The sequence below is a fragment of the Perognathus longimembris genome, chromosome 1 (genome assembly GCF_023159225.1).
Source record: "Perognathus longimembris pacificus isolate PPM17 chromosome 1, ASM2315922v1, whole genome shotgun sequence".
NCBI lineage: Eukaryota > Metazoa > Chordata > Mammalia > Rodentia > Heteromyidae > Perognathus > Perognathus longimembris.
Window position 1 is genome coordinate 53,075,997 of NC_063161.1, and position 51,193 is coordinate 53,127,189.

At 47.1% G+C, this 51,193-nt stretch overlaps 1 protein-coding gene across 2 annotated transcripts; it reads left to right on the forward strand.

Moving 5' to 3' along the window:
• The first annotated feature begins 3,766 nt into the window (after window positions 1–3,766).
• Window positions 3,767–50,435, forward strand: Galnt6 (polypeptide N-acetylgalactosaminyltransferase 6). Of its 2 annotated transcripts, XM_048350599.1 has the most exons (13): window positions 3,767–3,864; window positions 11,743–11,849; window positions 17,110–17,172; window positions 22,096–22,689; window positions 24,701–24,873; window positions 33,586–33,735; window positions 34,646–34,880; window positions 40,264–40,381; window positions 42,788–42,988; window positions 43,667–43,798; window positions 44,774–44,878; window positions 47,719–47,871; window positions 49,767–50,435. In XM_048350599.1, the coding sequence occupies exons 4-13, from the start codon at window positions 22,199–22,201 to the stop codon at window positions 49,878–49,880; spliced, it is 1,872 nt and encodes a 623-aa protein (XP_048206556.1). In that variant the 5' UTR covers window positions 3,767–3,864; window positions 11,743–11,849; window positions 17,110–17,172; window positions 22,096–22,198; the 3' UTR covers window positions 49,881–50,435. The 2 variants fall into 2 exon arrangements, with proteins under 2 accessions (XP_048206556.1, XP_048206564.1); XM_048350607.1 differs by lacking the exon at window positions 17,110–17,172.
• Window positions 50,436–51,193: the final 758 nt, after the last annotated feature.

Genomic DNA, 51,193 nt, shown 5'->3' on the forward strand with positions numbered 1-51,193 from the left:
AAAACCACCTGAAAGACTCCCTATTTTCTGTTTGTCTTGTTTGTTTGTTCTTGTTTTGTAGGTTCTGGGGCTTGAACTCTGGGCCTGGGTGCTATCTCTGAGCTCTCAAGGCCAGTACTCTACCACTTGAGCCACAGAGCCACTTCTGGTTTTCTGATGGTTAATTGGAGATAAGAGTTTCATGGACTTTCCTTCCCAGGCTGGCTTTGAACTGTGATCCTCAGATCTCGGCCTCCTGGGTAGCTAGGATTACAGGCATGAGCCACTGGCACCCGGCTTTTTTTGGGGGCGGGGGGGAGGGACAGGGTTTATGTAGTTCAGGTTGGCCTCAAGTGCCCCAGGATTACCACCCAGAAGGCTCTACTGGAATATTTTTTGAGGGTGGGGATACTGAGGCTTAAACACAGGGTCTGGTGCTTGCCAGGCTGGGGCTCTACTGCTGAGCCTGTCTCCGGTCCTTTTCTGCTCTGGTTATTTTTGAGATGAGGGTTTCATTTCCTGCTCAGGAACATGCCTGGACTGCGATCTGCCTGTTTTAGTTTTCATAACATAGCTGGGATGACAGGTGCCTATTGAAGGGTTGACCACCACCCCATTTTCCCAGGCCCATACAGGCATCAGGCAAAACCCCAGGTATGAACTGGCAGGCAAGGCAATTCACCTAAGCCGAGCTGTAAACAATCCATTGCAGGTCCAAGGACAAGCCACCAACTTCCTGGACCTAGTGGCTCCTTCATTAATCTCCGTCTCCTTGCTCAGATCCCTTATATGCCAGGTCCCAAATTCACCCCCTCGCACAACCTCCAAACCCAGGAAAAGGTTTGTGCCCCTTGCTGATCCTCAATAAACAGTCCTCGCCTGTTGATAATCGAGTCCAGCCTATTCCTTCTCTGTTCTCCTCCTTTTTCCCAACACCTATCACCATGTCCAGCTTCTTCCATTGAAATGAAGTCTCTTGAACAGAGTCTCTAAAACTTCTCTGATTAGGCTGTCCTGATCAGATTACAGGTGTGAACCACCAGCACCTGGCTCCTAGAGCATTTGGGGGGGGCGGTGTTCTGGGGCTTGAACTCAGGGCCTGGGTGCTGTCCCTGAGCTTCTTTTGCTCAAGGCTAGCACTCTACCAGTTGAGCCACAGCTCCACTTCCAGCTTTTTTGGTAGTTTAGTGTTTCCTATTTGTGGAAACAGTCCAAATACCCTACAATAGATGAGTGGATCAAAAAAATATGGCACTATACACAATGGAATTATACACAGCCATTAGAAAGAATAATATTATATCATTTGCAGGGAAATGGATGGACCTAGAACAAATCATGTTAAGAGAAGTAAGCCAAACTTAGAGAGACCAATGGCATATATTTTCTCTCATATGTGGAAGTTAGATCTAAAATACACTGTGACATGATAAATTATACAGGACTCACACAGTATTTGCACAGTGAGATCAAAGGAGGATATTCTTGGGAGAAGAACACAAGGCACAATGCCTTTGTGCCCCCTGATCACATTAAATAATATTTATTGAAATTAATTCCAATAAATGGAAACAAGTTTTTTCTCTTTTTGCCTTGTTTGTTCGTTTATTTGTCTTTGGGTGAGGCTAAGGGGGGGCACACGGAAATGGAAGGACAAAGGGTGAACAAATGCAGCAGTGGTACTCAGAAGACACAACGTTGAAAATGAATATACAACTTGTGGGCAGGAATGGGAGGGAAAAGCTAGGCGAAATGAAAGGAAGGGGTGACACTGTCCCAAAAGATATGTACTCATTACCTAAAATAATAACCCCTCTGTACATCACCTTCATAATAACAATAAAAAAGGGCTGGGAATATGACCTAGTGGTAGAGCACTCACCTCGTATACATGAAGCCCTGGGTTCGATTCCCCAGCACCACATATATAGAAAACAGCCAGAAGTGGCGCTGTGGCTCAAGTGGCAGAGTGCTAGCCTTGAGCAAATAAAAGAAGCCAGGACAGTGCTCAGGCCCTGAGTCCAAGGCCCAGGACTGGCAAAAAAATAAATAAATAAATTAAAAAGTTAAAAAAGAAAAGAAAGAAAATAGCTAAAGGTCTAGATTAGAAATGGTGGAGTATCTAGGATGCTTAGTGACAAGTTTTTCTTATTTTAAATATTTGTAACTATATTACTTCCTGATCATTATTGGCTTGTGGGTAGTTCTTTTTCTTCTACCAAAGATTAATGAAGTGGTTTTTTTTTGGGGGGAGGGGGGTGCGGCGCCGCGTGTGCATTTGTGTGTGTGCATTTGTGTGTGTGCCGGTCCTAGGGACTTGAACTCAGGGCCTGGGCACTGTTCCTGAGCTTTTTTTTGCTCAAGGCTATGATTCTACCACTTGAGCCACAGCTCCTCTTCTAGTTTTTTGGTGATTAATTCGGGATTATAGTCACATGTACTTTTCCTGCCTTGGGCTAGCTTTGAACTTCAATCCTGAGAAGCTAGGATTGCTGACTGAATCACCAGTACCCTGTTAATTTTTTTTTTTTTTAACTGGGTCTTCTTTGTAGCCCAGGCTGCCTGGTCTGGAACTCTTGATTCTCTGGCCTCAGCTGGGAGGCTTGGTGAGCCACTGGGCTTAGATTTTTTTTTTTTTTGGGTTGGGTTTTTTTTTAACTGTATTTTTTTGTGTTTTCTTTTTTGGTACTGGGGATCGAACCCAGGACGTTGCACTTGCTAGGCAAGCGCTTTGCCACTGAGCTACATCCCAGCCCAGATTTTTATTTTTTAATTATTTATTTGTTGTTGTTTTGGATGTGAGACACAGCGGGGGTAACATTTGCGTAGGTCAGGTGTCTCACGGGGTCGTAGATTTGGATTTCTAACAGATCCCCGGGGCCTGGCGTCGGCTGTCTGCCCGGGGACCACACATGGACACCGCAGTCGTGCTATGAGCCACTTTCCCGTGCGCTGCCGACGGTAGAGGGAAGGGGCCGGATATACCTGAGACCCGGCACGGCGAGTTCTGACGACCTCTGGCTCGTGGCTCCGGTTGGCTCCGACAGTCACTTGCCCGACACCACCGGCGACCCTCCCACCGCCGCGGCGCGGCCTCGGGAGCCTCGCGGTTCGGAGCTGCGGCCCTCCGCCAGCGAGCCGGCGGACAGCACGGGTCGCCCGGGCGCACTCCGCTTCGGGAGCGGCCGGGATCCTCCACTCTACTGGGGCGCTGATAGCCCGGCCACAGAGGCTGCACCCTGAGGTGGGCTGAGCTCTGGAAACGCGGAGCTTCCCCCCGCAGGTCCCCGGGGCGCCCCGCGGCTCCCCGCCCCTTCCTCCCGCCTGGTCCGTGCGCCCAGACGCCCCACGCACCTAGCCCGGGAGGGGCGGGGCGAGGAGGCCCAGCGGGCACAAGGCCACGCCCCCGGCCGCGTCGGTCACGCCCCGGGACACGCCCCCTCCCGCCCCGTCGGGAAACCCAGGACCAGCGCAGCGGATGCAGATCTGCCCGGGCGCGACAGGTAAGCGGCTGAGGGAGCCGGCGACCCGCTCTCCGACCTCCTAGAGTCCTCCGGCTCCCGTCGGGCTCGCTCCGGCCCAGCCTTCACTCCCACCTCCCCTATCCTCTCCTATCCTCCCCTCTCCTCACCCACCTCCCTGGTAAAATGACTGGTCCCACCTGCTTTCAGACCTAAGGGATGAATAGGGGAACCCAGACCTCTGGAACTTGGAATGTGAGAGAAGGCTCGGTGCCCGCCCTCCTGCCCAGGGCGTTACTCCCACTTCCCCTCACCCCCCTCCCCCATTGTCCTCCCCGGACGGAGCCACCCGACGTGAGACCGTGAGGAGTCTAGCAAAGAGCTTCTCTCCTGCCATTGCCGCGGCACCCCCTGAGCAGAGGAGGTGAGCCAAGAGAAACGTTGCTGTTGGGGGGTCCCTGCCTTGGTTGGCTCGGACCTTTGGGGGAGCGAGCAAGGAGCTGTGTGGTGTGGTATCATATGGGAGAGGGCTGACGCCTGTGTGACCGTGACTGGCCATCCACTTCCTGATTTCTCCTCACTTGTTCCAAGCCGGGCTGTGACCGAAGGGAATCTCTTGGTTACTTGCCCCCAGGGCCGGCCATTCCAGACCCAGAGGGCTGCCGCGCAGGTCGGCAATTCCTAGAACAGACCTCTTTCATTCATTTCCTAGAACAGATCTTTTCCATTCGCCAGTAACTCATTGCAGGGTGTTTCAGTGCTCTGCTCTCAGCTCATCTCTAGACCCACAATTTACAGGCACTAGGTGAGGTTAACGACTCTAGACACACCAAAGGGCCTCTGGGGCTTACACTCATTTCCAGAGTCTGGAGTGCACTACTTACTATACAGGCCCTGTTCTCTCCAGACAGGTGAGCTGTATGCCTGCCCATCAGAGGAAGGGGTAGAAGGATGAGCTAAGCTGGACCCTGGTGGCTCACACCTCTAAATCCTAGCTACTCGGAAGGCTGAGATCTGAGAATCTGCCAACCTGGCAGAAAAATCTGTGAAACTCTCATCTCATCTCCAGTTAACCAGTAAAAAAGTTGGAAGTAGAGCTGTGGTTGAAGTGGTACAGCACCAGCCTGAGTGAAAATGCTAAGGGATAGTGCCCAGAATCTAAATTCAAGCCCTAGTACCAGCACAATATCTCATAAAACAGTGAGGTAGGCAACTTCATGTGATAGGTGGAATGAGGCAAGACAAAGATTTGGAAATATACTTATTTAAATTATTCAGTCTAGCCAGTATCATTGCAGATACTCCGCAGCTTTAGTTCCTTAGGGGCACCAGACACTAGAGCAGGACAGGGCTGTTAAAAGGGAGGGAAGTGGCTGGGCACTGGTGGCTCACACCTGTAATCCTAGCTCCTGAGGAGGCTGAGATCTGAGGATTGCAGTTCAAAGCCACTATCCCCCCACCCCCCCCAGGAAAGTCCATGAGATTCTTTCTTTTTCTTTTTATCATTCTGTTTGCCCTCTAATTTACTTCGATTAAACAAAAACAAATAAAAGGACCAAGTATTACCAGGTGAAATGCCTTTGTACAGTTTTCTGATAGTTTTCATTTTTTAGTATCGTATGTTTTTTTTTAATTTTTAGCCCATGAGATTCTTAGCTCCAATTAATCCCAGAAAAAGCTGGAAGTGGTGATGTGACTCCAGTGGTAGAATACTAGCCTGAGCAAAAGTTGCTCAAGGGCAGCTCCCAGAGCCACAGTTCAAGCCCCAGGACCATTGAAAAAAAAAAAAAAAAAAAAACAGGGGGATGGAGAGGGAAGTGTGGAGTTAGTAGAACTGTGAAGGAAATGGACTACTGAATAATCACTGGCTACAGTCAGTGACACTGCTGACTCTCACCCATGGCAACATGGAAGAGCTCAGGCATGAAAGGGGAGGCCTTGGTATGTCAGGTAGCCTCTGAGATCAGAAAGAGCCCAAATTCAGCTGGGAGAAATCTGGACAGGAGATATGACCATAGGTTTAATCCATGCTACCACTGCCCAGAACAGAAGTCAGTGCTGGGAGGAGCAGCTCTTCCTCAGGCTGGGGTTTCTCAGGCAAGGAAGCAGTGGGTATAATGAAGGCTGCTGGAGGCTGACTCAGCTCTGTCACTAATTTAGCTGCATAACCTTGGCCAAATCACATAAACACTCCCTTGGTGGGGAGCAAATGAGAAGGTATATATGAAAGTGTTTCAGATGTCCTGGTTAAGGGAATAGGCTTTAGATAGACACAGGCCTCAGTGCAAATCTGTCTCTGCTGCTTCCTTAGCTGTGTGACTTTGGTCAAGTTGCTTAACTGCTCTGAGTGTCAGTTTTCTTCTGTGTAAGAGAGAGAAGATAACTGTAAATTGATACAGCAAGTAGCAATATTAAGAATAATGATATGTCTGGGAATGTGGCTTAGTGGTAGAGTGTTTGCCTAGCATGCTTGAAGCCCTGGGTTCTATTCCTCAGTACCATACAAACCACAAGTGGTGCTGTGGCTCAAATGTTAGAGTGCTAGCAAAAGAAGCTCAAGGACAATGCCCAGGCCCTCAGTTCAAGCCCCAAGAAATGGCAAATGATGATGATGATGATGATGATGATGATAATGATGATAGATTGTATATACCACAGAATTGAGAAAAAGGAAGGGGTGGGTCAAAGGCAGCTAACAATGTTGAAAGGATGACAGGATGAAAGGATGAAAGGAGGTGTTGCATACATAAAGTGCTTTGTTAAATGGCAAAAAACAAAATCAGTTAACACATAACCCAAACATTAAGAAAAGTGAGGGAAGGGTTAGATTGGGAGGGGTGGATGAAAATGTTGAAAGGTGTGACATTGATCAAGAAGTGCTGTATTCATAAACTACTTGGTTGAATGGCAACTCATTTGTACAGCTACTTAAAGTTATTCAAAAACTTATTTTAAAAACTGATAGAATGCTAATCACTCATACTTGTAATTCTAACTATTCAGGAGTCTGAGATCTCAGAGTCATGGTTCAAAACCAGCCCAGGCAGGAAAATCTGTAAGACTCTTTAATTAACCACTGAAAAGTAGAGGTATAATTCAAGTAGTAGAGCTCTAGCCTTGAGGAAAAAAAACCAGGGACAGTGGATAAGGCAAAAAAATAATAATAATAAAGTAATAATAGAAGCTGGATGCTGGTGGCTCACATCTGTAATCCTGGATACCCAGGAAGCTGAGACTGAGGACTGAGGTTTGAAGCTAGCCCAGGCAGACAAATTCATGTGACTCTTATCTCTAGTTAACCAGAAAAAAAGCTGGCAGTGGAGATGTGGCTCAAGTGGTAGAGTGTCAGAGTAACAGACCTTGAGTTTAGGCCCCAGTATGCACACACAAAAAAATAAAATATAAATACATAATAATGATAGAGCTGGACACAGTGTGGCACACACTTGTAGCTACTCTGGAAGCTGAAACTGGAATTTAGGATTCTGAAGGGAGGGAGACAAAAATGATGGAGCTAGTATTGCCCTAAACATCTAGCTCCATGGACTTAGTCTAGCATCTCCATCTGAAAGTGAAGATAAGGACCAGAGTAGCTCTGTGTGTGTATGCGCCAGAGGGACTCAGTAAATGGCCACACTAAAGCTTGGGTGAATTTAGCTCTTATGTAGCCTCTGCCCCTTTTCTGGGAAAATCCAGAATATCTGCTCTCATTTGATGGGGATGAGAGTGAGGATCTGAATGAGCAGGAGGTCAAGTGCAGGGCAGTGCCTGTCTCTGTGTCCAGCTCAATGCGGTAATTGTGCTGTGTAAAAGGCTTGTGTGGAGAACAAGGATGTGTTCAGTCCAGAGAGAAAAAAGGCTAAGAAAAGAATCTTTGCTGGCACCTGAGAGGCCTGTGGGGTCAGGTTATTCTCTAGTACCCTGCCTGGCCTGGGCCTGAGTCCTAGGTGGAGATTTGAAGGAGGGAAAAAAAATCCAGTCCTCACTCTTAGCTCTGCATATAGCGTAGAGCAAAAAAAACAGACAGGCAAGGCAGGAAGTGGCCTAACTGCACACCTCAGAGCAAGGCATCATTCAGGAAAAGCATATGGATGCAGAAAATTTGGGGACCAGGATTTAAGGATTGAGGAGCAGGAGAACAGGATGTAGGCACCTGGGCCTGTTGGCTCACCCTCCTCTATGAAAGCTCATGGGAAGTCCCATGGGAGGTGAGCCTGGTTAGTGAGGAAAACTTGGGAACAAATAAACCCACCTAGATACTGTGGGGCTGTAAGATGTGTCAGTCTAGGAAGAATGGATTTGAAAGAGCAGAAATATAGCCTGCTAAGCAAGAAGATAAGGGCAAGACTTGGAGGAAGGAAGAAGTCAGTACAAGCATCTGGTTAGGTGGAGGTTGGGTACAAACCAGGTAAAGACTTCCCTGCACATTTCTGCTAAATTAGCCGGGCACCTATGGCTCAAGACTGTAATCCTAGCTATTCAGGAGGCTGAAATTTGAGGATCCCAGTTCAAAGCCAGCCCACACAGGAAAATCTGAGATTCTTATATCCAATTTAACCACCAAAAAGCTGAAAGTTGAGCTGTGGCTCAAGTGGTAGAACACTAATCTTGAACAACAACAACAACAACAACAACAGAAAGCTCAGGGACAGTACCCAGACCTCAAATTCAAGCCTCAGGACCAGAAAAAAAAATGTACTGACAACATGAATTCTACTGTCCTGACTATGTGGCTATGAAAAGGGAGAAAGGCTCAAGGCAAAGACTAGCAGGCAGTTGCTGCAGGCATCAGGTGCTGGGTTATAAGGGTAGAGTTCAGATAATGATTTGAAGAAGAGAGAATGGGAGGGTCCAGAAGGTATAGTGGGCAAGAAGTAGACCAAATATTGAGAAGGGATTAAATACATCTGAGGATGGGCCAGGCCTTGAGGACTAGAGTTGAGGAATCTCAAGGGTTTCCATATTCCTGATAGCAATGGAGAAAGTAGATGGCTGGCTCACTTAAGAGGCTATGTGCCAATAGATGCCTAGTACCATCTTTGCTGGATAAATATCCCATATTTCTGGGTTTCAGTTCCCCAACCAAGAACAGACTACTAGATGAGGAGAGAAGGGACAACTTCAGTTCCACCCTATTCTGTCACCCCGTCCAATCTGGAGACTGATCCCAGCCATTAAGAAACACCCCATCCTGTTACTTTGCTATATTGTCCTTCCCTTGCCCCACCCCTACCTCCCAGTCCACAGCAACCAACAGACTCAATTAAAGTTCAGAGTCCTTTTGTGGCCTCCTCTCAAGCCTAATCTGGTTGTCAAAGGTTCCTGGGTGATTGCCCGCATCATCCCACCTCTGGCCCTCCTTCAATCCTGGAGTCTTAAGGGTAAACAGAGGCACGCCCCTCCTTCACCTGGCAGGTCCTGGGAGTCCACCAGGGAAAAGCCTTGTGAGCAGTGGAACTTCCTTTCTGGCCACTTATGATTTTTATTTTTAGTGACTTACGCTTGGAATAGGTCAACAAAGACTTAGCACCTACTAATTCGTGCTGATCTAGAGAGTGGTGAGCAAAGTTGGGTTGGGTTTTCCACTTGAAAATCCGTGGTTAGGTAACTTCAGCTTACTATCTTAGGTAAACATAAAAAATGAACCTAGGTATGCTGGGTAGAAATTTGATAGACTGGCTGTTGAAATAACTTTCAGTGCATCTTTCTGGGAAAATAAACCACAGTACTGCAGCTTTGGCCTTGGGGAAAAGCCCAAGTGTCTTGAAGGTGTATAACTACAGGAGAAAGTGAAAACCTCACAGCATTCTGTAATCAAAAGGTTCCAAAGTGGCAAGGGAATTTTGGAGAGAATGATTTGTTCCTCTTTTCACGGTATGACTAGAGGACCTGAGAGACAAGTGCCATGCTTGATAAAATGAATAGAGAACCTTAGTGAGAGAGAAAGCACAACCATTTGGCTAGCAGCCATTCCCAACCTGTCTCCTCCTCATCCTCTCAGTCCAATTCCACGCTCCTGTACCTATGCTTCTCTTCTTTCTTTCTGTCTCTTTTCCTTCCTTCCTTCCTTCCTTCCTTCCTTCCTTCCTTCCTTCTTTCCTTCCTTCCTTCTTTCCTTCCTTCCTTCTTTCCTTCCTTCCTTCCTTCCTTTCTTCTTTCCTTCCTTCCTTTCTTCCTTCCTTCCTTCCTTCCTTGTGCTGATATTGAGGTTTGAACTCAAGGGCCTCATACTCTCCCTTAGCTTTTTCACTTAAGCCGAATGCTCTGCCAGTTGAGTCACACCTCATTTCCAGTTTTTTGCTGGTCAATTGGAAATAATACTCTCTCAGAGTTTCCTGCTTGGGGAGGCTTTGAACTACAATCCTCAGATCTATCTCAGCTTCTTGAGTAGATCGGACTTCAGGCGTAGGCCACCAATGCCAGGTTACCTATGCTTTTGGAAGAGATCTGTAATTGAGCTCTAGTCTGATTAACTTGAGCAAACATCCCTGTGGTGATGGTGGTAACAGCCTGCTTCCTGGCTGCCACGTCTGTCTGTCTCTCCCAGAGGTGAACAGCTCATTTAATAAACAGGAAGAAACTTTGCAACAGACAAGTCACCTGGCCAAGCAAAGGTGTGTTCTGGATGGCTAACCCCAGCTTCCACTTAAGCTAGCCCTGGGACTTTGAGCATCTTTAAGCATTTGAATTCCCGAGTGAGAAGTGGAAGGAGGCCAGATGTCAGTGAGCGTATCTAGGAGTAGAGTGGGAACAGATCAGCCCTGTCCAGGCCAAGGAGAGTGCCATCTCCATGGGACTTCTGAGGGGTAGGTAAGAGTGTAGTGAACTGAGATCAGGTTCTGCGTGCCATCAGCAAAATCACCTAACCAGCCTAGCCTCACTCATAAAATTGGAGTTCTGGACTCGTGGAGGAAAGACAAGATTGCACACTAACGTGTAACAACAAACTATCCCTTAACTCAAAATCTTGTAGTAAATACATCCAGAGTATCATTTAGGGAACCCAGTGCTAAACATTTCCCCTCTCTGGTCTCATTTCATTAAAAAAAAAAAAGTTTATGGAATACGTGCTACGTACCAGACACATGCTAGACCTTGAAAAATATATATATACATATATATACATATATACATATATACACATATATGCATATATATATATATATATATATATTTTTTTTTTTTGCCAGCCCTGGGGCTTGGACTCAGGGCCTGAGCACTGTCCCTGGCTTCTTTTTGCTCAAGGCTAGCACTCTGCCACTTGAGCCACAGCGCCACTTCTGGCTGTTTTCTGTATATGTGGTGCTGGGGAATTGAACCCAGGGCCTCATGTATACGAAGCAAGCACTCTTGCCACTAGGCCATATCCCCAGCCCCGGAAATTATTTTTTTTTAAGACAGAAACAGCATAGCCTTTCATGTCCAGGAGTTGTCTGGACATGAGGATCAAGTTCAAGTGAAAGCAGGAGGCCAGAGTTGATCGAGGGGGCTTAGAGCCCTGGATTTAATCTTTAGCAGCACATAACAAACAAACAAACAAACAAAAAACAAGAACCTAAGGGAACAAGGTGCCAGGAGGGTTAATTCTTCTAGGAAATCTAACTAGGCTTTCTGTAAGAGAATAGAGTATAAACTGGGGCTATTGGTTCACATGTATAATCCTAGCTGAGATTTGAGGATTGCTATTCAAAAGAAAAGCTAGTTTGACACATTGTAAAATTATGTTGCACTGACAGTTTGTAATCTGTGGTTGGCCAAGACCCTTGGGCTCTGTTCCTTAACACCCATGAGACACACATTCATACTCTGGCTAGTAGGACCTAGGAAACAGTGTCTGTATGTGTCTGACATCATTTCAGCATGGACAGTCCTGATGAGTTGCAGGCACCAGGGTGGCTAGAGGAAAAAGACTGGAGTAAATACTCCCTGGAAGCCAGAGGGAAATGCCCAGAGGCCAGGTTGTGTGAATACTCATCACTTACTGACTATGTTCATTTTATATTTATACTAGGAATTATATCCTACATAGAGAGCAGGAATCCTTAATCCCAATGCTGTAGTGTTTCCCTTGGATTATGTTTTTTCCAAGGAACATTTCCCTGTTACAGTTTGCAAACATACTAGAGAGGAAGGGAGTCCCTTCCTGCCAAGCCTAATCACAGGTATCTTATTTCATTTCAGGATGTGGTTAGTACATTGAGGAACTAACCTCAGGATCCAGAGAAAAAACTCCAGACAGCTGTTGGATTGAGAGAACAGATGCCTGGCAAGGGCTCCGTTTAACCCTAGGTCTTTCTTCCAGGGAAAATAAAAGGAGCAAAGACTATCCCCACGGTGTGGGACCTTAGGCTTTGCCTGGATGAAGGAGTGACCTGGGTGATTTCCCTCAGGGAAACCTTCCTGGAGTAGGTGAGTCTGGAGCTATTATTACTAGCTATAATGTTATCATGCGTTTGTCTCTAGCTGGGGTCTCTTGGAGTGGGAAGATAGGCAGAAAATAGCAGGAAAAAATGCAGCCTGTAGAGTAGTCAAGACAGGTCTATAACCCTGTGGCTGGGGCTGGGCAGTTCCAGAGTGAGGTTCTAGCTGAACCCATCAAAGCTAGGCACCAGTGGCTCATGCCTATAATCCTAGATACTCAAGAGGCTGAGATCAGAGGATCATGGTTTAAAGCCAGCCTGGGCAGGAAAGTCCTTAAGACTCTTAACTCTAATTTACCACCAAAATGTCAGAAGTGAAGATGTGGCTCAAGGGGTAGAGCATCAGCCTTAAGTGAAAAAGATAAAGGAGAATGCCCTGGCCTTGAGTTCAAGTTCCAATACACACACACACACACACACACACACACACACACACACACACAACCCGTTAGCCAGGCACCCACTAAGATCTGAAGACCATGATTTGAAGCCAGCTCAAGCAGGAAAATCCATAAGACTCTTATCTCTAATAAATTACTTAAAAAGAAAAAGCCAGAAATGGAGCTGTGGCTCAAGTGGTAGAATGCTAGCCTTGAAAAAGCTCAGGGACAGTACTCATGTCCTGAGTTCAAGCCCCAGAGCTGGCACAAGAAAAAACAGCCCTTTGTCCCTTGTGTGCTGGTCCAGCATAGCTCAGCCAGCCGGGACAAGAAGTCTCCATTTTTCTACCTTGAAACTTTCATAACACCACAGGGAACTTTTCTTAGCTTGGCACCTAGGTCTATGCTATTTTTCAGTTTTCATTTATTAACTTCTGAATAGGCAAGGCAGCCAGGGCCCAGAGTACCAAAGAGTGTTTAATAAAAGGTCTTTTTCCTGCTCCTTCCTCCTCTTAGGACAGGTGCTGCCTGGACCCAGTACTCTGATATCTTGCTCTCTAGCAAGACCTTTAAATCCACTCCCCCCCGCCCCCCGCCCCGCCACCCTTGTATCCCACCTAGCCCATCTCCCAAGGGAGCTTTGTTAACACCACAGGTCATCAACATTGCTGCTATCTGGGATCAGACTGTCCCAGGCCCCTCCTAGCTGACCACCCAGCTGCCAAGTAGGTCCCCTGGGCTAGACATGCTCCACTAACTGTCATGCGCTTCCTGGAATTCTGGGCTCCTAAGCCATCCTTGATTGCTCCTCATATCTCAGATAAGGGCAAAGTCCTGAGCACGAGGCACAAGGGCCTCAGCCCCTCCTCCAGGCCTGCCTTCTGATTTCATCCTCCCATCATCCCCCATGGCTCATGGTTCTCTGATTGGCCATGCTGTCTCCTTGAGCTCTTTTCTCTCTGCCTGAAATGTGCTCGCTTCACCCAGTCAACTCCTGTGCATGTGGGTGCTCAGCTAAAAATGGTTTTCCCCCTTGTAGGATTTCTTCAACTTTTGGTTTACTGGGTTTTCTGCACCCTTCCTCCTTCAGGACCCAAGAGTACCTCTCTCATGCTGCCTTCTTGGTTGGTTGGCTTGTTTGTTTTGGTGGTGGTGGTGGTTTAATTGTTTTTGCTTTTGTGTCAGTACTGAGGCTTGAACTCAAGGCCTAGGCACTATCCCTTAGCTTTTTCACTCAAGGCTGGTGCTCTACCACTTGAGCCATACTTCCACTGCCAGCTTTTTGCTGGTTAATTGAAAGTAAGACTCATATGGATTTGTCTGCCCAGGCTGGCTTTGAATCATGATCCTTAAATCTCAGCTTCTTGAATAGCAAGGATTATAGGTGTGAGCCACCAGTCTGGCCTGATTTAATTTTTGATGATGTTTGATTCTGGTAGGAACCCCATCTCCCTCAGTCCAGAGAGAGTCTGGTGTCTCCACTGAGCTCATGATGACCCAGATGCAAGCAACTCCTGACACTAGGTTACTGCACAGGCAGGAGATTATGGGTAAACAATGCAGTGGACTAGCTCAATCTAAGTCACTTTCGCAAAACATGCATTGGCTGAGGAGTATGGTGTTGGCCAAGGACTACATGCTTAAAGATCATTGCTGGAAAGCTGAGCAGGGAATTATTAATTATGACAATAGACATACTTGATACCATTTAGTAAATAACAGGCCTTCATACATTATCTGAATTAATCTTCTGTACAGTCCTGTGAGTTAGTTACCCCCACTTTACAGATGAGGAAATTGTGGTTTATAGGGATTTAAGTAAACCACTCAGCCAAGGGTCACATGTGACCCTTGTACCAGTACCAATCCCCAGTACCAAAAAAGAGAAGACAAAAAATAAAGGGAGAGGGAAGAGCTGGGACAGAGCCAGTGTCTTGGCATTAATATTAGTGCTTAACCAATGAGCCATATTTTCCCAGAGAAACTTTTTTTTTTTTTTTTGCCAGGCCTGGGCCTTGGACTCAGGGCCTGAGCACTGTCCCTGGCTTCTTTTTTTTTTTTTTTTTCTCAAGGCTAGCACTCTGCCACTTGAGCCACAGCGCCACTTCTGGCCATTTTCTGTATACATGGTGCTGAGGAATCAAACCCAGAGCTTTATGTATATGAGGCAAGCACTCTTGCCACTAGGCCATATCCCCAGCCCCTCTCCCAGAGAAACTTTATGGTCATCTTCTGCATGCTTGGACACATGCTGGGGTAGAGGCTGGAGAGACCCATTTCTGGTCCTGCCTGAAAAGTGGAGTCACAACATCTTATATTTCAAAAATTGCTACAGATGAGAGGATAAGAAGAATACAGTTGGCTCCTGGACAACATAACTTTGAACTTTGTGGGTCCACTCAAGTAGATTGTTTTGGGAGTGAATTTTCAGTAATTCAAAAACACTGACAACTGGGCAGTGATGGCTCAAGCCTGTTAATCCTAGCTACTGAGGAGGATGAGATCTAAGAATCACAGTTCGAAAACAGCCTGGGTAGAAAAGTCTGTGAGACTCTTACCTTCAATTAACCCACAAAAAGTTGGACATGGAGGTGTGTACCTCAAGTGGTAGGGCACCAGCCAAGGGGTAGATCAGAAAAACCAAGAGAGGGTGTAAGGATCTTAAGCCCCAGTACTGGCACAAAAACAAAACAAAAACACCTGACAGATGAACCTAGAAGTATAAATATTGGGGGAAAATAGGTATATCATGAATATGAAAGATATGTAGATAACCTATTTTATCAATTACTATGAGAAAATATGTACAAATCTGTTATGAAAAGTTTAACTATATCAGAGCTTATGCACACAAACACAGAGCATATATGGTATCACTTGAAGTTGGAAAGTAATATTCCAAGTCTAAAGATGCTGTGTTTGATCATATCTGGGGTCTGCAGTGACACTCTTGATAGTATCTAGTTAGCACCTACAAGGCCCTGTTTTCAATCTCCAGCAGCACCCAAAAATAAAATGAAATAAATCATAACTACCTACAATTAACTAATACATACTGTACTATAATCATCCTAGTGCTATCTCCTGTTGTTATCATAGTAAGCTCCAATGTTGTGTGTTCCCTTAAAACATGGGGTGACACTGTCTCCACATGAGGAATTTATCCAGAAAATTGAGTTGTCACATTCATTCTTTTGCCTTTGCTAACAAACTTTCTGATCACTTACTACATTTTGCATCTTGCTTGAATCCTTCTCTGGCTGAGTGCAAGCCCTGAGCTAGATAGAATTGTGCTGTCTTTCCAGCAACATAGAATGAGTGCTGTGTGGATGGGGGTGGGGGTGGGTGGGGGCAGAGGTAGGAACTGTCCTCCCTACCTGTGTCTGGGTCCAGGACATGCCTGTTCTGCCTATATCACACACAAACTTTTCAACTACTTGAACTCTAACTGCTTCCTTTTCCTCCCCAATATTATCTGCAGAGAGCCTGGCTAGGCCTGGCTAAGTCTTTAGGTTTCTTCTAGGTGCTGCCCTTAGGTGTCTACAGGGTTACTAAGTGCTAGGTACTTCCTTTTCTGACCAAGTTCTTTTTTTTAAATTAAATTTTATTGACAAGGTGATGTACAGAGGGGGTACAGTTACATAATAAGGTAGTGAGTACATTTCTTGTCATATTTGTTACCCCCTCCCTCATTTTTCTTTCCCTTCCCTAGTTTAGGTAAGCATATATACAATATCCAGTGTACCAAAATCATATACAGTAACCATATGGGGTACGCCAAAGGAAATTCACCTAGTACATTAAATGTAACAGCAACAATAAAATCCTCCTGTTTCTTTCTCTTGGAGTTCATTTTGCTTAGCCTCATCTTATATAATCATATGTACATAGCTGTTGAGTTATTGTGAGCCTCTGATAGGTCTATCCTAGACCTTCTTATGTTTGTTTAGTAATTGTTTGGTTTTAGATACATAATGTAAAGTCGTTGACCCAAACATGTGGAGATACCATTTGAAAAGAAGTTTGTTATTTTGCAGACCTGGTCTCTACTGTTCTCCCCGCCTGCCACTGACCCCCCTCCCCAATTGTGTATCAACGAGACCATGAACCTTTGTTCTCTGTGCTCTAGGCTTGTCTTGCTCAACATTATTTGTTCAAGATCTGACCATATCCCTGTGAATACCATTATTTTATCATTTCTAATCGCTATGTAGTATTCCATTGTGTACAGGTACCACATTTTTTGGATCCATTCATCTGTAGTGGGCATCTGGGTTGTTTCCATAGTTTGGCTATTGTGAATTGTGCAGCGATAAACATGGATATGCACATGTCTTTATGGTATCCTGGGACCTGTTGTTCAGGATAGATGCCTAGGAGTGGTATGGCTGGGTCTCACCCAGTTCTTACTTGGATCTCTAGCCCTGCTTTTTCTCTATCAGCTGCTGTTTGCATTGACTGTTCGTTCTGCCCCAGTACCCCACAGGGTTGGGCTGCTTTGTCTTTTGTTAGAAAGCCATTCAAATGTTCCCAGAATATAGACAGGTTTTATTCTTCCCCTTTATATCTCTCTATGTATCCATTTATCTGTCTGTCTATCGCCTTCTCTCTCCCTCTCTCCCTCTCCTTCCCTTCCCTCTTTATCTCTTTCCCTCTCCCACTTGCTCCTCTCCTCTCCCTTCTCTTCCCCTCCCCTCCTCCTTCTCTCTTCTCCTCTCCTCTTCTAAATGGAACTGGACTGGACTTCTCCCTTTAGACTCCCATTTTGGACAAGACTTGTTCCAAATATGGCCTTTTAACCTTCCTTCCTTTTTTTTTTTCTGGATTCCTGTCTGATCTTTTCAAAGGCTTCCCTTTGTGCTTTTGCAGATTCAATTGGATGAGCACCCCTGCCCCACCATGTCATGTGGAATACCCAGAAAGAGATGACAGGTACACTGGAAAAGGTAGAGATCAGACAGGATACACTCACCTGGCACTGAAGGCTCATGCCTATAAACCTAGCTACTCAGGAAGCTGAGATCTGGGGTTCACTATTTAAAGCCAGCTTGGACAGGAAAGCCCGTGAAACTCTTATCTCCAGTTAAGCATGCATGCGCTAACACACACACACACACACACACACACACACACACACACACACACACACACACACACACACACGAAATGGAGCTATGGGTCAAGTGGTAGAGAGCTAGCCTAGAGCAAAAAAAGCTTAGGTACAGAAGCCAGGCCCTATGTTCAAGCCCCAGAACTGGCATAGGAAACAACAACCAAAAAAAGGAAAAGTAACAACAATGAAGAGTGCATTGCACTGGCCCCTGGGAGCAATGGAAGGACACTTTGAAAGTGCCCCTCTGACATACCTGGTTCATGGGCCAGGGACCCAGTTTAAGGTTTCAATAAAATGAAATTGGGATTGTCTCTCCAGAAGAGGACCCTCTGGCCAGACAATAAAGGAATTTGAAATCTGGTATCACTGGGTTATTTATTCTCACAGGCTCATTTCTGAGTTCCATTTTTTGTAATATGTCAAAAAAAAAAGGGCTCACCAACTTATAAAATGCCAGTTCAAGAAGTTTGGCCTTTACCTGATCTTTACCACAATACCTCTGTATGGTCTGAGGTTCCCCACGTCCAGGTCTTCATACCCCTCTTACAAGATCCAGACCTACAGAAGCTGTGCCAGATGTGTCTGCCTACTCAGGACATTCTGGGTCCCATTCTTGCTGCTTTAGACAGGTCTCCTGGTCTGTCTTCCCTCTCCTAGCATCAGCCATGTGATTTTCTTATCTACCCTATAAGACTAGTTTGTCAGCTAATAGTAAAAAAGGGGGTTTCTGGCCAGGCACTGGTGGGCTCACTCCTATAATCCTAGCTGCTCAGAAGGCTGAGATCTGAAGATCATGATTTGAAGTTAGTCCATCCAGAAAAATCTGTGAGACTCTTATCTCCAATTAACCACCAATAAAGCTGGAAGTAGAGCTGTGCCTCAAGTTGGTAGAGTGCTAGCTTTGAGCACAGTCTGGGAGAGCACCCAAGCCCTGAGTTCAAGCCCCAGGACAGGCAAAAAAAAAAAAAAAGTAAAGTGAAAAAAAAAATCCTTCTGGTCTATGGAGATCTTTTTCACATTTAAAATTCCACAGAGATCTAATGGATCCTCTCTTGTTTTCTGAGGAATTAATCTCCTCTCCTTTGGGAAACTCCCCTTTCTGCACAGCTCCTGCTCTAATTCTCTAACAGACTTTGCAGATTCCAAGTGCAAGTCTTTTACTCTGAGACATTATTTTGTTCTGCTGATTGAAGTCCATGTTGCTTCTATCTTCTCTCACTCTCCAAGCTGTTCGCAAGCAAAGCGAACAAATCTCCCTTGTTTGGGAGATTCTCCTTAAAATCTTCCACTGCCCTTGGCTTCTGTGGGCTCAAACAGAAAGAGGAAAATGCCCTATTTGATTGTACTGTCTATTTGTGTTGTGCTTATGTGTTTCGTGTAACATGGCCTATGTAGTCCATCTGAAAACCCTTTGGAAAGCCTGTGGTTATAGACTTGGCTTAACAGACAAGGAACAATGAAATGGCAAGGAAACGCTACTGCCATGACACCTATATTGTAGCCAGCCCTACCACTGGCACTGGGACAGCAGGCATGAGGTCTGTATTATCTTGTTACCTCCTAGGGAAAATTAAAAGGCCTGAGAGTATCCTAGATCAATACACTTTTTTATAAGGGTTATTTATTTATTTTCTGTTAGACACAGGGCTTGAACTCTGGGCCTGGGTGCTGTCCCTGAACTCTTCAGCTCAAGGCTAGTACTCTACCACTTGAGCCACAGTGCCATTTCTGGTTTTCTGGTGGTTAATTGGAGATAAGAGTATCATGGGCTGTCCTGCCCAATCTGGCTTTGAACCAATCATAATTCTCAGATCTCAGCCTCCTGAGTAGCTAGGATTACCAGCGTGAGCCACCGGTGCCTGGCTAGGGGTTATTTTTGACTATTGGTCTATCAGGCATTGGATGAAAACTTCATTTGCCCCTGGAATTCCAGAAAACAACTAAGTAGCTATTACAGCCAACTTTCTTTTCCTTCCTTCCTTCCTTCCTTCCTTCCTTCCTTCCTTCCTTCCTTCCTTCCTTCCTCCCTTTCTTCCTTCCACCAATACTGGGGCCTGAACTCAGGCCCTGAGCACTGTCCCTGAGCTATTTTTTCTCAAAACTAGTGGGCTACCACTTGAGTCACAGCTGTGCTCCCAGCCTTTTTGGTAGTTAATTGGAGATAAGAGTCTCATGTACTTTTTTGCCTGGGCTGGCTTGGAACCACAATCCTCAGGTCTCAGCCTCCTGAGTAACTGGGATTTTATATGCATGAGCCACCAGTGCCCAGCCATTTTTTATTTTTTAACTCTATTTCTATGTTTAAATCTTGGCATGCATAAACCAAAAACGTTGTGTGGGAGGGTATCTTTAGAATATCCATTTAAACTCTATTTTATAGTTAATATGAAAATTGAGTATCAAAGTAAAAAGTGATCTCTTGTGGGTCATGAGTAGGTCTTTTGTTTTGTTTTGCCAGTCCAGGGGTTTGAATTCAGAACCTGGGTGCCTGCTCTCCCTGAGCTCTTTTTGCTCAAGGCTAACACTCTACCACTTTGAACCACAGCTCCATTTCTGGTTTTGTTTTGTTTTGTTTTAATGGAGACTATTCTTGTGACTGTTGTCTAAGACAAATACAACCCAGGCCAAGTTCATGATTGTAATAAAAATCACTGGTTTTCTTCTGATTGTAACAGAAAAGTAAAACCATGGGCTAGGGGGTGAAGCTTAGGATGTAGTACAGGCCCTGGGTTCAGACACAGCAGGATGGATGGATGGATGGATGGATGGATGGATGGATGGATGGATGGAAGGATAGATAGATAGATAATAGAGATAGATGGATATATGGTAGACAATAGGGATAGATGGTAGATAATAGAGATAGATGGATATATGATTGATTGATTGATTGATGTAATAGCTTCCAGCCTCTAAACTAAACCATAAAATTAAGTAAAACTCTGGGTGCCAGGCTCTCTACCAACTTGGCTTTATGGACAAGATGTTCTTGTGATAAGGAGCCTAGAGGCTCATATCTTGATATCGTCCCATCTTGACTTATAGTCAGAGGTTGTAGTACTGAACTGGTATTAGTTCTTCTACATTTCACTACATTAGAAACTTTCCAAGGCTAGGGACCATGGCTTATTCATCTTTGAACCCCACTCTCTTTTCCACATTGTCTTTAGAAACCCAGTGAACGTTTATGGCATCAAATCGAAGCACTAAGGTAAAATTTCCTGGCTACAATATGAAGAGGAAACTTCAGAAAATCAGTCCAAAACACATAGACTCTTCTCCATCAAGCTCTCTCACGTCCACCCCTTTGCCACTCAGGGCTAGGTGAGCAGTTCTAAGTCCAGGGGCAACCTTCTAGCAGTCCACACAGGAGCCGCAACACAGAACCAGAATTCCTACAGGAAACGATGTCCACAGAACTCTCATTCTAAAGTGTGGGTCAATTGTTTCAAATAATTGTCTTGGCAGCTCAAGAAAAACCTTAGTTAAACAAGCACTCTGATGATTCTCAGTCTGTAATAGCCAGGTCTGGGAAAATTCTAGCCCCCCATTGGACTCAATACTTGGAGCCCAATGTGGATATTACCAGCTGAGCAGCTTCAGTCTGTGATGAGTCTCTGCTTGAGCTTAGCTTACTTTGCATTCATTTTGTTGTCTGATGTGTGACAGATACTTGATCAATGTTGACTGAAGGACTGAAGCCTCCCTTGTTGTCTATGCCTATCTCCACTTCTGGTTTTCTGGTGGTTAATTGGAGATAAGAGCCTCACAGACGTTCCTGCATGGACTGGCTTTGAACCACGTTCCTCAGATCTCAGCCTACTGAGTACGATTATAGGCATGAGCCACCGGCACCCAGCTATAAGTGTTTCTTACATATATACAATATATACAACATGCTAAATATGAGTTAATTGGTTATGTTACCAATGGGGCTTCTAATGAACAGGATGATATTGGTAAAGTTTTGAAAGAGTCAGTATGTTCTCAACTCCTAAGAAGTTGACATCTCTAACCCTTGCACTGCTCAGGAGTCAACTGTATTTATAAAGTGTTAACTCTTTTTTAAAATTAATTTTTATTGTTACTATTAATATGTTGTACAGAGGGGCTACCATTTCATAAGTTAGATTTCTTTTTTTAACATTTCTTTTTTTTTTTTTTTTTACAATTTCACCCCTTCCTTTACTTTTCTGCAATACCCCCTCCCATCCCTGCCCACAAGTTACATAGGTCATTTTCCACATAGTGTATATACTGAATGGCATGATTGTATTTGTTCACCCTTCCTCCCTCTCCCTTTATGTACCCCCCCTTTACCCCTAAAAGAAGAAGAAAAAAAAGCAAAGCAAATGCAAATGCCACCACCAACAATACAATGATAACAAAAAAAAAAAAAACCAATGTTTCCATTTCCTGGAGTTCATTTCAATAAACAGTAAAATATGTTCTTTTCACATAATTCCAGTGATCCTTACTGTAACCCAGGAGTGTCTGAGCCTTAGAGCAGGAAAGAAGCACTAAGTCCAGTTTCCTCAATTTAAAAAAGGCCCTGAGTTCAAGCCCCATTACTGGCAAAAAAAAAAAAAAAAAAGGAAGGGAATTTAAGCCCTGGTTGTGGGAGGGTGAGGTCACCATTCAGGACGGAGCCTGAACGTGAGCCCCTGACCAACTGTGGTTTAGCTTCTCTCTGTGTCTCTCTTTTTCTTTCTCTTTCTCTCTCTCCTTTCTTCCTTTCTCAGGCACAGGTCTCAAAGTGTGGCTACTACCATATATCAAACTGTTTTCTGGGTCCTGGCCAGGACTTGGAGCTGACGCTGCTAAGGTGACAGTTGGTCGTGGAGGATGAGGCTCCTTCGTAGACGCCACATGCCCCTGCGCCTGGCCATGGTGGGCAGCGCCTTCATGTTCTTCCTCTTTATTCGGCAAAAGGATGTCGGCAGCAAGGAGCAGGCTACGGAAAAACCATGGTTGAAGTCCCTGGTAGGCCAGAAGGATCACGTCCTGGACCTCATGCTAGGGGCTGTGAACAACTTTAGAGATTCAATGCCTAAGCTGCAGATCAGGGCCCCAGAGCCCCAGCAACCCGTGTCCCCTACAAACCAGTCCTGCCTCCCTGGATTCTACACGCCTGCTGAGCTGAAGCCCTTTTGGGAGAGGCCACCCCAGGATCCCAATAGTCCCGGAGCAGATGGGGATGCGTTTAAGAAGAGCCAATGGACCCCTCTGGAGACTCAAGAAAAGGAAGAGGGCTATAAGAAGCACTGTTTCAATGCCTTTGCCAGTGACCGCATCTCCCTGCAGAGGTCCCTGGGTCCAGATACCCGGCCCCCTGAGTAAGTAGCACCCCAGTCCTGGGGACTACGGGGAAGCCAGAGGTGTGGCCACAAGCCAAGTGCCAGGAACTAAGTTGAAGGGTATCTGGGAACATCAGCAAGATTTCCTTTCAGTTTCTCTTTTGTTGACCAAATGTCCTGATCCTAGGGCTGGAGCTAAGGACTATTATGGTCAGGGGCAGAGGCCCATAGAAACTAGGAGACTGAAACACAGTGGCAGAGGTGACAGAATGCAGAAGGAACTCAAGGCTTGGGACAAGGATCTGACTGGTGACTTTTTCCCTCTTCCTCAGAGTCTGGGCCAAGATGCTAAGTGGATGGGAAATGGGTGTTTCCTGACCACAGCCAGGATTTTGAATATCACAAAGCCATGAGTCACTCTGGCTTTTTAATAAATTTATCTATTTTGCCAGTACGAGGGCTGAACTCAGGGCCTCTCCCTTGCTCAGCTTGCTTGCTTGCTTGATATTCTACCACTTGAGTCACACCTCTAACCCCACTCCAACTTTTATTTGAAGCTGTTTTCTACTTTCAGCTTTAGGCAGGGACACCAGAGCCTAGATCTTTGAGCTGTCCCCACTCACTTCACTTTAATGGTAAGACAGCTGTGTCACCCATCCCCAGGTTAAAGATTTGTGTCTACTACTTCATGTTTTTCAGCTTAGGAGTTAGATCCTTTTGTCCTTCTGCCACTGGGCAGCTCTTCATCCACAAAATCATGATGACGACGACTCCTCCTCCTCCTTCTCCCCTTCTTTTTAATAATCTTGTAGCGGGGCACCAGTGGCTCACACCTGTAATCCTAACTACTCAGGATGCTGAGATACGAAGATTGTGGTTCACAACCAGCCCAGGCAAGAAAGTCTATGAGACTCTCATGTCCCACAAACCATCAAAAAGTCAGAAGTGAGCTGTGGCTCAAATGGTAAAGCCCTAGGCTTGAGTAAAAAGCTTAAGGACAGCATCCAAGACCTGAGTTCAAGCACCAGGACTAGCACAAAAACAAAGCAAAGCCAAAAAGATTACCTTGTAGCCAGGGCCAGGCTAGCCTCAAATTCATGCTCCTCCTGTCTCACTCTCCTAAGTGGTAGGATTACAGTCATGAGCCACCACAACTGGCTTTTTTTAAATGCATGGGGGTTTTTGTTTGTTTGTTTGTTTTTTAGGGCTATGAGCCAGCTGCAAACATTGGTAGCTCCTGAACAAGGGCATTTGGCCTAGAGCAGCCAGCAGAGGAGATTAGGAAACCACATGGATAGGCCATGAGAAATCTCCCCGACAATCTCATCTTAATCTCCCTGAAAGAGGCTCTGAGGGGTGCTAAGTCACATGGCTCCTTGAAATTTGGGCCCCACTCTCACCCCAAGATGCAGTGTCTAGGTGGAAGCATGGCCAAGTGCCACACAGAATGGTCTCTGGAGTGGGTAAGATAGAGACAAGGTCACAGGAAGTTGACGGTGATAGCAGAGTCATCTTACAGGGAGTTATTGAGATAATGGATGGAGAGGACCCGCAAATTGCCAGCTGTGAAAGGAAGAGCCTCTTCCTGACATTGAGTGGAAATTGTAGTCACTTTTCTCAGATGTCAATTTTGTCCTTTATTACTTACCCCTCTGGGGCCTCCTGGTTGGATCGCACTTGATGCAGTGAATAGGTTACAGGGGGAGAGCCAGCCCTGGGAACTCTAGCTTGATAGTAGAGAGCAGATGAGAGAGGGAGTAGGGGAGTCTGAGCATCACAGCTGGGGTGCAGGGGTGCAGAGGCAGCTCTGGAAGGTGGGGGTGGGGGGAGGGGAGATTGGAGTAAGTTGGCTGGTACCTGTACAGGAGCTCAGCCAGGAGGATGGGGAGCAAAGGACAAGGGAGAGAGTACTGTTCCCACTGCAACAGAGAATGTCATCTGATGGTTCAGAAGCATGAGGATGGTTTGGGGTACACTTCAGGCTGACCTTTTCCTACTTCTGGAAAGCCCAGGGGCCTAGAGAGCTATGTCCATACTTTCATCCTTCCAGGTGTGTGGACCAGAAGTTCCATCGCTGTCCTCCTCTGCCCACCACCAGCGTCATCATTGTGTTCCACAATGAGGCCTGGTCCACGCTGCTACGAACCGTGTACAGCGTCCTGCACACCAGCCCCGCCGTCTTCCTGAGGGAAATCATCCTGGTGGATGACGCCAGCACAGATGGTGAGGCTAGAGGGGCCCTGGGAGTAGGAGAGATCCTGGGGCACTCTGAGAAGGAGAGCAGATCTGCCTGACATCCTACACATCCCAAGAGCCAGGAGGAAGAAGGAGGCAGGGGTAGTACAGAGGGCAGAGAACTCCGAGAGCTTCACCATCCAGGTTTTCCTAAGAGTTGCTAGGCCCAACTCAGAAATAATCTAGAGAGGCCAGAGCTAGAGGAGGGATAAGCCTGCCCTCATTTCTTGCCTTCTAGATCACTCTTCTTCTCTTCCATGTCAGAAGCTCCTTGGCTATAGATATTACTAGGTGAGTGAGGTTACTCACCAACATCCTCCACCCCTCACATCAATCCCACCAACATCTCCTGAGTGCCTGGTATGACTCAGGCTTCAGGGGTGCCATGACAAACTGATCCTGCCCTGAAAAGACTAGGACCCTGCTAGGTACAGCTAGAACATACCTCTAACAGGTGTCAAAAGGACACGAACTGCAGAGAGTCAAGCACCAGAAATCTCAGTTGTGATTCTTCCAGACTTTATGACCTTGAGCACGCACTTAGCCTCCCTAAATTCAGTTTCCTTTTCTAAAAATTAACACAATTGCTTCCATCATCGAATGGATGAGGGAGCTGAGGTAATTGGTGATAAACACAATCATTCATGTGCCTCAGAGAAATTGGCATCATAGAAGAGATCCCTCAGCATTAGTTTCACTGTATTCATTGTGTGGGAATGGTGTGTGGTGGGAGTAGGTAGCCATAGAGGGCTTTCTTGGCCTGATTGGCTGACTTGGTCCACAGTGGAGGCTGGATTAGAGCTGGGCTGGAATGTATATGCACGGAGGCAAAGCATCCTGAGAAGAGAGAATCTCAGCAGACTAGTCCTAGAGATATGAGTGTCCTTGTTAGAAAGATGTGCTCTGGTTGAGACTAGGCTTTGAAATTGTAGTGAGTCTGAAAGAGGACTGAATTGACATTCATACCAGGCTTAGGAAATGAGGAGGCATTTGAAAGTTTCTAAGCTGAGAGTGGACTTGTTTCAGAGAGAGTCAGATTTGGACAAAGGCACTGTCAGGAAGAAAGGTAGAGGACTAACGGTCCGGAGAGCTGGTCTTAGAACCATGGAAAATAAAGTGATGGAGCCAGAAAAGGGCTGTGGGACAGGCATGGATGGATGGAAAGTCTGTTGCTGGGCCTTCCTCCCAGGTGGCACAAAGTTTCTTGTGCTCCCATATAGAGGACTAGACGCAATTCCACCTCCAGTGCCTGTCCTGGGCCATTCTAGTATAGCAGCTGCCTCTCCTTATGACCCCTAGCTTCTAACTGACTTTGGGGTTGGGGTGATGCTGGGAGAGGAGCAAGGAAGATGAAGGAGGGGCTGAGTGAGTAAACTATTGAGTCCATTTCTTTTCTCTTGTTGTTGTTGGTGGTGGTGGTGGTGGTCATGGGGCTTGAACTCGGCCTGGGCACTGTCCCTGAGCTCTTCAGCTTAAAGCTACTGCTCTATCACTTTGAGCCACACTACCACTTCCAGTTTTCTGGTGATTAATTGGAGTTAAGAATCTCATGGACTTTCCTGCCTGGGCTGGCTTCGAACTGCAATCCTCAGATCCCAGCCTCCTGAGTAGCTAGGATTATAGGCATGAGCCACCAGGGCCTGGCCATTGAGTCCATTTCTTCAGGGAGCTCGCATTTTTCTCAGGGAAGGTAGACACTACAGCACTTAAAAAAGCACAGACAAGGGCTGTGAATATGGCCTAGTGGCAAGAGTGCTTGACTTGTATACATGAAGCCCTGGGTTCAATTCCCCAGCATCACATATATAGAAAACAACCAGAAGTGGTGCTGTGGCTCAAGTGGCAGAGTGCTAGCCTTGAGCAAAAAGAAGCCAGGGACAGTGCTCAGGCCCTGAGTCCAAGGTTCAGGACTGGCCAAAAAAAAAAAAAAACACAGACAAACCAGATTCTGGTGGCTCATGCCTGTAATCCTAGCATCCTAGCTACTCTGGAAGCTGAGATCTGAGAATCTTATTTTAAAGCCCAGGCAGGAAAGGTTGTGAAATTCTTATCGTCAATTAACCACCAAATAACCAGAAGTGGAAGTATGGCTGAAGTGGTAGAGTGCTAGCTTTGAGCAAAAAATCCTCAGGAACATAGACCAGATACTGAGTTCAAGCCCCAGGACCAGCACATGAGAGAGAGAGGGAGGGGGGAAGAAGGAAGAGGGAGGGGAAGAGGGGAGAGAGAGGGAGGGAAAGGGAGGAAGAAATGAAGAAAAGAATGAAAGAGAAGTAGGGAGAGAGGGAGAACAGGAGGGAGGGAAAGAGAGAGAACTGTCTTCCTCTCTGTGGAGCAGGGTATCATTGCCCGTTGGTACACTCTTAATATACACCCCTGCCTGAGGGCTTGCAGACTCTAGAGATGCTTTGAGCACTGTGCAGTTCAGTGGAGAAAGGAAAAAAAAAATCTCCTCAGATCCATGGTCAGAAATCTCTGTAGTCCTCAGCTGGATAAAATTTCCTACACATTTAACCATTTGATCAGATTAACTGGCTCCCGTTACACACACAAACAGGGCTGTGTCTCTCTGAAATACAATGTCCTGCTCTCTGTTACTCCAGCAGCAGCCCTGTGACCTTCAGTGTATGGCCATTTGATACAGAGGAACAGAAACGCAGTGCCTGGCTAGGAAAGATGTTCTTCCCCACCACAAACCAGAACCAGGCACAGATGTCACTCCTGATTGGCCTGTCTTTTTGTAGTACATAATTTCAGACAATAGTAAGTGTTCTGGAGAAATTACCTCAGAGAAAAGAAAGAATAGGAGGCAAGGTACTGAGCTAGTGAATGACTAGGGAGCTGTATTAGCAGAGTAGCCAGGGAAGGCCACTCCTAGTGTTCCCCACAAGGGATCAGCCAGCGCAAAGGCCTCGAGGTATGGCTTATTAATGAACCAGAAAGAAAGCTGGCACAACTGAAAAGAAGTAGACAAAGAAGTAGAAAGGACACTGGCACACATGCGTTTAGAAAGGTGAGCAAGAGTGAATCATGAGACCTTTGTAAGCAATGGCCAGGGTTTGGATTTTTCTGTGTGGTAAAATTTAATTTCTTTCTTCTTCCCCCCCCCCTGTCTCTCTGTCTCTGTCTCTGTCCCTGTCTCTGTCTCTCTCTCTCTGTCTCTCTCTCTCTCTCTCTTTATTTATGGTACTGGAGCTTGAAATCCAGGACCCCCTCTTTCCCTCTGCTTTTTTTGCTCACTGCTGGTGCTCTACTACTTGAACCATACCTCTATTTTTGGCTTCTGCTGGTTAATTTGGAGCTAAGACTCTCATATTTGTCTGCCTGGACTAGCTTCAAACCATAATTCTCATTAGCTCCCAACTTCAACTTGTTTTTAAGTACATCTTTAACCCACTGTTACTGAAATTATATGATGTAGAGGCAGGCATGCTAGTAACTACCTGTAAATCCCAGCACTTAGGAGGCTGAGGCTGGAGAATTGTAAGCTTGCAACCAGCCTGAGTTATGTAGTGAAAATTCTGTTTCAACAAAACACAATTGAGTGTGATGACCCACACCTGTAATCCCAGCTACTCGGGAGCCAGAGATTGAGAGGATCACAATTTGAAGCCAACCCAGGCAAAATAGTTCTCCAGACATCATCTCAACAAATAAACTGAGCCATGGGGGTGCATATCTGGTATCCGGTTATCAGGGGAAACGAAGAGGACTGCAATCTGAGGCTGGTTCTAGGCAAAAACATGAGACCCTACCTGAAAAATAACTGAAAAAAAAAAGCAAAAAAAAAGAGCTGGGGATGTGGCTTAAGTGGTAGAGCCACCTGCCTAGTAAAGCTCTGTACTGCCATGAAAGAGCTGGGAAAGAGGAGAAGAGGAGAGGCTTGGGAAGAGTAGGAGAGAGGAGAATGAATAGAAGAAATTATCTGATTTATAGTATTCGGAGATAACTCTGGGCCCAGGGATGTGGCTCAGTGCAAGAGTGCCTGCTCAGCATGCATGAAGTCCTGGCTTCAGTCTTCAGCACCAGAAAAAAGAAAAAGAGAAAGTGAAGTCCGCTACTCCCTGTAGCTGCCACATGTGGAACAGAGCTCACAGGCCCGTTGCACTTTGTGGTTGGAGTGACGGGGTGGAGAGAACTGGTGGCGCTGGCTGAGGGTGGGGTGATGTGGGGAGAACCTGGAGGAGGCATGGGGTTCTATCATCCACACACAATCCACGTGACCAGGGAGAAAGACCTGAGAGGCTCCTGTATATGAATTCGTCCCCTCCTCCTCCCCGCTTCTCTTTCTTCTCCTCTCTCTCTTTCTCCCTCCTTCCCCCTTCACAAGGTCACTTGTTTTCTAACTTTCCTTCCTTTCTTGTCTCACTAGGAAGCCCAGGCTGGCCTCCCATTTATGACTCCCCTGCTTTGGCCTCCTAAGTGCTGGGACTACAAGTGTGTAGAACCCTACCCAATGACAGATGGTCTTTTAAACCCTGAAGTTGAATGAAGGGTATATGGTGGAATGTTGAAGCCAAATCAAAAAGCTGTTATCTAAGTGTGCCCCAGTGGCTCATGCCTGTAATCCTGGCTGCTCATAAGGCTGAGACCTGGCAGATCATGGTTCAAAACAAGCCTGATGGAAAAGTCTGAGAGACTATCACCAATTAACTTGCAAAATGCCAGACTGGAGGCTTCGCCCAAGTGGTAGAATGCCAACCATCAGCAAGCTTGTAGCCCTGAGTTCAAGCCCCAGTCCCAACAAAAGAAATGAATGAATGAATGAATGAATGGTCATCACCTAAGGGGTAAGAGAGTATGGGTGGGCTGGCCTGTCTCTTTGCTCAGCTGTGATATCCCCCTTTGTGGGTCACATGGCCAGGGGGCCCAAGGGTAGGGCAAGTGGCATTACTTAGGGGAGTTATCTGACTCCTGAGAAGGGGCTGGGAGCTTTCTAGGCTTCAAGTCCCCAAGTCCAGCTGGCCACCTGAGACTGGAAGAAAGGTATAAGAGAACTTTTTAGAGCTCAGTCACTCCCCCCCACCCACACACACACACCACCACCACCACCACCTTGGTTACAGCTCAAAGCTTCTCAGTCTCTTGCCACAAAACCCACTTCCTGTGATGCTTTGTCAGGGGGTTATCTCCTCTGTCGTGAGCTTCCTGTAAGCAGAGCTAAGCAAGTTCTTTCCTGCTTGCTTGGGTTCCTCCCTCCTTCCTGTCAGAGCAGCACTTGAGGCTGCAGTTGGGTAGTGAGTCTGAGCTCTTTGATGGCACACACAGGTCCGTGGCCAGCCTAAGGCAGTCACTTAACAGATGTTTGCTGAGTGGCCACTTGGCTGGAACTGTCACATGAAGCTTTTGGAGGTCCTGGCACAAGAGGCAAGATGCCACATTCCTGGAGTAAGATGTAGCCCCTTCTTGGGTGACTGCCCGAACACTTGTATCCACACGAGACTGTGTCAGGAGCACCTGTCTATCCAGAAGAATTGAAAAAGAAAACTGTTAAAGTTCCAAATTATAGTTTTCTTCTTCAGTGGCTCCACTCTCCTAGCAGTGACCAAATGAACATCCCAGCCCAAGTCGTTTTTCCTCTCTCGGGGTCTCACACATGGGGAAGTGGCAAGACCTCCAATGGGGTGGGGAGAGGTTGCAGAGGGGCCACCTGGAGACTCATGCACGTTAAGCCCTGGCTGAGTGACCTTCTGTTCCTGGAGGGGAGGGGAGAAGCCATCAGACCCAGAATGGTTAGCACTCTCCCACCATTCTAGCTGTGACCCTGGGCTCATACCTCTGAGTCTTCATCTTGGAATCAGCACTTCCTAGTTTCTAGAGCTGTAGCCTTCTTTGAGAAGAGAAGGAAATAAATAGCAAAGCACCCAGTTGGGTGACTCACATAGAGTTGGGGTCAAAGTGTTCAGTTGCAGTAAATGTGCATGTGCGTGTGTGAGAGATAAAGAGAAAGGGAGAAAGAGAGAGAGCGTGCAGAGGTAACCAACTAAATCATTCCAGGAGCTGCAGTTTGCAAAGCACTGTGTTCAGGGCAAGGCAAGGCCTAGCATGAGGCTGAGCTTGTTATCTGAAACAGGACACCTGTATTTGTCATTACTTCCCCCACCTCTGTAACTACTGAGACTTCCTTCTGCCTTGTCAAGAACTGAACAGCAGCACAGATAAGCCAAAAGAACACTTAATAAAACTAAAACAGATATAATATAAAACATACTTTAAGATGGATTCCTTCAGGAGAAAGCAATTTTTTTTTTTTTGGCCAGTCCTGGGCCTTGGACTCAGGGCCTGAGCACTGTCCCTGGCTTCTTCCCGCTCAAGGCTAGCACTCTGCCACTTGAGCCACAGCGCCGCTTCTGGCCGTTTTCTGTATATGTGGTGCTGGGGAATCGAACCTAGGGCCTCGTGTATCCGAGGCAGGCACTCTTGCCACTAGGCTATATCCCCAGCCCCAGAAAGCAATTTTTTTGATGCCCTGAGAATTTCAGGTAGAATCCAGAGCCATTATAGAACTCTCTCTTTAAAAAAAAATATATATATATTTGCTGGTCCTGGGGCTTGAACTCAGGGCTTGGGCACTATCCCTGAGCCTCTGTATGTTCAAGGCTAGCACACTGCCACTTGAGCCAATGCACCCCTTCCCACCTTTTCTGTGTATGTGGTACTGAGGAATCAAATCCAGGGCTTCATGCATGATAGGCAAGCACTCTACTGCTAAGCCACATTCCCAGCCCTATGGAACTCTCAGTCACATCAGCCAAGAAAGTCTACTCTGAGTGCTCTGCATCAAGGGAACCACTCAAGCAAAGGCCTGGAGGCTTGGTGTACATCACCATTTGTCCCAGGGTTGGCTTTGCACCACAGTGGTGCATTCCCCAGGACAAATGACCACCCTGCCTGGGTTGACTTTAAACTCTGATCCTCAGATCTCAGCCTCCTGAGAGGCGTGAGTCACTGGTGCCTGGCCTCTTTTACTCTGTGTGTGTGTGTGTGTGTGTGTGTGTGTGTGTGTGTGTGTGTGTGTGTGTGTGTGCGCGCGCGCCAGTCTTGGGGCTTGAACTCAGGACTCAGGGCCTGAGTGCTGTCCCTAAGCTTTTGTGTTCAAAGTTAGCAATCTACCACTTGAGCCACAATTCTTCTGGCTTTTTTTGGTAGTTACTTGGAGTTAAGAATCTCATGGACTTGCTTGCCAGGGCTGGCTTTAAACTGTGATCCTCAGATCTCAGCCTCCAGAGTAGGTAGGATTATAGGTGTGAGCTACTGGTACCCAACTTTTTCTTTGTGTGTGTGTGTTAAGTAAGTGCTCTACCACTGAACTATCATCCAGCCACTTTTTAAAATGTAATTTAAATCTGTTTGGCTGTGTGCATGTGCATGTATGTGTGTGTTTATCCCTTAAAAAGTACCATATGCAGGGCTGGGAATGTGGCTTGGTGGTAGAGTGCTTGCCTTAGCATGCATGAAGCCCTGGGTTCAATTCCTCAGTACCACATAAATGGAAAAAGACAGAAGTGGTGCTGTGGCTTAAGTGGCAGAGTGCTAGCCTTGAGCAAAGGAAGCTCAGGGACAGTGCACATGCCCTGAGTTCAAGCCCCAGGACTGGCAAAAAAAAAAAAAAGGACCATATGCAGCTGGGTGTCAGTGGCTCCCACCTGTAATCCCAGCTACTAAGGAGGATTAGATCTGAGGATCTCAGTTTAAAGCCAGCCTAGGCAGGAAAGTCTGTAAGACTCTTTCGTCCACTTAACCACCAAAAAACTGGAAGTGGACTGGCTACTCAAGGTAGTAGAGTGCTAGCCTTAAGCAAAAATGTTCAGAGACAGTGCCCAGGCCCTGAGTTCAAGCCCCACAGGGAGAAAAAATGTTCCATATGCAGAGGATGAAATTGAGAGGATTAGTGCTTTGGATATAACTCAGTGATAGCTTGTCTGTCATGCACCAGGCCCTGAGTTCCATTCCCCAGCCCTACCACCAACAACAACAACAAACAAAACAACTGCTGATCCAGCAAGCAAGAAATCAACATCATCTGGCTAGGCACCAGTCATCCTAGCTACTCGGGAGACTAAGATCTGAGGATCACACTGCAAAGCCAGCCCAGGCAGGAAAGTCTGTGAGACTTTTACCTCCATGTAACTACCAAAAAGCCAGAAGTGAGGTTGTGGCTCAAGTAATAGAGTACCAGCCTTGAGCAAAAGAGTTATGAGACAGCACAAGCCCCAGGACAGGCCCACACACGAGAAATCAGCATCTATATCTCTGTGTGGTCTGTGTCAGATAAACTTACTGTAAAGAAATAGGAGACCAGAAATGACAGACACTGAAAGGGGTACACACTAGGTGGGAAGGGTAAAGGAGGCCAGAATGGCAGCTCTGAGATGGTGGAAAGACTGAGCGAGGCATCGAGCAGCCTTTGCTAGAAGTGTAGGCTCTGTTGGAGACCAAAGAAATACAGTTTTTAGATAATAGAGAAGGTGCCCCTGACACAGGTGTAGCAGGCAGGACTTGGGCATGGCCAGCAGTCAGGGCTTCCTCCTTCCTACACCCCCCTCCACCTTTGCCTTCTGTAGAATGAATGTTTCACTTAGGTGTATGGGAGGGTTGACATTCAGGCCTGCCACAGGCCTGGGTCACCTGGCTTGGTGTCCACAGAGGACTAAGTTTGCAACAATGGCAAGCTGGCAACAATGGCCTTGTCCCTTCCAGAATACTTGAAGGACAAGCTGGAGCGGTACGTGCAGCAGCTGCAGATCGTGAGGGTGGTACGGCAGAAAGAGCGGAAGGGGCTGATCACTGCCCGGCTGCTGGGAGCCAGCGTGGCACAGGCAGAGGTTCTCACTTTCCTGGACGCCCACTGTGAGTAGCAGACACACGCCTGGCACCCTGAAGGCCTAGGCCTCCTGCTTCTCTCCCTGGCAGCATGTGGGGTGGGAATTGTCCTGTAGTACAGTTCTGGGGGTAAGAGGCTTGGGACCTTCTTCTACTTCTGCCTGTATGAACAGCCCAAGAAAATTGGTAAGCCCCAAATCTTGGAGTGTGGTCGGGACCCACAGTTGCTCATCCCTGCCTCTTTCCCCATCCACATACATGCCTCTCAAGAAAGAGATCCTCTTACCAGGCGGTACTGGTTTGTGGGGAGCTTTCCGGTAGGAGGGACATGTGGAGCCAGAAATATCTCCCTCTCGGCCAAAACCAGAACATCTCCCCACCATTATAGAGACAGATGAGAGATTGTTCCCTATGAGCAGTGACAACTATTGGGAACTTGGAGATCAGAGGCTCACCAACTTTCCTGCCTGGGCTGGCTTTGAACTGTGGTCCTCAGATCTCAACCTGCTGAGTAGTTTGGGATTACAAGTTTTCTCATTTGTAAAATGAGACTGAGACCATTCTTACTCATCTAACAAAATTAAATTCCAACAAACCAGGTGAAGTAATATTTACAGAAGTTCACTGAAAGTTTCAAAAGATGAAAAAAGTGTACAATTGAGCCGAGCTTGGTGTGCAAAAATACTCTGGGAAATGTAGACACTCCTTTCTAAAATCCACTCTTGTGCCTTTTTGTCATTGGAGTTGGAAATGTTACTCCCCGGAGACCTCCATTCTCCCTTCCAAAGCCACCTCCCTTGTTCAAGGTGGGGTGAGGGTAGGAAGTTTTGAGAGATAGCCTAATGGAGGGGGCAGATCCTCTGATCCTGCTGTATCCCCTGTGTCCCCCGAGGAGGCGGTGTGATGTGACTACCAGCATCCTTGTCTGGGTCTCCAGGTGAGTGCTTCCATGGCTGGCTGGAGCCACTGCTAGCTCGAATTGCTGAGGACAAGACAGCAGTGGTGAGCCCGGACATTGTCACCATCGACCTTAATACCTTCAAGTTCTCCAAGCCCGTGCCGACGGGCCGAGTCCATAGCCGTGGTAACTTTGACTGGAGCCTGACCTTCGGCTGGGAGACTCTACCTGCTCATGAGAAGCAGAGGCGCAAGGATGAGACCTACCCCATCAAGTAAGGACCACCACCTGGTGACACCCCAACCTGGCCCCCACCCTCCCAGTACATCAGTATTTACTAGTTGCTCTATCAAACAGTTGACATGTTTTGTTTTGGGTTTTGTGTCTGTCCTAGGACTTGAACTCAGGGCCTGGACACTATCTCTGAGCTTTTTTTGCTAAAAACTAACACTATCACTTGAGCCACAGCTCCACTTCTGACTTTTTTAGTGGTTAACTAGAAAAAAAAAAAAGAAATGTGTCACTTTTCAGCTGCTTGAAGTTTGCTATAGCTGCCTAGATTTATTCCGTAAAGGGCCATATAGTAACCATCTTAAGTTTTGCCAACCACATAACAATGCATTGTATGTTTTTTGGTCTTGATTTCTTGCAGCATTTTTAAAACATAAAAAACTTTCAGGTGGGGGCTGGGAATATGGCCTAGTGGCAAGAGTGCTTGCTTCTTATACATGAAGCCCTGGTTTCGATTCCCCAGAACCATATATATGGAAAACGGCCAGAAGTGGCACTGTGGCTCAAGTGGCAGAGTGCTAGCCTTGAGCAAAAAGAAGCCAGGGACAGTGCTCAGGCCCTGAGTCCAAGCCCAGGACTGGCCAAAACAAAAACAAAAAACAGGTTGGCTTCCACCTGTAATCCTAGCCAATCAGGAGGCTGAGATCTGACAATGGAAGCTCAAAGCTAGCCCAGGAAGACAAATCTGAGAAATCATATCTCTAGTTAACAAAGCCAGAAGTGGAGATGGGGCTCAAGTGGTAAACAGAAAAAGACAGGCAAGAGTGGGGGGCACTGAGTTCCAGCTTAAGAAAACACACACGCGTGCACGTGCACACACACACTATTCTTGGGCTCAAAGCCATATAAAACAAGCATTATGCCTACATGAAAAATTTTCCACTGTTTAAAGTCCAACTGGGCTAAGCTCCCTCACACCTGCCTCTCCATCCCTGTGTACCTGTTCAGATGCTGTTAAAGACCACCTATTTTGTGTGTGTGTGTGTGTGTGTGTGTGTGTGTGTGTGTGTGTGTGTACGTACACAGGTCCTGGGGCTTGAACTCAGGGCCTGGACACCTTTTTTCCTACTTAAGACTAGCACTCTACCATTTGAGCCACAGCTTCACTTCTGGCCTTTTTTTGTGTATGTGATTAATTAGAGATAATGACCTCACTTAGGGCTGGGAAGGTGGCTTAGTTGTAGAATGCTTGCCTAGCATGCATGAAACCCTGGGTTCAATTCATCAGTATCACATAAACAGAAAAGCCTAGATGGAAATGGCAAGCAGTAGAGTGCTAGCCATGAGCAAAAGAAGCTCAGGAACAGTGTTCAGGCCTTGAGTTCAAGCCCCAAGACTGGCAAAAAAAAAAGAATCTCACTGACTTTTCTGCCCAACCTGGCCTTGAACCATGATCCTCAGATCTTAGCCTCCTGAGTAGCTAAGAGTACAAGCATGAGACCTTGGCACCCAGTGAGACCATCTGTCTTAACCATTGTTTCAGATCAGATGAGCTGCAGAGGGGCTTCTGCCTGTCCTACATGTTTACATTTGGTGTGTTCCTGTTTTCCTATTTTGGCCAGAAGACCTAAGGGTCAACTGAATATACATCAGGGCTGAAGGAAAGCAGAGGCTGGGGCTACAGTGGCCAGAGACCTGAGGGAAGGCTTTGAAAGAATGTTGGGGTTCCTTCTCACCTGCTCAGAATCCTAAGAAATGCTGCCCAGAATCTCACATGAATGGGCCTAGGTGGCTGCCCTGTAGTGGAACCCCATGAGTCCTGGCTGGCCAGCTGCTCTGTCTCCATTAGAGAGGGAAAAGAGACAACCAGAGAGAGCAAAGGAATCACAATTCCTTATCAACACTCCACTTGTTTTATAGATGCCTTTTGTTTGGTCTGTGCAGCAACAAATCCCAGCCCAGCCTGGGGCCAGGCACTCAGCTGCACGAGTCCAGGGCCGGGCACCTGGTCTCCACCCATCACAGATGTCCCAGGCCCTGCAGCCAAAGACTGTACAACTGGAGGACAAAGTTCCAGTGTTTGAGAAGTGTATTTGCTCCTTTTTCCAAAATCCTGGCAGCACTCATGGCTCTCTTGAAGCACATGAACCCCATAGTGGTGGGCACAAGCGGGCCTTGAGCCCTCACTCTCAATGCTGGTGGGTGTAAGATTCGCCAGAAAAGAAACCCACCACATGATTCAGGAGTTTACTGGGGGGAAAGCAAACTGCCAGCCCACACAAGATGGAGGTGTGGTGAGACGAGGAGAAGGAAGAAGGGGAAAAGAGAGAGTAAAAGAGAAAAGGAAAGAGCAGGGACTGTGTTGAACTGGATTATATAGGAAAAGGTGGGAGATGTGGCCAGGTATATTGGATCTGACCTCAGAAAAGCAGGAGGTAACTACCTCCAGGTGTGCCAGTTACCTAGGTAACACAGGTACTGGGCGCAGACTTAAACAGGTGGGGGGCATCTAGTAGGAGGCTGGGTACCCATGACTCGTACACAAAATCCTAGCTAGTCAGGAGGCTGAGATCTGAGGATCAAGGGTCAAAGCCAGGCCAAGCAGAAAGATGCATGAGGCTCATCTCCAATTAACTTCCAAAAATCTGGAAGTGGAGGTGTAACTCAAATGCTAGAGTGCCAGCCTTGAGGGGGGAAAAACTAAGGGACAGGGCCCAGGCCCTGAGTTCAAGACCCAGGTCTGGCATGGAGGAAGAAGAAGAATAGGAGAAGGGAAGGGAGGGAGGGAGGAAGGAAGGAAGGAAGGAAGGAAGGAAGGAAGGAAGGAAGGAAGGAAGGAAGGAAGGAAGGAAGGAAGGCTAATAGGAAAGCTGAAGGATGCAGGGTCCCCGGAAATACTCAGTGTTGGTCAAAAAGCTCCCTGTGCAGGGCTCATCCTTATGGTTGATTTGTAGTGACTTCCATCCGGGAGACCTGTCAGAGAGGAGGCAGGCCCTAGTGGGGGCGATTCTTGTGAGCACATTAGCCTCCAAGCGCTCACATGGAGCCCCAGGACTTGCTGAGCCTCTCTGAGTCTACAAGGCACTTTAGGATGCCTGGGAGAAGATAGGACCAATAACAAGAAGTGAGCCCTAACACCAGGTTTTCCCACTGGAATTCCTCCCAGAATTTGGCTATAGGAGCCAATGTGAGGGAGGCAAGAGCAGCCATAGGGTAAAACCAAGGCTAGGCTCTTGTAAAGTCACTTTTTTTTTCTTGTGCCAATACTAGGGCCAGAACTCAGAGCCTAGGTGCTGTCTTTTATCTCTTTTGCTCAAGGCTAGGGCTCTACCACTTGAGCCACAGTTCCACTTCAGGCTTTTTTCTCACAGAGTCTCCCAGACTTTCCTTATGAACCATGATCCTCACATCTCAGCCTCCTAGTTAGTGAGGATTTCAAGAGTGAGCCACCAATACCCAGCTTGTGAAGCCACTTTGACATATAGGTCTAATGACTGCTAGTGGCGACCCCACTGTGTTTCAGACATCTTAGTAGGTTGTAGGATGCCAGAAATTTCTGCTTGGTCATACCATAAGAAGCCACCCCCACCCCCATACCCCCCATAAACCCCCCAGGACAACAAAGTCTCATCCAACCCAGCCTGGCCCTGCCTTAGAACCCAACAGCTATCGATCGCCTGCTTCTGCAGCAGGCCTCTATGCCTGCCTTCCATGGTGCTTACCCTTCCTCCTGGCTACTGGAGTCCATAGACTCTAGGAATGAGGTGTTCTTATCAATGTGTCTTAACGGTACCTCCCCGCCTTTGTTTGAAAGCCAAATTTCTTGGGCATCTCTAGCCTTCTAAACAATCTCCCAGTCTCACTGTCTACCCACCCCTTTCCAGGAACCCCTCTTATCAGTGGCCCCTGTTCAAGGCAACTGGCTGCTTTTCTCCAAGCCTTCTAAACAATCTCCCAGTCTTACCATCTACCCACCCCTTTCCAGGAACCCCTCTTATCAGTGGCCCCTCTTCAAGGCAACTGGCTGCTTTTCCCCAAAACGTTGTTTCTCTGGTAATATAAAACCCCAGGGTTAGGCTCCCTAATACTGTGGCCTTAGAGTCCCCAAAGCAACAAGGACCCTGACCCAGAATGGGGTCCACTCAGCTAAGATGCTTTCATTCATTCATGGAATCCTATGTTTAAAACCAATTTATAAAGAGGGAGGGGGAGGAAAGAAATGAGGGAGGAGGTAACAAATTGCACAAGAAATGTACCCACTGCCTTACGTATGAAACTGTAACCCTTCTGTACATCACTTTTTTTTTTTTTTTTTTTTTTGGCCAGTCCTGGGGCTTGGACTCAGGGCCTGAGCACTGTCCCTGGCTTCTTTTTTTTTTTTTTTTTTTTTTTTGCTCAAGGCTAGCACTCTGCCACTTGAGCCACAGCGCCACTTCTGGCCATTTTCTATATATGTGGTGCTGGGGAATTGAACCCAGGGCCTCATGTATACGAGGCAAGCACTCTTGCCACTAGGCCATACCCCCAGCCCCTCTGTACATCACTTTGACAATAACTAAGTAATTATTAAAAATAAAATCAATTTATATAGTGTGTAAAAATTGAATATCTGAGCTGGTAGCTCACACTTGTAATCCTAGGTGCTTAGGAAACTGAGATCTGAGAATTGTGGTTGAAAGCCAGCCTAGGCAGGAAAGTCCAAAAGACTCTTCAATTAACCACCAAAGAAGCTGGAAGAGGGGCTGTAGCTCGAGTGATAGAGCACCAGCCTTGAACAAAAAAGGGACAGCACTCAGGCCCTGAATTCAAGTTCCAGGACACACACACACACACACACACACACACACACACACACACACACACACTTCCAGGCCACTCAAGAAGCTGAGATCTGAGCGTCAAGGTTCAAAGCCAGCCCAGGCAGGAAAGCCCAAGAGACTCTTATTTCCAATTAGCCATCAAAGAAAACTGAAAAGGGAGATATGGATCAAGTGGTAGAATGCCAACTTTGAGCAAAAAAGCACCCTGGCCCTGAATTCAAGCCTCAGTACCAGCAAAAAATAAAATTGAGTATCTGTCACATTGCTGTCAAAGAGCCAGTCCTGCTGGTGACTTGCATTCCCAGGGAACTGGCTGTCTTTATCAGCTCTGATGCTCATGTGTAGCACAGGCTGGCATTTCAGAAACCACTGGTTGAACAAATGACCACCTTTAGGAGGAGGAATGCTAATTACACCTCTCCTCGACCTGGCTCTGCAGTGAGAGGACATAATCAAAGCTCAGTGAGCAAGAGTGAGTGGCTTTGTGGAACAGTGACAGAATCCTGCGAAGGCCGAAAGGAGAGGGAGGAAGGGAGGCTAGGAGGCCTAGAAGTGGAGGCCACAAGTTGTTCCCCTCACCAAGCCTTTCTCCCTCTGTTTCTCTAGATCCCCAACGTTTGCTGGTGGCCTCTTCTCCATTTCCAAGGCCTACTTTGAGCACATCGGTACCTATGATAATCAGATGGAGATCTGGGGAGGGGAGAACGTGGAAATGTCCTTCCGGGTGAGAGTAAAGAGGGCTTTGTGGGGGAAGCATAGCATCCCAGGGGACAGCTTAAAGAGCTGGCTGTCAGCAACGACCCATCTGGACTGGAATTTGAAAAGTGGCTGTTTACCGGCCCTGCCCTTCCTCTACTCCCTCCCTGTCAATGACAGGGGGCTCCAGTAGTTAGACTGCTTGAAACAAATTATTCGGCAGAACTTCTCAGAGAGTAGGGATATTAGGGATCATCGAGGCTGGACATCTGAGGACTGGGAACTCATTCTTTGAGGGGGAGGGGCGGCAAGGGGTCAAGGTTCCCCTTTCCAGGTCAAAAGACATACCCCTTGTAGCCTTTGGATTTTCCCTGTTTATTCTCAACAAGCTCTTCATAACTGTCAACAAGAGGGAGACTTAATTGTGGTGGATTCAGAACTCAGGGATTCCAGGAACTGGACAAATCAAAGATTAGGTCAAGAAGAAAGATTGCTTCTATGAAACATGCACAAACCCCTATGCCAGTGGGAAAACAAGTACTGACTGAATGAGCTTGTTCATGACATCATCTCTCAGTGTCGGGCACATGTTAAATGATGTAATTGACATCTGCCATTACTACACTTATGATTGTGTGCTTCTGTTGCTACCACAAATGAAGCATATGTGCCTCCTAATGTAAAACACTAAAGAAGCCAGGTGCCAGTGTCTCACGCCTGGAATCTTAGCTACTCAGGCTGCTGATATCTATGGATTGCATATGGTTTAAAGCCAGCCAGAAAAGTTCATAAGACTCTAGTCTCTAATTTGGGCAAAAAATAAAAAGTCTAAAGTGGAGCTGTGGCTCAAGTGGTACAGCACAAGGCCTTCAGTGAAAAAGCTAAGGGAAAACATGAGGCCCTGGGTTCAAGCCTCAATACCAGCACAAAATAATAAAACCCAAAATAAGAGTCAATAGAAGGGCTGGGAATACGGTCTAGTGGTAAGGTGCTCGCCTTGTATACATGAAGCCATAGGTTCAATTTCTCAGCACCACATGTATAGAAAAAGCTGGAAAATGGCACTGTAGTTAAAGTGGTAGAGTACTAGCCTTGAGCAAAAAGAAGCCAGGGACAGTGCTCAAGCCCTGAGTCCCAAACCTCAGGACTGGCAAAAAAACGAAACAAACAAACGAAGAGTCAATGGAGGGCTGGGAATGTGGCTTAGTGGTAGAGTGCTTGCCAAGAATGCACAAAGCCCTGGGCTGGATTCCTCAGCACCACATAAACAGAAAAAGCCAGAAGTGGTGCTGTGGCTCAAGTGGTAGAGTGCTAGCCTTGAGCAAAAAGAAGCCAGGGACAGTGCTCAAGTACCAAGCCCCAGAACTGGCAAAAAAAAAAAGTCAATGGAAGGGATGAATATCTTAGGTTTCCATTGGCATAGAGAACAGTCACTGGTCAGTTTCCATACTTCCCAGAATTATAATTCACACTGCTCAATAAGCCTCTGACCTTTGTGCAGCCCCTGTCTTAGGAAGCTAAGGTCCCAGGTGACTGTCTGGTACCCCCTGACAGTTGACCGTCCTGTGATTCATGCATTAATTCTTTCTGTGAAGGGATTGCAGTTTCTAGTAAACCTTAGAGGAGCTGATTAAAAATCACATTTCTAGCCAGGTACCAGTGGCCTGCTCCTGTAATCCTAGCTACTCAGGAGGCTGATCATCATGGTTTAAAGCCTGCCCAGGCAGGAAAGTCCATGACATTCTTTTTTTTTCTTTCTTTTTTTTTTGGCGAGTCCTGGGCCTTGGACTCAGGGCCTAAGCACTGTCCCTGGCTTCTTCCAGCTCAAGGCTAGCACTCTGCCACTTGAGCCATAGCGCCACTTCTGGCCGTTTTCTGTATATGTGGTGCTGGGGAATCGAACCTAGGGCCTCCGGTATCCGAGGCAGGCACTCTTGCCACTAGGCTATATCCCCAGCCCAGTCCATGACATTCTTATCTGCAATAAACTACTCAGAAAAGGCTGCAAGTGGCATGGTAGCTCAAGCAGTAGAGCGCTAGCCTTGAGCACAAAGCAACCCAGGGAAAGCACCCAGGCCCAGAGTTCAAGCCCCCCAACCAAAAAAAAAAATATGTTTCCAGATCAAACACCAAATGATCAGAGCTCAGAGTAAGTTTATAGCACAGTGAACCAACTGTCTTTTCTGTGAAGTGGGTCTTTGGTCACCTCACGATCCTACAAATCAATGTTTGCTAGAATCATGGAACCAACATTAGAGAGCCTGGAATTGTGTAGTTGCGATCTAAGAAGCCTGATCAATGTCCCTTTTTCCAGGGACATTGAAACTCATTTCCCTAAGTACAGGGGTCTGGCACCCTAAGAACTGAGCAGAGCTGCTTGGAGGGAGATGGGCCACAGCTCCTGAAGGCCCTGTCTTGTCTCTTCTTGTGTCAGGTGTGGCAGTGTGGGGGACAGCTGGAGATTATCCCCTGCTCCGTGGTAGGCCACGTGTTCCGTACCAAGAGCCCCCACACCTTCCCTAAGGGCACCAGTGTCATCGCTCGGAACCAAGTGCGCCTGGCTGAGGTCTGGATGGACAACTACAAGAAGATTTTCTACAGGAGAAACCTACAGGCAGCGAAGATGGCCCAGGAGGTGAGAGGAGTGGCGATTGGAAGCGATCTGAGTGAAGAGAGGCCAGAACCCCAGGCCCTCCTCAGGGCCACCCCATCTCCACAGCACATCTCTACCTTGAGTCTTCCTTCACCCCCCAGCAGAAGGCCCAACTAACACAAGCTAGAAAATGAGGAGAGAGGGCTTTGTTGTCCATACCTAAGGCGTCTTAAGTCCTTGGGGGAAAGAGATAAGAGATTTGGGGAAGAATCACTCATAGGAGGAATGGCTAGTGCCTGTAATCCTGACTATTTGGGAGGCTGAGGATCGAGGCTGGAAGCCAGCCCAGGCAGAAAAGTCCCTGAGACTCTTATCTCCAATTAACAAGCAAGAAGCCAGAAGTGGAGCTGTGGCTCAAGTGATATAGCACCAGCCTTGAGCAGAAAAAGCAAAGTGAGGCCCTGAGTTCAAGCCTTAGTACTGGGACTAAACTAAAAAGAGGAATGGCTCTGAGAAGAATAGGGGATCTGGAGTACTGGTCCCTAAGCCAAGGCAAGAAGCTTGGGATTGGGTGTGAGACTGAGCCAGAAGCTTCATCGGGTCCTGAGCAGGAAAGAGCAGGAGCCAGAATGACCCAGGGGAGCTCTATGCTGTCTGGGCTGCGTCTGCCCTGGTTGGCAGGTCAGGATTGTGGAACTGACTCTGAGGCTTGATTTGCAGAAATCCTTTGGTGACATCTCGGAGAGACTGCAACTGAGGGAACAACTACACTGTCGCAACTTTTCTTGGTTCCTGCACAATGTCTACCCAGAGATGTTTGTTCCTGACCTCAATCCCACCTTCTATGGAGCTGTAAGTTTGAGAATCAACCTGCCCACCCATCAGTACACTATCCTCAAGTGTTGCTTTGTATACTCCACCATCCTTTACCCAGGAAGAGGACCAAGAGGCCCCTTCGGAGCTTTCTGGGATAGCCAAAAACCTGCTAAGGGAAAAAATAACTCCTTAGCAGGGGTTCTCGGATGTTAATACACAAGCCAGGCACTGGTGGCTCGCACCTGTAATCCTAGCTACTCAGGAGGCTGAGATCTAAGGATCAAGGTTCAAAGCAAGCCAGGGAAGGAAAGGCTGAGACTCATCTCTAACCAACTACTGGTAAAGCACTAGCCTTGAGTGAAAAAGCTCAGGGACAGCACCCAGGCCCTGAGTTCAAACCTCAATACTGGCACATACAAAAATGTTCATATGCATCAGAATCATCCGGAAGACATGTTTAAACACTACTGCATCCACGCCCAGAGTTTCTCATGCAGAAGTGCTGGAGGGGGGAGGGAAACATTCCAGGGCCTGTCATGGTCTGCTCCTAAGGGAACCCCATGTGCTAAGGCTTCTTCCACACACCTGGCGTCCTGAGAGGATGCCCATCCTGCCCCATGGTGGCTCCAGTCCTATCCTCTCCCTTGGGGGTTCCTTCTGCACTGTCCCGCAGCTCTTTTTTGCTCAAGGCTACCACTCTACCACTGTAAGCCACAGCGCCACTTCTGGTTTTCTGGTGGTTCACTGGAGATAAGAGTCTCACAGACTTTCCTGCCCAGGCTGGCTTTGAACCGCAATCCTCAGATCTCAGCCTCCTGAAGTAGCTAGGATTAGTCTTGAGCTACCAGTCCTTGGCCCTAGGGGGTTCTTTACCTCACTTCGCTATTCATTCTGGGTGTCTTGGTTAATGAACAGAGAAATGAGAACATTTATCCCCATTGGGCCTCACAAAGCAAACTAGGAATCTTTTGCTTACCATTCTGGCTCCCCTCTGTGCTTACCATTCTGCAGATCAAAAACCTTGGCACCGAACAATGCCTGGACATTGGGGAGAACAACCGCAGCGGTGGGAAGGCCCTTATCATGTACTTCTGCCACGGCCTTGGTGGTAATCAGGTAGGCAGCCCACCGGGCAGGTGTGGATAGAGCCTGGGGCTCCAAGCCTCCTCTCCTTCCCCCCTCCTTCTCTATCAGAAACAGCCTGGGGGGGAGGAGTTACAGAAGGAAGAACAGGTGCCAGCCCTGTCTTGAGAAGATGCCAGTCTGAGAGGGAAGCATGGCGCAGATGGAGGAGGCCTGAAGTCTGGACTGAGGGACAGAGAACAGGGAGCTGGGGCGGGAGCTGGACAGAGAGCAGGGAGCACGGTGAGAGGAGGCCAGCAGAGGCTAGCCACAGGCTACAGCGTTTCCTCATTCACATGGCTTTTTCAGTGGTGGGAGTATTGAGGCTTGAACTCAGGGCCTGGCCCCTGTCCCTGAGATTTCTAGCTCAAGGCTAGCATTCCACCACTGGAGCCACACTTCTACTTCTGACCTTATTTTTTTTGCTTGTTAGTTGGAAATAAGAGTATCATGGAGGGCTGGGAATGTGGCTTCGTGGTAGAGTGTTTGCCTAGCACGCACGAAGCCCTGGGTTCCATTCTTCAGCACCACATACACAGAAAAAGCTGGAAGTGGTGCTGTGGCTCAAGAGGCAGAGTGCTAGCCTTGAGCAAAAGAAGCCAGGGACAGTGCCCAGGCCCTGAGTTCAAACCCCAGGATTGGCAAAAAAAAAAAAAAAAAAAAAAAAAAAAAAAAAAAGAGTATCATGGACTTTCCAGCCCGGGATTGGCTTCAAACCTTGATCCTCAGATCTCAACTTCCAAGTATCTAGGATTACAGGTGTGAGCCTTGGTGAGTGGCTACAGTAGCTTTTATCTTCAGTGCCTAGAAACCTCCACTGGGACCTACCCCAAACAACTATTTCCTAACATCTCACCATTATTTGGTACCCTAGGAATTTACCCCCACACCCTACAGTGCCCTCTGAGGAATAACCAACCGCTTCCCACTGTGGCTGTCCCTCAGTCTACCCCATGCCAGCCTCCAGTAAATAAGAGGCAACTTTTTCTGTTTTTCCCCATGATTCAGGGATTGAACCTAAGGCCTTGGGTACACTAGGCTAGCACACTCTCCACCACTGAGCGACATTAAAGACATCCCAAGCAAGGAAAGGAGTGGCTTAGGATATTAAATGGGCTGTGGTCATATGCAAATAAAGTCAAGGCTATTCAAAAGCTGTCTCATACCATACCACTGGACTGTAAGCAGATTTTAGGTGACACATTAATGCACTATTTGTTTGCTTGTTTACTGGCCAGGGGCTGGCCTGGCCTAGGATTCCTTATTTGTGCTTCTCTTACAGCCTGAATGGCAGATGCATGCTATTTCATCTAGCTATTGTTGAGATAGGGTCTCAGGAAATTTTTGCCCAGGCTAGCCTTGAGCGATGTTCCTCCTAATCTCTGCTCCCTGAGTAGCTAGAATTGTAGAGACGAGCCACCAGTGCCTGCCTTAACTTTTAACTTGTTTTAACTGACTTGTTTTAACTTTTTTTTTTTAGCAGTACTGAGATTTGAAATCAGGGTCTTGTATTTGCACTACTACTTGAGTTATACCCAACCCTTCTAAACCTTATTTTTCAAATAAAGTCTTGTGGTTTTTCCTAGGCTGCTCTGGACATGACTTTCCTACCTCTGTTTCCTGAATAGCTGGGACTACAGTCATGTGCCACCTTGCCTGGCTTGTTTTGGGCATGGGTTCGCACTAATTTTTTGCCCAGGTTAACCTCTAACAGAGATCTTTCATCTCTGCCTCCATAATCCATAGCTTGGATTACGGCCTGCACCATAACACCCAGCAACATTTTTTTCTTTTAATAGTAATATATTAGCAAAAATAGAACTAGGAAGCTGGTAGTGGTATAAGCCTGTAATCCCAGAACTTGAGGCCAGCCTGGGTTACATAGGAAGAACCTCTCTCAAAAGCAAAACAAAACAAAAAAGTAGAACTATCATATACAGCATAGGATTTCATAAAATGTGCTCAAAATAAGACTAAGGTAAAGTCTAAGTTTTAGTTAGTTTATAAAATATAGATGCCTGAATTCTGCCAAACTCCAGGGGCTCATACCTGCAATCTTGAAATCTTAGCTACTTAGGAGGCAGGCTGAGATCTGAGGATTTGGGTTTGACACCAGCCCAGGCAGACAAATCTTGACTCTTTTTTTTTTTTTTTTGCCAGTCCTGGGGCTTGAACTCAGGGCCTGAGCACTGTGCCTGGCTTTGTTTTTACTTCTTTTTCACTCTACCACTTGAGCAGCAATGCCACTTCTGGCTTTTTCTATATATGTGGTGCTGAGGAGTCGAACCCAGGGCTTCATGTATGGGAGGCAAGCACTCTACCACTAGGCCATATTCCCAGCCCAAATCTTAACACTCTTATCCCCAACTAGCTAGCAGAAAGCACCAGCCATGAGCAAGAAAGCTGAGCAAGCATGAGGTCCTAATTTCAAGTTCACACACACAAGATTGTATATACATATGAATGATGATTCCAGTAAACCCAGGTATGTTTAAAAAAACAACAACAACAACAACAACAACAAGGGGCTGGGAATATGGCCTAGTGGCAAGAGAGCTTGCCTCGTATACATGAAGCCCTGGGTTCGATTCCCCAGCACCACATATATAGAAAATGGCCAGAAGAGGCGCTGTGGCTCAAGTGGCCTTGAGCAAACAAGCCAGGGCCCAGGACTGGCAAAAAGAAAAACCACATTAGGGCAACACCTACATTACTAAAAGTCTGGGCATGGCCTCGCACAGGCTGTCCTCCCAGGAGGCCGTGCAGTTAGGTGGCTGTGGGGAGTGGTGGGCAGACTGCCCACCTGCCCTTCCCCTCCTTGTCTTGACTTCCAGTACTTTGAGTACACCACCCAGAGGGATCTTCGACACAATATCGCCAAGCAGCTGTGTCTACATGCCAGTGCCAGCACGCTGGGCCTCAGGAGCTGCCACTTCACTGGCAAAGACAGCCAAGTGCCCAAGGACGAGGAATGGGAACTCACACAGGTGAGTCAAGGATCTGCATCTTCGGTCTTGAGTTGTCACTGGCAGATGAGGTGTTTTAGAAAGTGTGGGAGCATAGGCTTGACACAGCCAGGCTCTCAGGGTGGGAGTGACATTTGGTGGTTACTAGTTCTGGCTGAATGTGGAGACGGGACCACTTGGGCACTGGTGACTCACACCTGTCATCCTAGCTTCTCAGAAAGCTGATATGAGGATCTCAGTTCAAAGCCAGCCCAGGCAGGAATATCCATAAGATGCTTATCTCCAATTAACCACCAGAAAACTGGAAGTGGTACTGTGTCTCAAAGTGGTAGAGTGCTAGCCTTAAACAAAAGGGACAGGGGCAGGGCAGTGCTGAGGCCCTGAATTCAAGCCCCACAACTGACAAAAAATAAAATAAAAATTAGTGAATATGGGGCCAGTTCTGCCGCCATGTAACAGACTGAATGTAAGTAGATGAAAGTGAAGCATCACCCATGATTCCTGCCACCTCCTGTGCCAGGTGCAAAGTGCAGTGCTGGTGCACACAGACTAGCTCTTCCTGGGGCTCTTTCCCAGTGTACAACGTCTCCATTTCTATGGCTATCTGAGCCAGATGAAGCTCAACAAATCTGTGACTGGCACAAGAACCATCGCCAGGAAATGGCAGGCTGGGATTTGGACCTATCCAACCTGACTTGAAAGCATTGGTTCTTCCCATGGTACCACTCTGCTCAGCACCTGAGACTTGCCACCACAAGGAAAGAGGAGCTCCAGGGAAGGGAAAGATGGATGTACGATCGAAGGCAGAGAATGGAGGTAGCAGTGGAGCCTAGGTCCTTCAGCCTGGCCATCTGCGGAAGGGAGAACTCCTGAAAGCATTTTTCTGGGAGTCCATAGTCTTGCTCCCCTCAATTCCAGCTGCTCAGGCTTCAGCTGCAGGTGGGGAGTGGGCCCCAGATGTGGGGATGTGGGGAGAATACATCTCATCCGATGGGTGCACTCCCGGGAGGGAATTGCAAGTGTCCTCTTTGTGCCTTGATGCATTCCCTTTGCCTTTTTGGTGTTGTTGTGGTTTTTTTAAAAGTAACATGCATTTGTGTTATGCGTAGCTTTCATGATAGTATTTCTATATATGTTCATAGTATACTTTGAACACATTCGCCCCCTCCACCATATTTCCATTCCTCTCGCTCTCTCTTTCTTTCTTTCTTTTTTTTTTTTTTTTTTGCCATTCCTTGAACTTGGGGCCTAAGCACTGTCCCTGGCTTCTTTTTGCTCAAGGCTAGCACACTACCACTTGAGCACCACTTCCGGCTTTTTCTATATATGTGGTGCTGAGGAATCAAACCCAGGGCTTCATGTATGCGAGGCAAACATTCTACCACTAGGCCATATTCCCAACCCTCCTCTCTACTCTTCTCTCCCCTTTTTTTCTTTTTTCTTTCTTCCTTTCTCTCTTTCATGCTTTTTTCTCTCTTTTCTCTTTCCTTCCTCTTCCCCTTCTCTCTTACTCTCTCTCTCTCTTTCTTTTTTCCTTTCTCTCTTTCTTCATTTCTTCCTTTGCAGTACTGAGGCTTAAACTTAAGGCCTTGTACTCTCACTTGGCTTTTTTGCTCAAGGTAGCACCCTGCCACATGAGCCACACCTCCACTTACAGCTTTTTGCTGGCTAACTGAAGAGTCTTCTACACTTTCCTGCCCCGGCTGGCTCTGAACCATGATCTTCAGATCTCAGCCTCCTGGTTAGCAGGATTCTAGGCATGAACCATCAGCACTTGCTTTCTTCCCTCCTTTTCAAACAGCATCTGCTTCATCCTTCATCCTTTGCCTTTTGTCAGATATCCCCCTATCTCATTGTCCCCCAATAACACTTAGAAGTCTTCAGCCACACTGACCCATTTCTATGTTGTCTTTTAGGATCAACTGATTAGAAACTCAGGATCTGGTACCTGCCTGACATCCAAGGACAAAAAGCCAGCCATGGCACCCTGTAATCCCAGGGACCCACACCAGCTCTGGCTGTTTGTCTAGATGCCAGTCTTCCCCAGTAGGGAAATCTCTTGGGAACTGGGATTCCCGGACTCAGGGGACCTGATCACCAGCTCTTCTGTAGGCCTCCAAGATGGATTCCCAAGCGCACTGGATGCCAACACAGGACCTTCATGCTCCTTGCAACAACACTGGGCTCATCTCACACTAAGGGAATGGACTGGGGACACGTGATACCAGGCCTAGGACTCTCCTTCTGTCCTAGCCACAGAGACCTCTAAAGCAGAGAAGGCAGCCAGGGACCAAGGCTGCAGAGCCCAGGGCCCAGGGAACCAGTGCCAAGCTCAGGAAGAGGACCACCACAGCCACATCCTGAAGCCTCAGTCATCCAAGTGCCTACAGAATGGAGAAACAGACATTCTCCTCTAGATTAGAGGCCACAGGAGCCTCCTGCACAAACACACACCGAGTGTGTGGAACTAGTTTTGCATTTTCAGAAAGCATCCTGCCAGGTGTTCTTTATCTTTATTTGCACAATAATCCTGTGAGAAAGATACTCAGAACCACCACACCCAAACTACAGGTGTGAGAGCTGAGGCCTGGAGAGGGTGGAGCTCCGTGGAAGGAAGGAAGGAAGGAAGGAGGGAAGGAAGGAAGGAAGGAAGGAAGGAAGGAAGGAAGGAGAGGAGAGGAGAGGAGAGGAAAGCAGAGGCAGAGAGAGGTGACGGAGCTTGTGTGCAGTTACACAGCTGGCGGCAGGAGCCTGGTCTTCAATGCTGAACCCCAGCACCTGCCACAGCACAAGAACACTAGACCAGTAGCCAGCAGCCTTGCCTTTCCCTCTTCTCCCCACCCTGATCTTTCCTCACTGTCTGGCCTCCACAAAGACTGGAACAGCAGAGCTGGGTGGGCCGGTGGAAGGAGACCACGCTCAGAATCCTGGGATATTAGTGTTGAAGATGCTCCTGGAACCATTGGGTTGTTTGTTTTGTTTCCTCAAGTTTCCATTCCAGGTCCTTTTAAGGTAGATAAAAAAACAAAGTGGCATGGGGAGGTCCAGGAAGGAGAAGCTCTGTTAGGCATGGTTTGAAAACTGTACTTTAGCCAGGTCCTTTCATTTCATAATCTGAATCTAAAGACAAGCAAGTGAATTGACCAGGATCACCCAGTCATGGGCCCAACAAGGTATCGGCAGCCCTGAGGCAAGAGTTCTGGCAAGTGTGAAGAAGCAGAGGCATGTGCTAAGAGGCGTCCCTGAAGGACTGATCCCCCACCTGAAACCTTGCATGAGGTCTTGGTGTGTATCACACCCAGGGCCAAACTAGTTGGGCCCCACCTACCCACACAAGACTGCT

Bases quoted from the DNA above. Each gene is read 5' to 3' on its own strand.
- Galnt6 (XM_048350599.1), top strand. From the start codon at position 22,199: ATGAGGCTCCTTCGTAGACGCCACATGCCCCTGCGCCTGGCCATGGTG. The intron at 22,690-24,700 runs GTAAGTAGCACC...TCATCCTTCCAG, and splicing joins CCAGATACCCGGCCCCCTGA to GTGTGTGGACCAGAAGTTCC. The intron at 24,874-33,585 runs GTGAGGCTAGAG...TGTCCCTTCCAG, and splicing joins GGATGACGCCAGCACAGATG to AATACTTGAAGGACAAGCTG.